Raw genomic sequence first — 72,089 nt, 5'->3', positions numbered from 1 at the left:
ACCACCTGACCGCTGTAGATTCATTTAGGCGTTGACAGTGCTGCCATGGAAATGCATAATTCCCAGTTCAAGGACCAAAAGGACGTGAACAGCTCCGAATATAACGTCACGTGTTGTCATTTCAAGATTCCGGTAAATACGAGGTGACGTGAACGCAGCTTTAATCACTGATTCCTCCCCCATCAGCCAATCACTGTGTGTTTAGGTGCGTTCACGCGGCCTTGTAATTCCTGTAGTTACGAGATTCTAGCTTGTAAAAAGCGTTCACGTCCTCGTAGAGCTCGTAATTACAGTTTGTAAGCTGGGAGTTTTCTGAAAGCTCCCACATGTACCACGTGGCCACTGTACCACCTGACCGCTGTAGATTCATTTAGCCGTTGATAGTGGTGCCATGGAAACGCATAATTACCAGTCCGAGGACGTGAACAGCTCCGAATATAACGTCACGTGTTGTCATTTCAAGAATCCGGTAAATGCGAGGTGACGTGAACGCATAGACAGTAAAAGAAATGGACACAGTGACCCCATTGGAACTCAATTGAGACAAGTGAAGCCCATTTTTAGCGATTTTTAGCACTTCCGTTTCTGACGCGCAGACTCACACTAAGCTTGATGACGTCAGCAACCTGTCTAACAGCTGTAAATCTTCTAGTAGCTGTGCATGCAAACTGCCATCGTTAATCTTGCAGAGACGGCGAGCTTTAGCGGGGAGTTCTTTGGCGTGAGTGAGCAGGAGTAAGTATTCTGATTAATTATTTTGTATAGTATTTTAAAATGTAACTCCAGTACGCCATATTAAGTTAATGCATACTATTGCCTGCGAGCTTCTCCTCCTGTCTGTACGGTAATTTCTCTACTGTGCGACAGAGAGTCGAGTGGTTATGACACAATCGTTAGCCTATTTTTACAAAAACTGTTTCTACGGGTCCATAATGTAACATAGAAGGTAATGGAGCCCTTTATACATTGTCGTGTATGTTTAGAAATAAATAATGGACAAATGGAGTCTTTAAACGCCTCAGATGTAAAGTTTTTCGTTGTCAAAGTGACGCCAAAATGAATGGGAGTCAATGGGATGCTAACGCAAGTGAAGTTCTGCTACAAGATGGCGGCACACGGCCGACTTCAACTTCCGGTCGACTTCCTTGGGCACTGCGTGAACGCAGCATATACTCCATAGCAACGAGGTCAACCCCGCCCTTACTCTTAGCTTAAGACTTCAGTCTATTCCTTAGTAAAAGTTTGTCTCAGCAGCTTTGTGAATAGGTTTTGAGAGAAAACTCTTAGCTAAGAACTTTTACTGCTATTTAGGAGAACTCTTAGTGCTAAGATAAAATGTTTTGTGAATACGGCCCCTGGTCTCTATACTGTTTAGCCGATAAGGATAAATTTCCAGAACTGTGGATCTTCACAAAAGTTTTAACAAAAAGTTCTGCTTTTTCTGCATTACTAATTGCATTTTTATTGTTACTACATAACACTGGTATTTCCACACTTCTTATTCCACTCATTTTCCTAATTGTTCTCCATATATCTATATATATAATTACACATTTTTTCAGTTCACTTCCTGCCTTTTTAAGAATTGTTTCTTCCGCTGCTTCTATAATAGCTGAAACTACACTTTCATTTCTTAATTTCTTCCACTTCTGTTATATTTTTATTTAATAAATCTGCACACTTAACCTCACTCAGCATTTGAAATGACTGCCAATCAGCTTTATCCAACTTCCATCTTGGTGTTCTCACTTCATTATCCTGATATACCTCTACTCCAACCCTGGTTATTATTAGATAATGACCACTACCTATTGTTTACTGCCATCACCTGCTTTCAAATGGAGTGGCATTTAATAGACAGAGCCGTAGATCACTGACAAGCCACGCAATATCGCGTTCATTATCGAAGGCGATTCATAATTTGACAACAGATATAAATGTAGTACTTTGTTGTTTTTAGAGAGAACTAGAGCGCAATGATGGTTCATCAAGAGGAATATTGCGCACAATGCGCAACATGGAGCAGCTCCAGTGGATCACAAGAAGCATGCGCAGATATTTTCCACACAAGCAGGGCAGGTATTTCATACACTATGTATTTGAGCTTAACGATCTTTATATTTTATCATGTTATCATTTATCATTTTATCATTATAATGTATCAAAATTATGATATTATATGTTGCCTTCATTCAGGGGAAAATCTTGATAACAGCTGCTCTGTGCTTAAATGTTCTCTTCTCTGAGCGTGTGCTGATGAAGGAGGGTCCATATGCATATATTATGAAATTATACGCGGATGAAAAAAGAACGAAAAAACGGAAATCACATATAGCCTAGGCCTATAGCCTATATGGACAAATCAAGTGGCGGATATACATTTATTTTCTAAAAATATAAAAGTTTGGAAATAAGTCAGATGTGACCTTGTGTCTGAATGCATCAAACATATGGCTGACATGGATGATGACTTAATCCCATGTGAGCCAACAGAGATGATGTTTGCATTTGAATGATTTTCAGCCTTAGTTATAACTACTGTTTGGTACATCAGAAATACATTTATTTTATAAACCTGTTTTATTACATCATATGGTTTTTTGGATTATATTACAGAGAGAGTTGTCCTAAGGGCTGTATTTCAATTAAAGTTTTGAGTCACCTTTTTGTGATGATGTCCCCCAAATAAAAAAACGTTATAGATGATGGGTAAAGAACAATACAAACAAACGGATACACATTTATTTTTATCTGAAAGGATATTTTTGATAAAGGTCAGACTGGCATAGGCACGATTGATTGATTGATTGATTGATTGATTGATTATTACAGTTTAATTTTTTTCCTAAGCAAAATGCCCTTTGTTTTTGTTTTGTTTTGTGTTGTGTAACATAACATTTCTTTCTTTCTTTCTTTCTTTCTTTCTTTCTTTCTTTCTTTCTTTCTTTCTTTTTTCTTTCTTTCTTTCTTTCTTTCTTTCTTTCTTTCTTTCTTTCTTTCTTTCTTTCTTTCTTTCTTTCTTTCTTTCAGAATCATGTGTCCATGTGTCTTTGCAATGGTTTCTGGCTGATGACGTGAGGTGAAGCGGACCAAGACTAAAGATCTGTCTTCTGTGATGTCACATGGGGTAAAGTTAATCTGTTTATGTAATGTTTATGTAGATTACTATTAAATGAAATGGGATATTTTAATACAAAAGGAAAATGAGGAGAACAATCTGAACAGAACGATTCAAAGAGAACTTTTGTTTCATAACCATTGTCGCCGGTACTAGATTAAATTAGTTTAGTTTATTCTAACATTATATTACCATTTACTGATTAGTTCTCAAGGTTCAGCTACCCCCTGCTGGTAGATGTTGTAACTACACCATTGTGTGGGAAAAATCTACTTTTTTTATTTTATTTTATTATTATTAAAAGTGTCTTCTAATTAAATATTTTTTTGTTTTCCCAAACAACATGTTATTTTTATTTTAGTATAGTAGATGTTTTACCTGAGCCCAAGTTTAGGAGGGTTTTTAAAAGACTGAAATAGAAAGCATGTCCTGTTTGCTGCATTTGATGCATAGATACTAATATGTTCAGTACATTTATATATTTACCATTTGAATGACATGCATTTAAAAATGCAAAATAACCAGAATAATTTACAATAACAATGTGCTGAGATAACTCCAAATTCAGAAATCAATGTTAAGTGGTCTCTTAATTTCAGTTCAGTTCAGGCGAGTTTGCTGGCCAATCAAGTACAGTAACACCATGGTCACTGAACCAGCTTTTGGTACCTTTGGCAGTGTGGGCAGGTGCCAAATCCTGCTGGAAAATGAAATCAGAAACTCCATAAAGCTTGTCAGTAGAAGGAAGCATGAAGTGCTCTAAAATGTCCTGGTAGATGGCTGCATTGACTGTGGACTTCAGCCCAAATCATCACTGTGAAACTTTACACTGGACTTCCAGTCTCTGGGACCCTGAATTCCAAATGAAATGCAAAATTTACTTTTATCTGAAAAGAGGACTTTGGACCGCTGAGCAACGGTCCAGTTCTTTTTCTCCTTAGCTCAGGTAAGATGCTTCTGATGTTGTCTTTGGTTCAGAAGTGGCTTGGTACGTTGAATGTGACAGTTGTAGCCCATTTCCTGAAGACGTCTGTGTGTGGTGGCTCTTGATGCACTGACTCCAGCTTCAGTCCACTCCTTTTGAAGCTCTCCTAAGTTCTTAAATTGGCTTCGCCTGACAATCTTCTCAAGCCTGTGGTCATTCCTTTCACTTGTACACCTTTTCCTAACACAATTTTTCTTACAGTCAACTTTCCATGAATATGCTTTGGCACTGCACTCTGTAAACAGCCAGCTCTTTCAACAATGGCATGATCTTCTGGACATCTGTCAATTCAGCAGACTTCCCCTTGACTGCTGTTGGGATTACTGACCTAAACCCTATTTATACCCCGAGAATGGTAATTTCATAGAACTTGAAATTAAATATTCTAATAATTTGAGAGAGTGATTTTTTTATTTTGATGAGCAGTTAGCTGTAATTCTCAAAATGAAAACAAAAAAGTCTGGAAATATTTTACTTTGTGTAATAAATCTAGAATATATTAGTTTTACTTTTTGAATTAAATTACAGAAAGAAAAAAAAAAAAACGTTTTCATGATATTCTAATTAGTAGCACCTGTAAATATACACAAAATATAATGAATTTAAACATCTCTGAGTCAAAACAACTTGGAATATTTCCTTATCTTTATTTAAAAAATGCAACAAAATTTTACAGTGTTACAAGTGCAACAGCATTTCAAACTGAATTACAAGAAAATGTATTTTAATAATGATTATGAAGGTAACATGTTCCAATCTTTGAGACATTCAAAAAGTACATGAAACACAGAATTTATATGGATCCCCGCTGCTGCGGACGAGATGCTGGCCACACACTCACAAGACTCCTCTTCAGCTTCTCTGTGTCGAAGATCTCATTGTCTGCCATTGTGTCTGGAGGAAGATTGTTTTAAGCTCTTATTTTATAGTTCACCTGAACAAGGAAACAGATCACAATCTCAGAGTTAAACATAAATTCTATTTAAAAATGCTTATTAAGAATGAATATTCTGGATTTAGTTCAAGTTAAGCTGAATCAGCATTTTTGGCATAATGTTGATAACTGCAAGAATAATTTTGCTCCTTATTCTTAAAAAAAAAAAAAAAAAAAAAAAAAATAGCCAAAGTGAGGGAATTTAAAGGGAGGTAAATTGTAATTTTGTTGAGGATTTAAAAGCAGAAATGTAACTTTTTTTTAAATTAATATATTTAATTATAACAATAAAAATAACAAAAATAACAATAAAAATTAACATTTTTTATGTTATTTTAAAAGCTTCTACATTCTGTTACAATGTGCATATTAATTGAGCTTTACATTTTTATAATAAAACAAGAGTAATTAATTTGTGACTTGTCAGATTATTTTATTAATGACTACACCTACCCCCAACCCCAACCCTAAACCTAACCTTACAATACTGCAAATACAGTTATTAAATTAAATGTCCAGTGACCGTAGCTGTATACCTTCTAATGTTATAATCGTTAACGAAAACGAACGAAAAAACGAAAACTAGGTGGGAAAAAACATTGTCGTTAACTGAAATAAAATAAAAACGAGGCATTACAAGAAAACGATAACTAACTAAAACTGTAATGTGTGTTTGCCAAAACCAACTAAAATAAAATAAAATTATAGATTAAATGTCCTTAGTTTTCGTCTTTATCAATGTCTTTCATAGAGCAAATAACATTCAGCTGCATTTCCTTTCCCTGCGTGTCCCACATACACGCGCGCGCGCGCACACACACACACACACACACACAGCCCCTCCGTGCACACCGCGTCTCCATGAGAACTTCTGAATATAACTTTGTCAGCGTGGTAATGTCGACCCGAGAAGCGATTGCTACTGTAGCAAGTTAACTAGTCGCAAGTTTGAGGTAAAATGCACTTGGGTTGTCAATGTCAAAACACCATAGGCTAAGCTGTGATTCAAATATTAAATAATGTTATGTCATTTGTTTACTCTTACACTAGGGTGACCAGACGTCCCGTTTTTCCCGGGACAGTCCCGTATTTCAGCTCTATTTTTAGTGTCCCGACTTATTAAGAAAAAAAATGTTTTGTCCCGTATTTCATCTTTCAACTGGGTGATGGAGTTCTGTCACACAAGAACAGCCTAATCAATTCGTCATAGCACAAAGTTACCATTCAATCACAATTCGTTATCGATTAGTGAAGGCGGGATAAGGCGGAATCACGCTGAATAACACAGACCAGAAGCCTCTCTCTCACGCACTCTCTCTCTCTTTCGCGCGATCAGTTCTCCTCGCGCCTGAATGGTCAAATGCACACATAGTTTTTCAAAATGTCCATCGTGTGGAGTATCTCACGTAAATACAGTCGGTTAAGTGGACGTAAACAGGTGGGTAAAAACAGGAAATGTGTCAGTAGCCTATATTACATCCATGGATTCGGTCTTAAAGGGACAGTAGCCTAATTAAATATTTGTCAGTATATTCAAATGTGAAAAAACAAGTTTAATCTCTGTCGTATTTGTTGTATTGTTTGTAACTTGTTTGTAAATTTCTTTTTATATAACAATATATAACAAATATTTATATCTACACTGCCCTCCAAAAGTTTGGAAACGCCCTAGAAAAGTGGGGTTTTGGACAATATTGGCATGAATCCTTTTTAATTTGTGATAATTTTGCACTGGTAAGGGACAATACAAATTATAAAAACACATTTTATTACATAAACAGTTTATACATAGAAAAAAACTTAAATTTTTGAGTCATCAAAATATCCAGCATTAGCAGCTATCTGACCTAAACTGGGTTCTAATTATTTAATTGTATTCTAAACTTAATTGGCAATCAATTGTTGAAGCTATTAAGGTGTGCTGACCCAAAAATCTTTTACAAACCTGGGCCAAGTTTAAACCAGTAAACAGGCATCACAGCTGGCAAAGGGGCATGTCTGACTTTGACATGTATATACTGCCATTATTATGTAATGAAATGAAATGAACACATGAAAATTATTATTGCTGGATAATGTCAAGTTACTGTAATGTATTTGCACCAAAAAATTATAAGGATTCATGCTGATATCGTCCAAAACCAGACTTTTCCAGGGGTGTTTTCAAACTCTTGGAGGGCAGTGTATATATATATATATATATATATATATATATATATATATATATATATATATATATATATATATATATATATATATAGTGAAATAAAATTTCTTATATCATGGTCATATTGCGCACTCGTCCTGTATTCCACCATGAAAAATCTGGTCACCCTATCTTACACTGAATGTTTGCTGCTTCAATCCAAATGTGTTTGCATAGTTCACCCAAAATGAAAATTACTGTGAGAAAAAAAATCAAGTTTACAGAGTTTTAGTGTCACTGAAGGTAAACCTGCGTTGCTCATGGTGGTTAACATTACCTCTCTTAACGTGCTCTTGCTGAATGGCAAGGATTGCACTATGGACTATTGTACCTTTTGTATGTTTTCATTTTTTTTAAAAAAAACTGTATTTTATTTTTTATAACGAACAAGCTGCGATGTCACATTTCCGCTGCTTTGTTGTGTGTGTGTGAGGCGCGGGTGAGATCAAACAGCTGTCTTTGCAGGGGACTTGTCTCATCGTCATGGCAACGGTTCGTAGTCAGGTCAGATTACGTCATAGTTGGTTGCAGTTTGTTGGATGCTCAGACTAACAGTGTAAAATTAGCCCAATTCCGTGGGAAAACCGCAGACTTGGCAACACTGACTGTGACCTCACCAGAAAAAAAACTCAACACCACCATCTAGTGGACTGAAAAAGAAATTGATTTTGCCGAAAAGTTCAATTCTCCTGTGCAATAATTTACATAATATAAGATTGATACTTGGCGTCCGTGTATTGATACAGTATCGCCGCGGAAAATTTCATGATACTATGCTGTATCTTTTTTTTTTCTTTTTTCCCCCTGCCTCTAACACACACACACACACATATATTTACAAACCTTATGTTAGATTTGATTAATTGCAATTAAACGATTTGACTGCACTAAACTACACAACATAGGATTAGAGGGTTTTTTTTGTGCATATTTTCAAGTCTTGTGGCTATACTTTTGCAACATTGAGTACATAAATGACTTATTTAAAATGTATTATTATTATTTTTTTTTTTTTTTACATTAGACTGACCAACCACAGCAATGTGCCTCTGAAACAGTCATAGTCCTGAGTGATCGCATCATGAATCGCATCATGACTGGCAGAAATCACATTTGGTCATATAACATGACAAATACAAAGACAAACTGCCATAATATGAGTGGAAAAATATATCCATTTATTGTGCAAAGAATCACACAACATAAGCAAAAAATTATATAATGACTCGTAATGTGTAACTCACATCAAAGATTCACATCATTGGAAATAGTTTTTTACATTATACTGTAAAAAACAATAACGACCAAAACATGCATAATATTCTTTAAAAATATTTTAGCTGTGATATACTGTATTAAAAGTGCTGCACTACTTTAGTAGAGAAGCAGAGAAAGAATGACCCATTTTATACCCCACAAGATTTATTGAAACTTTCTGATTCAAGATTGCTTATGACACAACTTTATTGGTTCAGAACTTTTTGCATCTCTGCTTGAATCTCATCAAACCTCTTGCCCCATTTATCTTTCAATTGATCTTCGTCATCTTCAGTGATAGCTTTGAAGGCAATCAGCGTCATAAGACCGGTGTAAAACAGGTGGGCCAAGTGAGAGCAGTGGGCCTCCATCACCTTTTTGTCCCCATTACTGTTCTCCAGGTACACTTGTAGGATGGGCCTCCCAAACAGAGAGGTGCCCATCACACCATCATAAAGCACATCTAAGCTCCTGTCGCTTCCTTCGCTCCTGTAGAGCTCCACAAACTTCTCCATGTGGTGTTTTGAGTTATTAGGGTCCTGCTTTACTTTTTCCACCATGGTGTTGAAGTTTTTGTACATATAGTTGATGGTCATCTCATATTTGCCATAATTCTCTTTGATCTCATTCATGCGGATCTGTTGGAGCACCTTCTTGTTCTTCTCTGAGATGGCTTCCAGCTTTTCGTGGATTTGCTTGAAGTCCTTGTGCATCTCATGGTCCTCCTCATCCTCAAGGCCTTTCCCGATGACCCCGACCACCGCAGTCACAATCCCAAAGAGAGGATTTATGGAAGAGGCGAAGGAGGAGACGTTCTCCACACAGAACAGTACTTTGACCACAGTCTCTTCGATCTGCTGTTTTCCTGCCATTGATGGGTCTGAATCTTGGACTTTGGCTCTCAGTCTTTCAATCTTGTCTGAATCTGAAATGAAAGGGAAACATGTTTTTAATAAAAACAGTACAGTATAAAAATGTCAATACTTCTGCAACATTGAAGTTTGAAACTGGCATGCTTCCTTTGGGTTTAATTGTAAATATAAATACTAAGGGCCAGATTTACAACACAAACCCTCTTGCTATAAAATACTGTCAGGATTACCAAAGACTTGGCATGAACAATTATTTTTGCAGCTGGCCTTATTGCATATAGCCTACACTTGTAAGAGTTTGCCTTTTTAGATGCAATATTTATGGTAGGAGAGTATTTAAATTAATAATGCAATGTTTACTAAGGGTTGAAGCGAGTCGATTTACTGGTTTTGCAGCATTATTTAACACTCAAAGCATGTCTTGAGCCATTTTGCGCCTTTGCTGTTACATCACACGTACCAAATTATCATCAGCTCTGCTTGTTTGTATTGAATTTGCTACGTGAATTTGCGCTGCTCTTGATAGCCAGCCATTGTTGGTGAATTATGTCACACAGGTGGTGGAGTAATAGCCTCTTTAGATGAATCCGTATTAATGCAAGATTTTTTTTCTTATAAATCGTGTTTTTAGTTATAATTTTCATTTTTCTCAGTTATTTAGCTTTATTTCCAGATTCACAGGCTCGTTTTTAAATACCAGAGCACACATGTGCACTCTTCAAAAATGGTGCTTAAAATCTCTGGACAAACTAAAATATATAAACTACATTTGTATTTATTCAAAATAAAAGATATACATTGTAGGCCTACTTAATGTTAGCTTGCTTATTTTGTTCAAGATAATGATTTATTAATGATTTATGTCATAAAAACAAGAAACTATGCACATTTCTCTATTTTGAACCTGAACTTGCAGTGTCAAAATAGAAAGATGCTTTGTGGAATTTTCTTCTCTGTTTGAGTAAATTTATACTGATAACAGCACACCTACATATCCATCTCTGTTAAAGAATGCCATTATTACGTGAAAGTTTCTCATTATTATGAGAAACTCATAATGTGTAAGGTCTAAAGTTAAACCCATTCAGTGTAAGGTCTTATGATGTTACAGTGTTCAAATAAAAGTGTACATTTACTGGAATAAACACCAGCTTGTGTGAAATGGTGCCCCCAAGTGGTGCGATATTTTGGTGTTGCGCTTCCAGACGCCTGTCCAGTGTTAATTGTACATACGGGAACTTAAAGTAATTGAGACAATGCAGTCCGCATTTGACAATTTGCCCTGTTTGGAAAAAATGGCGGCTCTTTTGGTGGAATCGTGCGATTGAAAGCAAAACACAAAGGTAAGATTTAGAATCGTCACTTTTAACATTTTGTTTTAATACAACTTCAACTACATATATTTAATTGATATGCAGAGTTCATTTTAATAAGTTCTGTTTCCGTGAAACGGAACGTAAACTAGCTTTAGTGAGTCACATTAATAGCCTGGCAGGCTGTATATTGTAACTATATTTTTAGTGAAATCTGAAATTTCAAAACATTAGAACTGCGTTATTTATTGTATACATATGGCTTTATTTTTTGATTGGTTTAATTACGTTTTATAGGAACTTTGGGCGCGAAGATCTACACTGGCTCGGTGCTTATTTTACATACGGGACATTTCAGTCGTCTGTTGGTCATTTGAAAGAAAGGAGAACCGTGCTTGATCAAGCAAAAATGCCAGTATGGGTCCACTGTGGGTAATTGTGGGTTTTCTGTGGGACAGTGGGGGCATGGGCGAACCCTTTGGGGCCCCATGTGGGTTTTCTATGGGCAAACCCACAGTGGGCTTGCCCACAGAAAACCTACACGGGCCCCCAGTGGGTTAGCCCCTTTGCAGTTTTGCCCATTTGGGCCCCCATGAGTGATATCATGGATCATGTCAGTTATTATTGCTCCATCTGCCATTTTTCACTGTTGTTCTTGCTTGCTTACCTTGTCTGTGCACAGATCCAGACGTTAATACTGCCTTTCCTTGTTTAATGCGTCGAATGGGCTGGCATTATGCAAATATTGGGGTCATACATATTAATGATCCCGACTGTTGCGTAACAGTCGGTGTTACGTTGAGATCCGAGTGTTTTCCGGAAGTCTTTTAAACAAATGAGATTTATATAAGAAGGAGGAAACAATGGAGTTTGAGACTCACTGTATGTCTTTTCCATGTACTGAACTCTTGTTATTCAACTATGCCGAGGTAAATTCAAATTCTGATTCTAGGGCACCTTTCTCTTGAATGTATAGGCTACATTTCATCAGCATGTTTATCCATACAGAGCAATATTTAACTGAAATATTAATTCTTGTTTCTTTTTGTCCTTTTCATTGTGTGTAATCAGATAATTGGTTCTGCTCTGTAAGTATTCGACTCACTGTCTGACACATTCTCAGTTTTTGTATTGTTGATTGCACCAAATAACTGTACTTTCATAAACATTTTGCTTGTTATCTGTTAATCTTTTGGGTATCACTGCATCTGACATTACAGTGGTGCCATGTGTCACATTCTCAGATGTCATTGTACATATTCATGAATAAAAGATTTAAACTGGCTTCATACCATTGAAATGTTGTTTGTCCTCTCTCTTTTCAGTATTCTTTGCCATCTAGTACTGATTTCTGACTACAGTTTTTCAGGATGACCAGGAACACCAGGACGGTTTGAGCTACACTCTGCCGGACGTTGGTCCTCCATGACCAGGACTGGAGACCACTGTCGTAAGTGATCGATCTAGCAGTCATTCTGGATCTCTGAATTGTCATGTTCAGAACATATCGCAGGGGATATCAGCTCTGGGTCTCGAGGACCACTGTCCTGCAGACTTTAGCACCAACCCTGGTCCAACACACCTGAACAAGCCAATCAAGCTCTTTTGGTTTACTGACTAGAAAGTCACATGAGCTGAGAACTCCTGACATGCTGATTAGTCAATAATCACTGATGAAAAATGAATACAGTACATTTTAATTTGTATAGATTTATTCAATATTTCTTTCTCTCTTTTTCTCCTTTGTGATTTTGTTAAACACAGCTAAATAAACCTAAGGAGAGCCGCTCAGACACAGGTCACTGCATCTTTTGCTGTGTAAGTACATTTTTGACTGTCAGACACATTCTCAGTATTTGCATTTATTTTAATAAAAATTACATATTCGTGCTGAAAGTTAAAGTCATCAAAGATTTCTTACATTAAAGGTATAGTTCTTCATGTTGTTCCAAACTTGTATTACTTACTTTTTTCTGTGGAATGCAAAAGAAGATATTTTGAAGAATGTTTCATCTGTTTTGTCCATACAATGTAAACTGCATTGGATCCCATTGACTTTTTATTGTATTGACAAAAACATGGTCAGTTTTCAAAATATCATCTTTCACAGAAGAAATCAAGCAGGTTTGGAATGACACAAGGTTGAGTAGCAAACAATTTTTTTCTTTACATTGTGTTGACAATTTTAGTAAATTGTTCTCATGCTCTCAGTTCATCATGCCCTCAGTTTGTTCACTCTCTGTATCTTTCTCTCTCAACAACAAATTATTCTTGGGTTTCTCCAGTCAAAGAGCATTTAGATGTTCTCAAAAGATTGTTCCCTGGGTTGGAAATGTCCTAACCCTTGGGAAAACACAAACGTAATGTATACAAAACTCATGTTTTGTTTTTTGTTTTTAAATTAATGTTTCAATTGTTGTGTTTTTCTCACTTTAGATAAAAAAGCGCACAAAAAGCGGCCCAGCCACAGCTTCCGAAGTGGAAACTCCTGTTAAATCATGGCTCCATAATGCAAGAGACCGGGATGGTGGAAGGAGTGGAAGGAGCTAGCAGAAGAACCAGAAAACTGGAGATCAGGCAAAGATCTACTGGTACCCGAGGGGATTGATCACTCATCTCCATCCACAAATGAATGATTTCTGAATGATCATGTGACACTGACAACTGGATGCAGGCTGCCGAATATTAAGATTTAATATCACAGGAAAGAATGATACTTTTAAACATGAAACTAAACTGCCAGTAGGTGACGGCAGGTAACTGTCTTAATGAGTAAGTTATTGAGTCATTAATTCAAACAATTAAATGAAATCAGTGTCACATTTTCAATTGTGATGGTATTCAGCACTCTTGGTCATGTTAGTTCACCCAAAAATGAAAATGTGTCATTACTTACTCTCCCTCATGTCGTTCCACACACGTAAGACCTTCGTTCATCTTCAGAACACAAATTAAGATATTTTTGATAAAATCCAATGACTCGTGAGGCCTGCATTGAGAGCAAGTTAATTTAGACCTTCAAATGCCCAGAAAGGTAGCTGTTACTAAAAATGTTTAAAACAGTTCATGTGATTACAATGGTTCAACCTTAATGTTATGAAGCGAAGAGAATACTTGTGCGCCAAAAAAACAATATAACGACTTTATACAACAATATCTAGCACTCGTCACTGAACTAAACACTGCTTCATGAAGCTTCAAAGCGTTATGAATCTTTTGTTTCGAATCAGTCGTTCAGACAGAGCGCATATCAAACTGCCAAAGTCACTTGTACCATTGAAATCTTGAAACATTTATGATGCAATGAAGCCTTGTTTACTGAAATCACATGACTACAGCAGTTTGAGATCATATGATACATGCTTGTTATTTAGTCTTTTTGGTGCACAAAACGTATTCTTGTCACTTCATAACATTAAGGCTGAACCATTGTAGTCACATGAACTGTTTTAAATATGTTTTTAGTAACAGTTACCTTTCTGGGCATTTGAAAGTCTAAGTTGCTCTTAGTGCAGGCCTCATGAACCATTGGATTTTATCAAAAATATCTTAACTTGTGTTCCGAAGATAAACAAAGGTCTTACGGGTGTGGGACGACATGAGGGTGATTAATTAATGATAGAATTTTAATTTTGGGGTGAACTAACCCTAAAACTGAGTTTCTTTGAGTGAGCTGGGCACATTTGTTGCGATTTTTCCTTGAGAGGCTGTGCGAGTCTCAACAGCGCAACCTTGTTACCGTCAGTACATTATATACAGCTATGGAAAAAATTAAGAGACCACTCCAAGTTCAGAAATCAATGTTAAGTGGTCTCTTAATTTTTTCCATAGCTGTATATTATTTTTCACTATCAGTCGCCATTTACACTAAATGAATCCAGAACAATTTGAATGAATCCAGAACAGAAGAACTTCTTTCAAAAGCATTTTAAAAATATTACTGAACTTTTGAATAATTATTTATTTATTTATTTTTTACATGAATGTGAATAAATGAAATGATTTGAAACATATGACTTCTAATTTATTCTTTCAACAAGTGAATTTGTTTTGTGTGTGTTGTGGCAAATGCAAAGTAGAACCAAACTAATCTTGTTGTTTGTTAAAGCCAAAGGTATGTTCTTACACATCTGTGCACAGTATGCCCACTCTTTTCCCAGTGTACCCACAGTATACCCACACTTTGCCCACAGTGCTTAGTATAGGCCAGCCCATAGTCAGCCCACACTTCGGGCTGTCCCACTGGGTCCCCACCTGGGTCCCATAATGCGGGACCCACACGTACCCCGCATTTCTCGCCGGTATCTGGGCCCACAGTGGGCTGCCCTCAATGGCCCCACTTCTGGCCCCAATAGGGGCCCACTCTGCATAGTGTGGGCCAGCCCACAGTCAGCCCACACTTTGGGCTGTCCCACTGGGGCCCCACACTGGCCCCATAGTGTGGGGCCCACATGTGCCCCGCATTTCACGCCGGTATCTGGGCCCACAGTGGGCTGCCCGCAATGGCCCTGCACGGGCCCCAAAGAAGCATGTTTGTTGGGGCGCAAGCACACAGTTCTGGTCTTTTCTCTATTCAGTACAAGATAAAACCACAGGTAAGACTTACAATTCTGATTATGTTTGTTTTAATCTATTAAATGATGGACAATCTATTTTAGAAAGGAGTTTCATCAATATTGTGTATTTTTGTCACCGCCATTTTAAAAACGTGAAATATTTCTAACGTTGCAAATTCTCCTCCCAAAAAATAATGTAGAACATTCGTTTATTTGAATATATGTGGTGGGTGTGTAAAAGTATACTTGTCAAAAGGTTATTATAGAGGACACCTCTGAAGCAGCCTATTTGAATGTTAAAGCTGTTTAAAACATTCTGCATTTTTGTATCTTATTTTGTACATTTTGTAATTGTTAGTGAAAACTGACGATTTCATATATGGCCGTAGGCTGTTTTTTATTCAAATAATTTCAGTTTGTGTAGAAACTTTGGCGTGAAGATCTATACCGATTCGGTGCTTATTTTACATACGGGACATCATGTTGTTGGCCATTTGAAACACCGCGCTTGAAACACAGTTATGGTATTTTCTCAAATCAGTTCTCAAGATGTTTTTGCTGACATAATTGAGCAAAAGCCTGACACTCTTTGGATGGTAATTATGTATATGTATATATGTATGTGTATGTATATATGCTTTTGTTCTAATTTTCTACTTGATTTTAAGACTCTCCTGCACACACAAGCTATCCATCTTCAAATGAGACCTATACACCGTCACTTCATTCAGTTGCATCATCATCAGACACACAGCCATCAGACAGCGATGGTCCGTTCTTCCCACCTAAAAGAGCTCGTTCTGATGACCATTTGCAAGAAGCTAAGGAGGTATGTGCTTTTGCTATATACGTGTCACTTGCCCATGAACTTGTGGGGTTGCAGGCTCGTCGCAATCCTACTAAAATGTCAATGTTGTTTTCTTAGATGATTTAACAATTTTTCTTTTTGTTTGTTTTTAAGCTTGTGAAGAATGTTTTAGAAAAAAAAGCCTGCTGGGGAGAAGATATGCCAGGAATATAAAACAACTGGGAAAATCACAGATTCCTCAAGACGGATTCTTGTGAACGCATTAGTTTGAGACATGATTGATAAATATGGGTAGGTAAAGTATGTTGTTCCCTTTCCTCTGTTTAAATATTTTGACAATACAGTGTGTGAATAACCATTCAAACTACTCAGTTAAGCACACTTAATTACCAAATGTAACAATGTAGCTTTATTTTTGTTTACTTAGGAGTATTCCACCTAAGGAGATCAGAGTTAAATATGCAGTTGGGATTGTGGCTCTGTTTCCCTCAAGGATCCTTATCCCAGAAAAGGCTATGTGAGTTCTCTATTTTACTGTTCATCTGTTCTTTCCTTATTTCCAAGGTTTCTTGGCACGAAAGGACTGTAAGTGATTCACACCAAATATGAACATATTGAATTACATTTTATATATATATATATTATATATATATCAGTATAGTCCAAAAGTTTGGAACCACTAAGATTTTTAATGTTTTTAAAAGAAGTTTCGTCTGCTCACCAAGGCTACATTTATTTAATTAAAAATACAGTAAAAACAGTAATATTGTGAAATATTATTACAATTTAAATGAACTGTTTTCTATTTGAATATATTTCACAAAGTAATTTATTCCTGTGATGGCAAAGCTTAATTTTCAGCATCATTACTCCAGTCTTCAGTGTCACATGATCCTTCAGAAATCATTCTAATATGCTGATCTGCTGCTCAAGAAACATTTAATGTGTACAATTGTACAAAATATTTGTGTACAATATTTTTTTCAGGATTATTTGTTGAATAGAAAGTTCAAAAGAACAGTGCTTCTAAATCTAATCTTTTGTAACATTATAAATGTCTTTACTGCCACTTTTGATTGATTTAATGCATCCTTGCTGAATAAAAGTATTAATTTCTTTAATTTCTTTTCAAAAAAATAAAAATAAAAATTCTTACTGACCTCAAACTTTTGAACGGTAGTGTATAATGCTACAGAAGCTTTGTATTTCAGAGAAATGCTGTTCTTTTGAACTTTCTATTCATCAAGGAACCCTGAGAAAAAAAAAAACTGTTTTCAACATTGAAAATAATAATAAATGGTTATTTAGCAGCAAATCATAATATTAGAATGATTTCTGAAGGACCATGTGACACTGAAGCCTGGAATAATGATGCTGAAAATTCAGCTTTGCATCACAGGAATAAATTACTTTGTCAAATATATTTAAATAGTACACAGTTTTTTTAAATTGTAATAATATTTCACAATATTACTGTTTTTTACTGTATTTTTAATTAAATAAATCTAGCCTTGGTGAGCAGATGAAGCTTCTTTTAAAAACATTAAAAATCTTAGTGGTTCCAAACTTTTGGACTGTACAGTATATAATTCAAAATGGTGAACAATGGTGAATTTTAGAAATGTTCTTACCCCGTCAGTGTAAAAAATAACCTTTTGAATTGGTGTATAATACACTCTTGCAGAGAGTAACACACAGTGTACACTCGAGTATATTGTACACTTTTGGTGTAAAAAAAAATGTACACTGTCGAGGGGTATATATTCAACACTTTTGAAAGTGTTACTTAAAAACCAGGCTGGTGGGACCTATATATACACCAGAGAAGTGTAAAATGTACACTTGTGGAGTTAAATGAACACTGGGCAATTTGCTGTGCATTACTCTGTTTGAAATCCATTGTTCACCACTTTGTGTTTCTGCTTCTTCATACACAAACATACAAATGAATGTTACAAATGAAGACTATCCCGTCTCATATACGCTACTGATAATTTATCAATAATGTTATTTATTTAGCCTAATATATATTACACCTTTGCAGAATGTGCCATGGTTGCGGAGTTATCGCATTTGACCAGCTGATGTCGCTAGCGTGCCACGCCCTTCTGCTCCGCTGCTTTGCGCATGCGTAGATGTTTCTCATTATTACGGTAAAGTTTCTTGTTATTATGAGATACTAAGTCATTATTATGAGAAACTAAGTCATTATTACGAAAAAAGGTTCTCATTATTCTGACATACTAAGTCATTATTATGAGAAACTTTCTCAATACAATGAAATGCTAAGTCATAATTTTTTTGCATATTAGATCTTTCAGTATTAAGCTGTTAGATTAGCAACATACATAACATATCTAGAGGGTCCCAAACTGATTGATTTGGAATAAAGCATTTCTGTGACTATAAAATGTTGCCGTCCAGTTCTGAATCTGCCATGTCCAGAGTGGTAATAATCAACTAGAACTTTTTCCCAAATAAGTATCAAATTAAACTTTCATGCCAGGAACTAAAATATTAAAGTTAAACTTAAAAAATGTATATATAACATTTTATTTACATGTATTAGTGCTATCAGAAAGGAAGCTCACGGGAAGTATTGACTCATGTTTATGTAAAATAAAGAAATTATTCAATAGTACGAATCAAAAATAAACGTTTATGCAGGAGAATGTTCTAAGCTACAAATCTTACCTTTAAATGCGTCTGCAGCTGTTCAGTTCCTGATGTTGCTGCTGCTTATGTACAAGCAGCCACCATTTCACTGTCCGGTCTGAGAAACAACCCCTCCCTCTTTGTCAAAAAAGGGCATGCAGGTGTGGGAGTGACTCATACCACAGCAATGCTGATTGGTCTTGAAGAGGAGGAGGGGGGGGGGGGGATTATGCAGCTTTTCCACAATTCCCTTTTTGAAGAACATAGACTGCTTGGAATATGCATGCAATGCTTTCTACCTGTAAAGAATCTTATCATGTATAGACAAGAATGAATAACTAGTGGGAGCAGATGAGTAAATTAGAGAACATTTAGTTTGCCTGCATAGAAAAGAAAAAAAAAAGATTTTATTTTTCCTTCCAAGTACCTGCGGCAGAACAGAGAGGGAAAAAACAGAACTTTTAGCAAATTCAGAGAGTTTCAGGTAGTTATTTGTTGAAATGTGATAATCTTGATAGTATCGGTTAGAATATTATCAGATGTTTCACACAGTATGTTGTCGTTTTCCAGCAAAGGTGTGTAGAAATTTACAGCTATTGTTGCAAACTAAAAGCCTGGTAATGGTTTTTGTAAATATATATTCCATTTCACACCTTCCCAGCTAACGGGGAACACTCTCAGAACTTTAGCTCATGTTCTGGCAAGGTTCTCTCAATGTTATGAACAAACATTCTTCCAGTAACATTAATAGAACATTTGTTCAAGGTTATCTGGTCTTTAATAATGTTCCCAAAACACAAAAACATTATTTATGCATTGTTCATGGAACTCTTTTCCTGAAACATTTTAGCTGGATGCTCATCATTTTTTTTTTTAATTTAACTACTTTAGAGAACATTCAAAAGTCAAGTCACCTTTATTTATATAGCACTTTTTACAATACAAATTGTGTCAAAGCAGCTTTACAGCGATAACTGGTGAATAATTCAATATTGATTAATTCGGTTATAAATAATCAATAATTAGTTCATTTATCTATATATCAGCACTGGAGAAAACAGTGATGTCATCATCCAGCTCAGTTCTGTTTGCATAAAATGGTGTCAATGCAGGCAGATCAAAAACATTGTTGAATATCAAGTGTCCCCAACTAAGCAAGCCAGAGACGACAGTAGCAAGGAACCCAAACTCCATCAGGTGATATCAGATGACAAAACAGTGATAAGAATAGAGTAAAAAAAAAACCTTGGGAGAAACCAGGCTCAGTCAGGGGGCCAGTTCTCCTCTGGCGAACAGCAAACAGTGCATGATTATGATAAACCTCGGGATAAAATGAAAGACTAATATTAGCATAGATGGCATTCTTCTGATGTAACAAGTGTTAAAGGAAGTATTCCCGGTTCCGGCTGACCTAATTTATGCAGCCTATCAATCCTTTAACAGATTTAAAAATCTAAATTGATGATGTGTTATGTGTATGCCAGAGTAAAGAGATGCGTTTTTAGTCTAGATTTAAACAGACAGTGTGTCTCCTTCCTGAAAAATGCTAGGAAGATTGTTCCAAATAGTTCAGGTGCCAAATAGGAGAAGGATCTACTGCCTGCGGTATTAATTGGCCTGAATTCTGATATCGCAATTGACGTGAAGGACTATAATGTGTTAAGAGCTCACTCAGATACTAGGGAGCTAAACCATTTAGTGCTTTGTAAGGGATCAGCAAGATTTTAAAATTTATACGATGTTTAATAGGGAGAATGCAGTGTTAACAGAACTGGGCTAATATGGTCATACTTCCTGGTTCTAGTAAGAACTCTAGCTGCCGCATTTTGGACCAGCTGTAGTTTATTTATCAAGCGAGCGGAACAAATATGGAATTACGTTTGTTCCAAAAATAATGAACGTAACTTTTCAAAAAAACTAATAAAAATATAAATTGAAACTGAATAAAATGTCTTTGAAACTTAAAAAATAAATCGCAGGCAAAATGTTTGACTTTGTTTTTAATACACTGCCTGTTTTGCTAACAGTTTCTTTTATTTCTTTCACTGATCTTTACTTACAAAAGCATTTCCAGAGTTTTCATTTATGCTTCTGAAGTTTTCGTTTAAGATCCCAGAGTTTTCGTTCGTCTTTCTGACACAAATCTCTCGTGGGGGCGGGGCCTGCAGTGGTGTGTTCTCATTGGCTTACTGAGTTTTTGATTGACAGCTTCTTCTTGACCTGGAAGTGAAGATGTCAGCGTTGTTTACAATTACATGTGTGGAGGTGAGCGTCTGTAAGCGGCTTCTTATTTCATTTAAAGATAGGAGTTTTGTTTTTGAATTTTATCTGTATTTATCTGCGGCTTCTACTTTGTCACAAACTTTTAGGAGCGTGAGAGATCAAACGCGAGAGAAAATGAATGTCTTGAGGTTTAATTGTACATTAAAGGTTATAATACTGAAAATATTGCATAATGTCCAATGTTTTCAGAGAATATTTGATTATTTCTGATGATTCTTCTCTATTGTTGGGTCTGATTAGGTTGTGCTGTTACAGTTTAAAGAGAATACTAGTATCATATACATGTAGGCTATATATTCAGCCGTCAAGAAAGTCTCACTCCAACCAGGTAATCAAGGTTGGCAACCATGGCCATCACTCTACCCATTGTTAGCATATGCACATACACCATCACAATTAATGATCACTGAATTCTGAAGGATTCAAACAATATGAAAATAACATATAATCGTGGCTTGCTGTAAGACGGTAAAGACCTCAAAGGGCATTTCAGTACTCCACACAAAAAATGATCTTGTTGCCATTTATCATTCTAATAATTTTTAGTTAACATTATCATCTAACATATAAAAGTAGATTTTTTTTTAACAATCAACAGTTTCAATTGTGACATGAAATGAAAATATGAATCAATTCAAATAAATTTAAATTCTTTATTGTCACTACAGCATACACACAAGTATAAAAGTGAAAGTGTTGGATGCAATTATGTTGTGAAAGGAACGACCAGAATCCACAAAATACTAACTGCATATTCATGTAATGCAGTATTCTCATGATATACAGTACTTTACTATGAAAATGCACAAGCACCTATTATAGAATACATGTGTAAAATTCATAAAATTCATTTTATTACCATTTTTTTAAACTGTAGTGAATACACTTAATGAATGGAATGAAATGTTCATGTTGTCTGAATACATTTTTGGTTTGACTGTATGACTTTCTCCACATAAGCACAAATATCTTTAAGAAAATAGTCCATCTCTGTGTCCATCTCATAAGTGGACTGTAACCCATACACGTATGATGATTGGTGGGAAACGATTGTGAATAATTAAAACAGTTTAAATTATTAGTATTTTTCTCATCTATTGTTTCACTTCAGAAGACATTGATTCATCCACTGGGGTCGCATGGATTACTGTGTCTTTAGGACTCGAAGACGTATTATTTTCCTAAAAATCCTAATTCATGTTTATCTGTAGAAAGAAAGTAATACGCATCTTGGACGGCATGAGGGTGAGTAAAATATATGAGAATTTTTTTGGGGGTGAACTATCACTTTAACATTCATGTGTTGTTGGTATGCTAATCCAAGATCAGTATGGACTAATAAGAATAAAGTACAACCTCTTGTGTGTTTGTGAACTGTCTTGTTTTAATCTAGAGCTCCAAAAAAAAATTTAAAATATTTGCATAATATCAGGTGTCTGAAGATCAAGATCCCAGTCAGTCAAAGGTGATGTGTCTGAACAAAATAATTTTCTTGTCTGTTGAGATTTCCCTGGTGTACATATGTGCATTTTAAGACGTTTTAAGGCCAACAAATTGGATAACAATAGCTTTAAAACCATGTCCACATATGCATGCACAATTTTGAGGCAGCTTTAATCGCATGTTTGGTAATTTCATGACTTAACTTACAACAGAACAACGACGGTCATTGCTCGTAGTTTCTTTTGCTCTTTTTTTAAGCTATAATAAAGTAATTATGCAGCGCGCGCCGGCGCATTTGCGCATGCAATTCTTTAGTGCGCGCCACGAGCACAGTATAACGGCTGATGGGACAGTCGTGTTCATTCTTCTGAGTTTTAGCCTGACAACATCTCATCTGACCCCAGTTCACTGTTGTTCAACTGAAGCTCCCTCGAATGACTTGCGCCTGGCGCACCATTTGCTAAGGGGGGTGTTTTCATTTTCATCCTTAACACATACATTTTAAACCACAAACTACGGAGTATGTTTTGGACATTATTTAACCTTGTAAAAGACGAACAAAAATTTTAAATTAACATTTCTTACTCCAAGTTTTAGGGGTGCTGCCTCGCCCATGGTTAAAAGCTTCGAGTAATGAACCCTTTTCCGGCACAATTTGATGAAAGCCTCAAACGCTTCAGAAAGCCTCGGTTTCCCATCACTAAAAACTCCTATCTTTACATCACTAAAATGAAATAAGAAGCCGCTTACAGACGCTCACCTCCACACATGTAATTGTAAACACAACGCTGACGTCTTCACTTCCAGGTCAAGAAGAAGCTGTCAATCAAAAACTCAGTAGCCAATGAGAACACACCACTGCTGGCCCCGCCCCCGCGAGAGATTTGTGTCAGAAAGACGAACTAAAACTCTGGGATCGTAAACGAAAACTTAAGAAGCATAAATGAAAACTCTGGAAATGCCTTTGTAAGTAAAGATCAGTGAAAGAAATAAAAGAAACTTAGCAAAACAGGCAGTGTATTAAAAACAAAGTCAAACATTTTGCCTGCGATTTATTTTTTTAAGTTTCAAAGACATTTTTTTCAGTTTCAATTTATATTTTTATTAGTTTTTTTGAAAAGTTACGTTCATTATTTTTGGAACAAACGTAATTCCATACCAGCAGAGTATTACAGTAATCTAGCCTTGAGGTCATGAACACACAAAATAACCGTTCTGCATGTTTCATTGAGAGCATTCTTTAAGCCTTGGCTAAATGTAGTACACACAAGACTAGATGATGATCTGAGATGTCATCGCTCTGCTGCAGAATTTCAAAGGCATCAATATTGATTCCATATGACAATATTAGATCTAAAGTATGATTGATGCAATGAGTGGGTCCTGACACGTGTTGTCTAACATTAATAGAGTTTAGAATGTCTGTAAATGTCAATCCCTATGTGTCTTTTTCATTATCTACATGGATATTAAAATCACCTACGATTAGGACTTTATCTGCAGCCAGTACTAACTCTGATAGAAAATCAGCTATTTCTTTGATAAAGTCAGTATGGTGCCCTGGTGACTTGTATACAGTAGCCAGCACAAATGTCAGATGACATTGTCACTTACATTACATAATGTTACATAAAGCACCATCTCTTCGAAGGAAATTATATTTGAAAGACTTGAGTAATACTGAAGATATTACTATAAATTACAGCAACACCTCCCCCTTTGCCTCTCCGACGCAGTTCATGCCGATAATAATAATCTTGAGGGCTAGACTCATTTAAAGTAATGCAATCGTCTGGTTTTAGCGTTGACACAGCAAATCAAGATTATTGTCTGTGATAATATAATTTACAATAAGTACTTTTGAAGAAAGGGATCTAATATTCAGCAACCCAAGCTTTATCATTTGTTCATCAGTATTATCTCTGTTGAACATCAATTAAATTTTTACCCTTAAATGGGTTTGGAAGTTTTTTGTATTTTATAATTCGGGGTACAGACACAGTCTCTTTGTGATAATGGGTGAAAGAGTTTCTATGTGATGGGATTTATCTGACTTCTGACTTTTACAACTTTTACTCTCTACTTGACTACATTTTTGAGCAAGTAAATGTACTTTTTACTCCAGTATGTTTGTGATGAGTAATGCAGTTATTACATTTTGTATGGCACCTAACTTTTTCTGCAGAAGTTTGTTTCTGATATAAAGAAGCGTATCGCCATCTAAGGGCAGTGAAGGTACTATATCTTGTGTGTTTTTGTTGTCAGCAAGTCTACTTTATGTAAATGCAAGGTAGTTTCTGGATCGCAGGTGTTTGGTTTAGGATATGAGGTCATGACTGCAGCTGGTAATGTCTACTTGCACTAGATGTGCTGATTTCGGCCTCATTGACTATTTGATTTTACTTCACATTATTCTATTTATCTGGTATATTGACAAGACTTATGTGATGTATATTGGTTTACTTATGGCCTTTTTGTGAACTTGACTTGAGACCTGAGGGTTTGTAAACGTTTAAAAGGTTGTTGCGTCAACCTTGATTTATTGCAGTATTAAGGTGTTCAAAATAAACTATTTCTCATTTTACAAATCATTTGCTTCTTATTTTCACCGTTATGTCTCTCAGGTGTTGAGGACTAGTGCATCTTTGAGCCTACATTCAGTATGAGTAAAATACTTAAGTACTGTTAAAATCAGTTACTTTAAGGTTTTTACTCAAGTCATATTGGAATATTGAAATGTGATAATCTTGATAGTACTAGTTAGAATATTATCAGATGTTTCACACAGTATGCTGTCGTTTTCCAGCAAAGGTGTGTAGAAGTTTACAGCTATTGTTGCAAAATAAAAGCTTGGTAATTTTTTTTGTAAATATATATTTTTTGTAAACATTTTAGATGCATGTTCATCATTTTTTAAATGTTACTAGAGAACATTCAAAAGGAACATTCCAATAACATTTGCAAAATGTTAATATGGAATGTTTCCTTAACATGCGCATATTTTATTTATTTTTTTTAAATGTCAAAAACTGGATTCAGAAATAACGTTTTCATAACTTAATAAGAACATTAGCAAACGTTCTTAGAATACATTTTTGTGAGGTGGGTTACTGCTGAGACTTGTTATTAAAGAGATGCTTCAACAAGTTATGAGATGTCAGAGCACAATATGGCTCATTAAGTAATATGACTAATATTCACAGGAATATTATGCCATAATTTTACAGAAGCTAAGCCCTACGGCTTTTAAGACCCAAAAAGCACTTTCAGAGAAGCAACAGGCTAACACAGTCATATGCAAGCCCCATTTCTTTCTCTGAGCAAATGCAACTTCATATCTCACAATATTTGGGAAGAAAATATGGGATAGAAAATGTTGGTATGGCAAGAAAAATAAATCTGAGCTCTATGAAAGCAAGACAGTATCAATTCTAAAGGTTCCATCAGTGTTTTGTCACTTTATGGCTCATTAAAGAATATGTCTTTTCAAAAGAATATCATGGCATACCGGTAACTCATTTTTGAGATGACAATGTTGGCATTGTGAGTAAATGTCTAACCTACTACTACTTAAAGCAATTAAACAGTGACATATCCACAAGTTCTCAATGTTTTTTTTTTTTTTTTTTTTTAAAGTCATAGTACATTATGGCTCATTAAAAAAAATGACTTTTCAAAAGAATACTATGACATACTGTACAGAAGTATGGCTGTGGTACAAAGAACTATAAAAATATAAAAGTTAATCTTTTAGAAGGGCAACCGGCCATCACAATAAGGACACTGCATAATGCAGTATGAAGCTTTGTCAAATTCATCTACTCAGTTGAAAAACTATTCTTAAACAGAAAACTAACATTTACACTTACTGGAATTGTATGGGACAAAATTTTGTGATAGTTCAGTTGTTTATAGCTTATAAAACTTCACAGCAGAATGATGTGCCTTTAGGGGTTACATTTTTCCATTTGAGAAACACACCCTTGGCCTTGTTCCTGATCTACAGAGCCCCTAAAGGGACGTGCTGGTGGAAAAAAATTGGTGTGAGGAATTTTTTATTTTTTCAAAAAATCTTTTGCGTTCCCCCGAGAAACTTTGCGTTTCCTCGCAAAAACTTCACAACAACCCAGTTTTCCTCATGTGCTTTTCAATAAATTGGTCTCTATGAGCAGGCGGCGGAGATACACGTCTGAAGGGACCGTCTGAAGTGCAAAACCCAAAACCCTTTTGCTCATTTTATATTATGAAAAATACTCAATAACTTCACTGTAACAAACTGTACTATCACCAAATTCAGTTCATTCATCACTGCTCTCCTGCTGGTTAGGTACTACAACACATAGTTTGGCAAGTAGCACATTAACTTTAATTTCTTTACACAAATGATGTTGGTACACAGCTTACATACATACAAAAGCTTTTGCATGATTTTGCACTTTTCAGACGGTCCCTTCAGGCGTGTATCTCTGCCGCCTGCTCATAGAGACCAATTTATTATAAAGCATATTTGAGGAAAATTGGGTTGTTGTAGCTTGTTGTCTGGGTTACTCTGATTGGAAGTAGCTGTATTTGTGTTTTTACAACGTTTAGCTCACAAGTTATTAATCAGGGAAGCTTGAATCTGTGAATATATTGCCAACTTTACTGAACTACTTGACATAAGGACTGACTGCATTTCTTTATATTTGAGTCCAACAAGTTTAAACTCTAAGAGCTGTGCATTATTTGTGTGCATTATTAATGTATGTTCATGTCAGTGTTTACACTCCACAATCACTTAGTTAAAACTGGAAAATTATCTCCTTAAGTTTTCTCCAAGTTCACAATACTAACCATAACTCTTATTATTAGTTACTTAATTGTTAAAGATGATTATTTTGCATGCAGTTTTATTTGAAAACAGTTTTATATGCTTGAGCACAGTGATAAACGACGCAGAGTGTCGAGTGAGTCAGGAAGTAAGCCGTCCCAGCAGCACTCACCACTCCAAGGAGTGGCCATCTTTAAAGCTCTCGTATTAGCTTCTCTGAGTGAACTGATAGTCAAAATGATCTTGTAAAATCTCATAAAATCTCAATATATAAGATTTACAAGCTTATAGTACATTTAATTGTGTTTTATTCTTCAGGGACCACCATTAACATGTTTCCTCTTTCTTTGGTACAGCATTGTCTGTCTGCCAAGCACTTCTCGACCCCCATTGACTACCATAGTAGGAAAAATAAATACTATTGTAGTCAATAACGGGCGATTACAAACATTCTTCCAAATATCTTCCTTTTTGTACAGCAGAACAAAATAAATGTATACAGGTTTGGAACTACTTGAGAGAGAGTTAAATGATGACAGAATTTTCATTTCTGGGTGAACTATCCCTTTAACTGCACAACGCTATGTGTTTTCATCACTAGCAGGTGTACGCGGCCTGAATGTGAAACGTGGCAGCGGATTACTATTCTGAGTCACATTATATTATTATAGCCTATAATGAACTTGGTGTATTTGTATACAGTATGTATAATAATTTCAGACATTAATAATAAATTTTTGCCTACACGTTAATTTTAAAATATCCGATCCTAAGTCCTGTTGATTTAAAAGTCTTGAATAAAATATTATTTTACTATTTTATTATAGGACTACTTTCAAATTGGGGATTAAATTTTGTTTGAGTTGTTCTTTTCTTTTGTTTGTTTTGTGTTTTCATTGAATGGAACTCATGAAGGTTTCTTCAAGGTATGTTTTTTTTCTGTTTGTTTGTAACACGGCTTCCTTTATTACAAAATGAACAATAATTTACACATAGACAAACATGCCGCCTTTGACCTGTTCTTAAAAAATGCAGATTACCACATAAACAAAATCTGTATATTAAGAGTCCCAGTGGCTGAAATGTAAGTATCTTTTCTGTTAAGTTCCAATCCAACAATTTTATTAAGGCAATAGGTGTGTTCGACATCGCTGAGGCTGGATGTGATCGGCGAGATTAGCCGCGTGCAGGCGGGGAGGAGCTGAAAACGGAGACGTGAAGTCGGACACATTCTGCGTTTGCATACTTTATCACAGCTTAAGTGAAAAAATTCAATATTTGACTAATACACTGATGTTTCAGAGACCTTTTCATTCAAAACTTGATGTACTGCTTACAGCATCTGTTTTTACAAGAATAAAGTTCAACATAAGCATGCTATTTAACTAACAATGTAGTGGGGTCTTTGTTTTTTATCCGTTTTATTGTGATAAACATGACACAATACAACATCGCGACTACATGAAAAGAGCTTTAATTGTTATAAAAACAGATTTTTGAGCATTAGTGGAGCTGAAGGCGTGACAATAAACACGAAACACACGTGATTGTTGTCATGCGGTGAATCTGGCCAATCATGAAACAGCTGTGTCGTCATCAGCGCTCGTGCAGCTCCTCTTGTGAAACTGCGCTGGCTAACTCAGGCGGCTGATCTCGAATAGCTCTCGCGGTACTTTAAAGCCATACGTCACAGTCAAATGACTTCAGCGCTGTCTCAAGTTGGACAACATTTCTTACCGGCACTGTTTCAAGTCAGCCGCCGATCGGTCTTTGCGGCGCTGCATCAAGTCGAACAAGCCTTTTTTCTTGGTTTTGAAATCATTCTGAATTCCAGCTCCCGACCCGCCATGGAGACCTCCGTACCTGCCTGCACCTCCCTCATCCACGTGTAGGTCTCCAGGGCGCCCCCCTCCCTCCAGGTTGTTCCATATCAACGGCGCGAGGTCGCGCCTACCGGGAGGGGGAGGTAATGTCACAGTTCCCTTCTGTCCTGGACTCCATATCCCATGATCCTCCTTGTTTCACACCTGCACTCACTTCCTCGTCATCTCCCCATCATCACGAATTACCTGCTGCTGATCATCTGTATCTACCTTTATAATGAAATAGAGATCTCGAGATGAATCCAATCTGTGGCACTTGGGTAAAATATGAGTGTCCATTGCAAAACAAAAATACATGTCACATTTCTTAATGATCTGCTCTCTGTCATCGTTCTTCAAGAAAGGATGCAATCTGAGCAGCCTTTATGTTGTAAAACTGTATACGATCGTATCTAACAAACAAATCAGCCTGTGTCAAAAGTATATTTTTTTCAAAATAGTGCAGCAGTTTTAGTTATAATATCCAAGCAGTGCTGTCGGATTTTGATATCCTCCCGCCATTGTCATTGTAGTAAATCTCACAACCAAAACTTTCAGCCAATGCCACGGTCCAACAACGTTTGTTCTGTTTCTTCCGCATACATGCACATCTACACAGACACATATCAGTCTCGAATATTATGCAGCAAGCCCTATTTTATAATTGTATAAAATAATCGAGAAAAAAACGGCTGAGATGCCAAATTCAGCGGCAGCTGAGGTAAAGTGTCGGCTCACAGACAGCAGCGCAATCTACCTGTCACTCAAGTGACCACGCCCTTAATTATGCAGAACTTTAAAGTGCATATTGCAGGTTTAACATTTTTTTCGAGATGAATATATAACCTTGTACAAAAATACCATATAAAAAGGTACTGCAGGGTTTAAAAATGGTTTGCGAGACATAAGGGCATTCATTTAGTAGATAAAGTGACGGTCTCTGTAAAAACCCCTTTTTTTCAGCGTCGCGTCATTTTACGTCACTACAGGGAGATGTTCGCACTTCGCAGAGCTCTGTGTTGATTCAGTGCAGAATATATTGGCATTAGCAACAGCGGCCGTGAATCAATGTGTTTTCGGTAGTTTTTGTATTATCATCGTAATGGTAAATTATTGTGTATGTGGAGGTTGCACAATGTTCAGCCTCTCAGGACATCGAGTACAGAGGTTTACTAACAAGAAGAACTACGCTGATATCTTCTGTGTCGGGGTTTGTTTTGTGCAGGTGAAGAGACGGGACTTTTGCATCTGCGTCGAAAAACGCGTTCATTTTAGACTAGAGGAATATCATCCTAGCGATATGATGGGAGTTCAACATTGTAATACTTCTGTAAATGATTATAATGAATAAACTTACACACGCGATGCTTCTTCACCGTTTTTACTTGAATCAGTTTGAACACTGATGAATACAAATTATGTACATGCATACAGTCTCACACTTACACAAAACAGTTTTGAATGATGTGATGGTAATGTAAATACTCCAATTTCATGCATGCCATGTATGTAAACTTATATATACATAAGTTCACACAACTACATAATCACGGCGTCATATAGCCTACATCCTCACTATCAGTGAATGGGCACGGAATAAATAACACAGAATTAATGAATAAACGATAACATGAAATACAGTAAGTTAACACTACTTGGCCGCCGGCGGGAGACATGATCACGGATCCGTCAGAGATGCAGCTCGATGAAGACTTACGGTGCACATTTTAAGTTTTGTGTTTGATTATTACATTTGCTAACTACCAAATCAGTCGTGATGAGAAACGGCTATATCACGTAACGTAAGTGTGGACGGATATTAACGTGTGTGACATACGCTTGATCAAAGTTTATTCGTTTGTTATTAGTAATCAGTTAGGCCTACTCTTAGATGACCAATAGCTTTGCTGTTGCCTGATTAATGATAATAATCTGTACAATATTGTGATCTGAGCACATGTCGTTAACGTTATATCTATAAGCTAACACCGGTCTCTGTCCTTTTCTCCACTGCTTATCCTCACACAACAGCTCAATTTGTCTCTTTTGACCGTTATTCTGTCTAATTCTGGCCTGTCCATAGCAGGCTAATTGTATGGCTGTGATTAGTTATACGAGTATAAATAAGCATTTACAATTTCCTCAGCATCCGAACTGTCATTGCGATCCATTGTTTTCCTATAGTTTATATTGATCGCGTTCCCTTCAGTGACGTCACGTCCGATTTGGCATTTTTCAGATGCGGAAGTAAAATTCTCTCACAAAAAAAACGACTCCAGCTGAAGCCTATGTAGCCGTGTTTTTTCAAGAAAATCTATTTCATACATTATTTTTCTACACATTGAATCACTAAAGCTCTAACATGCAATATGCCCTTTAAGGCTTAATATAATTTAAACGGATAAGTTATAAAAAAATTCACCCCCCTCAGAGTTGTCATGAAGGGCAAAAATATAAAATATAAAAGTATAGACCAAAACCACAATTTGAACCAGCTTGTAAACACAGGGCTCTCAAGTTTTGGAGACAGGCAAAAGTGACATCAGGGTGAATGAGATTATGCTTATTAGTTGCCTTTTACTTGACATCTTTGAAAGACAGATGCAATGATTAATGCATCCACAGTGTTTCCCACAGGATTTTGTGAGACTGTACTAGATCAATAAAGAAATTTGTTCTCTTGTAAACAATTTTGTGCTCTAAAAGTAATTTATTTATTGCTGATGGTTGGGCACATTAGTCATGTACACATCATATAGTAGGCTAAATGAGAGTTCGTAAGTGGTCAAACATGTAGAGTACACATTTAAACTATTAAAAATATGTAGCAAAAGAGGTTACCTTTGTTGAATTAATTTATTTGTGGGAGCCTGTGTCTGTATTTGTGTAACTAATAATGGTCACGCTTTGATTATGCTTTTTTTTCATTGGTTGTTGCGTTAAATCTTACCCAGATACAACAGTGCTATTTTCTGATTGGCTATTGTGTAGCCTCTTTCTTTTTTCTTTTTTTTTTTTTTGATTGGCTGATAAGTGGCAGGTTCGAGACGCGCTTGATTCCTTCCGATTCCTTCCCGGTTCCAGAGAGAGCGGCGCGGCCAGATACATTTTGGGCGCTGCGGCATATTAAATATATGATAAATAGTTTTTCTGCGTGAGAAATACAATGTGTGGTGGGAGTGCGTGACAAAAGACCGAAATGAATGACTGTCACGCTCAATGCATGACACTTGAGAGCCCTGTAAACATGTTTTTTTTCTGCTATAAACTTGGCCAATTTAACATGGGACTCTACATCTATAGATATAACATACAAATTTGTAATCCCACATATGTAACATGATTATTATCAAACATATGTTGTTTATTGCTGCATATTGCTGATACCTGTTCATCAAAACCTTTGGTATCTGTCAAACACTCCCCAACATTAACAAGTGCAGAGCTCATGTATATACAGTTTTTACTTTATATTCTAACGTTAAATTCAATTCAAATGTTTGAGTTTGTGTTCTTTTTTTTCCTTTGTTGTACTTGGTAGGTGTAATATTTATCCTTTTAATATAACACGAATAATAAACTGAGACGATTGCCGTGTTAACAATTTGTTTACTGGGAACTCAGTCTTTAGGGGCCCGTTTCAGAAAGGAGGTTCAACCAACTCTGAGTTAAATCTTGAACTCTGAGTTGACTTACTCTAAGATGGGATTTTCTGAGTTTTGTTTCAGAACAGTTAAATTGAGTTAGTTCAGTTGACTCTAAGTAGGTTGACTCGGAGTTAAGCGCGTGCACCACAACTATGAAAAGCCATCATCAATGCAGCTCCGATATTACGATTCACCACGGCAACAACACGTGACAAAACTGGCAGAACGGCAAGTTACTGAACTAATATTCATCTTCATGGTATCCCACATGCAAAAAAAGAAGGAGAAAATAATAATTAACAGGATGCAATAATAAGAGTGTAAATTATTGTATTATTGTTAAACACTCGTTAGGCAATTTACTTCCACTTTTAGAACATTTTCTTCATTTTCATTGAAATTAAATGCCTTTCTGATGTGATATGTGATGGGAAAAAGGAGAATAGCAAGCTTTGCAGAAGGCGGATTCGAACCCAGTCAATTGCATCACAGGTTAATTCTCTGCACCCAACACACTACTGCAGCCACAGGAAATTTGTACTAATAGAGAAACTAGTAATAGACACTCCGAATAATCTTGTTTTCCGTTTATTTTTCTTACCAAACTGGTAGATATTGATAATTTTATTTAAGTAAAATGCACTTAATTTAGATCCCCTAAGAAACAAGACTAAATATGTTATATCATTTTCTTATATGCAAATCCATCTTGATTTAAGAATTTTTAGATATTTGTACTTGAAATAGGACAAAAATATAGGACAAAAATATACTCAGTAAGAAAAGCATTTTTGCAGTGTGAATGAATAAATGAATGAACTATTTAAACATCACTTGCACTTTAAAAAGGGGGAGGAGACCGAAGGAAACTCTGGGTTTACCGAAGAAAACCTGCTCCTGACCAGGTTAGGTTCACAGAGTAAGTTACCATGGTAACTGACTGTGAGTATAAGTTACCTCTCTTGAAACAGGCTTCACTTAACCTGCTTTCTCGGGTTTGACATACCTCCCATTCTGAAACGGAAAACCCAGATTTCCCCCCATTTCAGGGTTAACATACTCAGAGTTTTCCCTTAACCTCCTTTCTGAAACGGGCCCCTGTTGTTACTCCAGCACAACATACGAGCGAGTGAACTAGCGCGCCCTCTAGTGCATAGAAACATTAAGTGCATCACATAGGCTATTCCTCATCACATAATGTTTATAGTGTCTGCCGAAATTAAAAATCAATAAATACCTAAATAAATAAATATACAAAGGAATATAAAAAGCAAAAATAAATAAATAAATAAACTTGTATATATATATATATATATATATATATATATATATATATATATATATATATATATATATATATATATATATATATATATATATATATATATTATACAGTTGATTAATTTCATGTATACAGTTGATTAATTTCAATTAATTTTTATTTATTTCCACATTTATTCATTTCTTTATTTTTACATTAATGTATTTTTACATTAGTACTTTGTCCCTATAGGGTAATGAGGAGGGCGTGGTTTACCTCAGACAACGCATATTTCAAAGATCTAAAATAGAAAGAGGCGTCGTCGGTTACAGTTGAACATTTTGTCGTGACGCGTAACTTCCAGGTCACTTCCCGTGTGGACAGTCACAGCATCACTGAGTACAATGGGTTTTTCTTGGTGTGGTCTTATTATTAATCACACGTCTTCGGTCAAGTTATCAACTGGAAATATCCAGAATTAGATCAATCAAAATATGCAAATGGGAACGGAGCTATGAGACCCACGCCATGCATTGAACACTGATGCATCATGCTCTTTCAAACAGCACCTGTCGTGTGCCCTCATATTTTTGAGCTAACTGCATTTTACTGCAAGGTGCAACGTGTAAAATATTCTCTCCACTAGAGGTCACTAGAGGGCTATTCAAAACAAAGGCGTAGCTTGATGATGCCAAGTTTGAGTGCAGAATATTGGGACATTTGGTCTTCACCTCACAGCCGGTGGAAAATAATTGGAATAGGATTCGGGCAGAAATCATGTTCATGGATGCGATTATTAACGTTACTTTAGTGTAAAGTAGAGCAGGACCGAGTGTTGTGGGAGCTGAATGAGGCCGCTGGAGCGATTGTGCAACACACGCCTCACGAGCAGCGGAACTTTTATTACTTTTCGTGTCATAAATATGAGGTAACTGTTTATCATATTAGATACATTTGAGTGTGTTGAAAATTATGTTATAACATTATGACGGCTGCTGTGAGACACTGTCAGGGGCGGATCTAGAAAATTATTTATAGGGTTGCAAAGGGGTGGCATGAGGTCTATAAGGGGTGGCATCACCAAAGCAAGCACCCAGGGCCGGGTCTAGACATTTGGAGGCCCTAGGCATAATTTATGTTGGAGGCCCCTGACTCTTCTCCCCTCTTTAATATTGTAATATTTTTACCGTTACTCTCCAAATTAATGTAGAAACAACTTAAAGCAACAGCTTAAAAAAAATGTATCTGTGGCCTGGCCCAAATAAATGTATCCATATATTTCCTACCTTTTAGACAGTTAGGAAATATATAGTAATTGAATAAATTTATCAAACACTTTATGCAGTTTTCACTGCATAAATTATAAATTAAACATAAGCCTTATTAAAGCAATTGTCTCTGTTGGCTTTGTTCTTTGATGAACATTAATGACAGACATCACAGTAACTGGTTTATTACGCTGCTGTCACTTTAAGAGCTCCCGCTGATGTGACGCGCATCTCATTTTCTCACAACTCTTTAAGTTCATTTAAGACATTATTTAACTCTTTTAAGACTACTCTAATCAGGATACTTGACAAAACAGGCATAATTCTGTGTTATTGTTTGTTCAAGAGTGAAAGGGAACTTGATATTGCTGCGCATTTCTGTCTTTTCTTTTCTGTGAGTCTTGTGTGTCAAATGCAGTGCACGTTATTAAAAAAGTAATTAGTCGGAAGCTGAACGAAGTTGGACGTAGTGGTGTATTAGAGGTAAAAAATTATATAAATACTGTTCGGTTTCTCGCACAAACCGATCGTTTCGTGTCTTAGGACATCAATGTGCCGTCACGAGCCGCAGGGTTTAATTTGGATTTGTCTATGGAAGTTTTTTCGACTCTTATTGTTCAAGTTCCCAATCACTGCTATTATTTGACTGACAGACGGCAGCGGTTGCAGTTAAAAATCATAATTTGCGTTTGACTGAAGAAAAAAAGTCCTCTACATCTTGGATGCCCTGGGGGTAAGCCGATAAACATCAAATTTTCATTTTTGGGTGAACTATCCCTTTAAGCTTATCACAATGTTAGTTGTTGTTGGTGTGGGTGACTTAATGTTAGTAGCTATCCAACAAGCTATCGTAAACAAGCTAACAAACAATCTAGGTAACATTATAATCGCATAGCGGAATCACGGAAAAAATCTGTTATTTTGTATGACTAGTTACTCAGTATCGTCAGTATTAAAGAGAAAATAATCACTTCATTCGAAGTTTTTTTTTTTAAAAATAGCCTTGACAGCCTACTTACTGGATCTCCTCTTAAAGGATTAGTTCACTTTTAAATAAAATTTTCCTGATAATTTACTCACCCCCATGTCATCCAAGATGTCCATGTCTTTCTTTCTTCAGTCGAAAAGAAATTAAAGTTTTTGATGAAAACATTTCAGGATTTTTTTCCATATAGTGAACTTCAAGTTGTTAAGTTTTAACCAGAAATGCTCATCTTGAACTAGCTCTATTCTTCTCCTCTATTAGAATTCCAGCAGTGTAGACACTGCTAAGTGTATTACTGCCCTCCACAGGCCAATGTTTTGAACTAATTTTTATATGCAATATGCTAGTTCAATAATATATAACAATTAGTTCAAACTTTGACCTGTGGAGGGCAGTATTACGCTTTGCAGTGTCTACACTGCTGGAATACTAATAAAGAAGAAGAGAGCTAGTTCAAGATGAGCATTTCTGGTTAAAACTTATATCATTTTCAATTTTTTTCAGAAAATGAGAGATGGTTTCACTAGATAAGAACCTTATTTCTCATCTGGGATCGTGTAGAACAATTTGAAGCTGCAGTGAAACTAATTTTGACCTTCAACTGTTTGGTGCCCATTGAAGTCCACTATAAGGAGAAAAATCCTGGAATGTTTTCATCAAAAACTTTAATTTCTTTTCGACTGAAGAAAGAAAGACATGAACATCTTGGATGACATGGGGGTGAGTAAATTATCAGGAAAAGTTTATTTAAAAGTGAACTAATCTTTTAACTACTGTCTGTAGAACTGTGCTCTCCCGCCGGCGCCGCCGGTGCTACAATATATTCGGTTCCTGAAATATTCAGTTCCACTGGGTGGCGCTTACGCGAATATTCATGATATCCTCCTATTGTGGGCGTGTCCTTGAGAGAAGCAAATGGAACTGAATATTAGTACACGCTCCTCAAATTGCATCTGTTTAATAGATCAGTTTGAAAAGGTAATAAAATATTCCTTTGAATATACCTTTGGAACTTTGTTTTGATGACAGTCTTCTTGAACATTCCAGCAGCTACTTAAAGAATGTTATTTTTGTTCAAAATAATTATGCTAGGAAATTATAATTTAGTTTCATTATATTTAAAGTTTGACAAGGCAGGATATTGCAGCACAAAACCCTGAAATGTGTCAAACACAACACATACTCAGACAACCTTATGTAGGTCTACCTGATTTAAAACAATTTAAAAAGCATTCACAAAAAATAATTCTGATAATAATAATAATATTTATTTCTGTGAGGTAATACAACACAAATGCACAGAAAAAAAATAAGCAGCTACTTTACAAGATGACGTTATACTTGTTATTATCACCATTGTCATAATATGGTTTTGTTTTGCTTTTGTGATGTTTCCACATTATACTCATCATTTTGTAAAGTCACTGTCTGTTTCAGATTGGATGTGAGAGCTGAAGTCTCAGATAGCTCTGGCAGTGTGTGATCTGGACATACATGAAGGCTGTTCCCAAAAGTCAAGGCCCTGTTTTAATATTTACCTCACAACCTCACATTTAGCATTGCTTCTTTTCACACATTGTTTTGAATGTCTTTTCAATGTTAGTTACATTCATAGAGCAATTACTTCTGTACTTTTTATAACATTTATTGTAATTAGTATTTATATTATTTGTTGTTTAAAAAAAACACCAAAAAAAGGAGTCAATTTTCAGGACAATATTTTAAAGATAAAATTTGTACAATCCAAATAAGCTTTACAGATCTCTAGAAAGGGTTTTAAAAATGTTTGTCATTGTCAATTATTGCACATGCACCATAGGTCAATCAAGGTCAGTTACAATAAACTGAGGACACTAAAGAGACATTTCTACTGACTCTGAAAAACACCAGAATAAAGATGCCCAGGGTCTCGGATCACCTGTGTGGACGTGCCTTAGTCCTGCTGCAGGAGACAAGAGGACTGCAGATGAGAACAGAGCAATAAACTGCAATATCTGTAATGTAAGATGTCTGAGACAGTGCTACAGGGAGACAGAAGGACATGCAGCTGATTGTCCTTCCAGTGCCAAACCACATGTAACCATAAGTCCCACCAGACATGTTTGAGAATGTGAATTGCCTTGATGGAAGATAGGAGTAACATCTCACAGCAAGAGCTGGAAATCTGGTGCTGTCCTTGAGGATGAGATGCTCTGTATAGCAGCTGGTGCCACATCAGACTTTCAGATACTCTGTTCATCAAATGTCTGTGAAATTTGTTCAGTTTATGTCTCAGTTGTTGAATCATTTTGTTTGTACAAATATTTTTTAAGAAATTTGCTGGGGAAAAAAAGAGAAATTTGCTGAAAGTGAAAAACTCAAAATTTTTGAAAAATGTTGCTTTGCGACAAAAATACCTGACAAATAACATCAAGTGTGCATTTACTTGTTTGAATTTAATGAAAATTTGTCATGATATCCAGTAAAATATGAGAAAACAGGAAATATTTGTAGTTTAGTGTTGATAAAGGGTAGCCTACTCGAAATAATCCATTAAACCAATGAGATTTGAGAAGCGTGTACTAATATTTTCAGTTCCATTCGCTTGCACGTTCTCTCAAGGAGACGCCCACAAAATGAGGATATCATGAATATTCACGTAAGCACCACCCAGTAGAACAGAATATTTCAGGAACTGAATATATTGTAACACCGGTCTGTTTATTTGGCTGCTTCTTTATACAGTGGACTACCAGTAAAATTTGGAACCAAAAATTATTCAGACCTGACCATTTTTTGCTAAAGTGTTATTTGAGATTTTGTCATATTTTATTACCATTAAAAAAAAAAAAAAAAACTATAGTGAATAATCTGGAATAATGAATGAAATGTTCAAGGTGTCTGAATAAATTGTGGTTTGACTGTGTGTGTGTGTGTGTATATATATATATATATATATATATATATATATATATATATATATATATATAGTACAGTCCAAAAGTTTGGAACCACTAAGATTTTTAATGTTTTTAAAAGAATTTTCGTCTGCTCACCAAGGCTACATTTATTTAATTAAAAATACAGTAAAAAACAGTAATATTGTGAAATATTATTACAATTTAAAATAACTGTGTACTATTTAAATATATTTGACAAAGTAATTTATTCCTGTGATGCAAAGCTGAATTTTCAGCAACGTTACTCCAGTCTTCAGTGTCACATGATCCTTCAGAAATCATTCTAATATGCTGATTTGCTGCTCAATAAACATTTATGATTATTTTCAATGTTGAAAACAGTTGTGTTTTTTTTTTTTTCAGGATTCCTTGATGAATAGAAAGTTCAAAAGAGCAGCATTTATCTGAAATGCAAAGCTTCTGTAGCATTATACACTACCTTTCAAAAGTTTGGGGTCAGTAAGAATTTTGATTTTGATTTTTTTTAAAAGAAATTAAAGAAATTAATACTTTTATTCAGCAAGGATGCATTAAATCAATCAAAAGTGGCAGTAAAGACATTTATAATGTTACAAAAGATTAGATTTCAGATAAACACTGTTCTTTTAAACTTTCTATTCATCAGATAATCCTGAAAAAAAATATTGTACACAAATATTTTGTACAATTGTACACATTAAATGTTTCTTGAGCAGCAGATCAGCATATTAGAATGATTTCTGAAGGATCATGTGACACTGAAGACTGGAGAAATGATGCTGAAAATTCAGCTATGCCATCACAGGAATAAATTACTTTGTGAAATATATTCAAATAGAAAACAGTTATTTTAAATTGTAATAATATTTCACAATATTACTGTTTTTACTGTATTTTTAATTAAATAAATATAGCCTTGGTGAGCAGACGAAACTTCTTTTAAAAACATTAAAAATCTTAGTGGTTCCAAACTTTTGGACTGTACTGTATATAGTGAGAAAGAAATCGTGTTTAGCTCTACCTCCTCCAGTTAGAACATTAATTTAATCTTTATTTATTTATTTATTTATTTATTCTAATCCACATCAGGTGATGATTAGTAGGTTAAACGTTAAATTATACGATTCTATAAGGTAATATTCAGCACTTGAGAAGCGGACAGCGACTCTTAAGTAGCACGTAGAGCGCGTTCCCATTCAGTCAGTCACGTTCAACGTACGTTGGACAGACCGACGAATAGGAATCTCGCTAGAGAGGCCAATCTACTTCGAGTGTAACTAAATGAGCCAATGCACATTGGCATGCAATCATATGCATCAGCTGCTTGCCTCACAGTGCGGGTATATAATGAGCAGCAGGTGCGTTGCTTCTTCAGCTTTTCGCTTCGGAGCCAAACTTCTGCAACACTGAAGAAAGCTACTGAAAGTGTGAGTGTGAACGAGTCAGCTCTTCGAGACATCTCTTGGTTGCGGTGCAGGCAGACAGCACAGCAGCGGGGCCGATTTCTCCTTTGTTTTTTTTCTTTTGCTTTTTTATTTGAGCAGAAAGCTGTATTCAGCGTGAAGGCCGTTCTCACAGCTGGTGAAACGGTGCGCCTAGAGCTGTTATTACAGCTGGTAAGAGAGCGCCTTCAAGCAGAGTGCACACGACAGGCTGCACATTTCCCTGTCTGTGCTGCAGCGGCTTTTCCCCTGCGTGCTTCAGCACCTAAAAGAGTCAGTCCTTGAAAGAGCTTACACGAGTAGTTTGCGTCTTTTTAAAGATGTCGTTCTACTTGTGTGTTTCTGGATGCGGTCGTTACCTGGCGCCTCGGGATGGTCACCAATGCTGTATTGCTTGCTTGGGCTTAAGGCACGCTGAGGCGGCGTTTGTGGACGAGTCATGTACCCATTGTGGGAAGATGACCGTCGCAGAGTTGCGGTCGAGACTCCACTTCCTGCAAAGGGGTGGAGTCCCGGTCCCGATGCCTCGTTCCAATCCTCCTCAGAGGGTTGCTTCGGGCGGCGGGGCCGGTGACTTCAGGATCACGGTGAGCGCGTTTCCTTCGGGAAACCAACCCCCTAGGAACCCTCACCCCTCTGGCACTCCGCAGCCAGTAGAGCTGCCGGGGGAATGCGGTGGACCACCCCAGAGGTGTGTACCATCCGTATCCTTCGGAGCTCCCCAAGACGACCGGATGTCGATCGCTGCATCGGAGGGTGAGCCTGACGCTTCTGGGGATGAGGATTCGGTGCAGTTGCTTCCTTCGGGAGTGACTACTGTGCCCGATTCGGACCCGGAAATGATGGCTATGCTTTCCCGGGCCGCCAACAGGGTCGGGCTCGTGTGAATCCTCCACCGTGTCCCGAGCCCTCGAGGTTGGATGATTGGTATCTCGGGGTGGCAAGGGCTGGTTCTCAGCCCCCCACCCCAGTGCCTTTCTTCCCGGAGGTGCATGAAGAGCTCACTGGCACGTGGACGGCACCTTTTACTGCCCGAGGCCGTGTCGGTGGGTCCTCCTCCCTCACCACCCTTGATGGTGGAGCGGCTAAGGGTTATACGCATATACCCCCTGTGGAACGGGCCGTTGCTAAGCGACTGTGCCCTAACTCCACCTGGCGGGGGGAGCCGTCTCTCCCTTCCCGGGCCTGTAAGTACTCGTCAGATCTTACCGGCAAGTCTTATCAGGCCTGTGGGGAAGCCGCTTCCGTCTTACACGCTATGGCGTTGTTGCAGGTCCATCAGGCCAAGGCACTGAAGGACCTGAACGAGGGTGGTCATGATCCGCAAGTTCTGCAAGAACTTCGTGCCGCGACGGACCTCGCGCTTCGTGCGACGAAGGTTACGGCGCGGTCAGTGGGTCGTGCAATGTCCACCATGGTGGTCCAGGAACGCCATCTCTGGCTGTGTCTCGCGGATATGAGGGATACCGACAAGGTCAGGTTTCTTAATTACCCCGTGTCCCAGACTGGCCTTTTCGGCGACGCGGTCGAGAACTTTGCCCAACAGTTCTCGGCTGTACAAAAGCAGTCTGAGGCCATCAGTCACATCCTGCCGAGGCGGTCAGCTGCTGCACCTCCACCGCCGGCGGCACCTCAGACTGCCCATCGCCGAGGGCGCCACCCTGCAGCCACCCCCGCTCCCACGCCCCAGCAGCAGCAGCCTCCATCCAAGCGGCGTCGTGGAGCCGGTCCCGGGCGGGGTGCCCAGCCCGTCCAACCACCCCCTAAGAAGAAGGGTGGCAAGGCCAAGTCCAAGCGGCCCTAGGACGGGCGACCCGAAGATGGATGGGACTGCTCTTCAGGAGGTGGTGACCACACCGATCCTTCCCCCGGAGGAGGGCCGGGTGGAGAATCCTTTGTTCCCCTTTTTTGTTGCAGTTTCCTCTATCTCCAGGTCCGAAGAGGGCTCGGAGAGCAGTGGAAGGGCTAGAACCTCACCACTCTCATCCACCTCTTCTGTCGCCAGCGGACAGCAGCGAGCAGCAGGTAGGCAAAACCTCGACTGCTCCCTCTGTCCACCCGTGGAAGCAGGTAAGTGTTGCACAGCACACTGTGACCCCGCTCAGAGAGCCTCCCGGGCCACGTCCCTGCGTTCCACCTCGCTGCCCCGCGGCGGGTACGCCGGTGGTCCCCTTGGTGCCACTTGCGCGGTCTCTGGGAGCCTGGCTAGCGCTCCCCAGTCCGTCTCGCTGGCTCCTTCGGACCATCAGGCTCGGCTATGCCCCTTTCCTGCGTGCAGAGATCACAGTCCTACTGGCGAAGGACGCGATAGAGCGGGTCCCTCCAGCCGATTTGAGGTCGGGGTTCTACAGCCCCTACTTCATTGTACCCAAGAAAAGCGGCGGGTTACGACCGATCTTGGACCTGGGAGTTTTGAATCGGAGCCTCCACAAGCTACCATTCAAAATGCTCACGCAGAAACGCATTTTCGAGTGCATCCGTCCCCGAGATTGGTTTGCAGCGATCGACCTGAAGGACGCGTACTTCCATGTTTCGATTCTTCCGTGACACAGGCCATTTCTGAGATTCGCGTTCGAAGGTCGAGCATATCAGTACAGAGTCCTACCCTTCGGGCTGGCCCTGTCTCCCCGCGTCTTCACGAAAGTCGTGGAGGGAGCCCTTGTTCCCATGAGAGAACAGGGTGTTCACATTCTCAACTATCTAGACGACTGGCTCATTCTAACACAGTCTCGGGATCAGTTGTGCGAAAACAGGGACTTGGTGTTTAGTCACCTCAGCCAGTTGGGGCTTCGGGTCAACTGGGAAAAGAGCAAACTCGCCCCAGTGCAGAGGATCTCTTTTCTCGGTATGGAGTTGGATTCGGTCGAACAGATAGCACGCCTCACAGAGGCCTGTGCTCGGTCGGTGTTGAACTGCCTGAATACGTTCAACGGCAGGACAGCGGTCCCACTGAAGTTCTTTCAGAGGCTCCTGGGGCATATGGCGGCTGCAGCGGCTGTAACACCACCCGGTCTGCTTCATATGAGACCGCTTCAGCACTGGCTTCACGGCCGAGTCCCGAGATGGGCGTGGCAACGCGACACATTCCGGGTGCCAATCACTCAGGAGTGCCACCGAACCTTCAGTCCGTGGTCGGACCCTTTGTTTCTCCGGGCAGGAGCGCCCCTAGAACAAGTGTCCCGGCATGCTGTGGTTTTCACAGATGCTTCTGCCACCGGCTGGGGTGCCACGTACAACGGGCATGCAGTCTCAGGGGTTTGGACGGGACCCCATCTGCATTGGCACATCAATTGCCTCGAGTTGCTGGCAGTACGCCTTGCTCTGAGCCGCCTCAAAGGCCTGCTTCGGGGCAAGCATGTACTGGTCCGTACGGACAACACTGCGACCGTTGCATGCATCAACCGTCAAGGTGGTCTACACTCCCTTCGCATGTCGCAACTCGCCCGCCATCTCCTCCTGTGGAGTCGGAAGCATCTGAGGTCGCTTCGCGCCATTCATGTTCCCGGTGTGCTCAACCGTGTGGCCGACGAACTATCACGAGCTGCGCTGCCAGGAGAGTGGCGGCTCCACCCCCAGGTGGTTCAGCTGATCTGGAGAGAATTCGGAGAGGCTCAGGTAGACCTGTTTGCCTCACCAGAAACCTCCCACTGCCAGTTGTTTTACTCTCTGACCGAGGGGACACTCGGGACAAATGCACTGGCTCACAGCTGGCCCCGGGGCCTGCGCAAATATGCGTTTCCCCCAGTGAGCCTACTTGCACGGAGCCTGTGCAAAGTCAGGGAGGACGAGGAGCAGGTCTTGTTAGTTGCGCCTTACTGGCCCAACCGGACCGGGTTCCCAGAACTTTCACTCCTCGCAACAGCCCCTCCCTGGCCCATCCCTCTGAGGAAAGACCTCCTTTCTCAGAGACGGGGCACTCTTTGGCACCCGCGTCCAGACCTCTGGAAACTCCATGTCTGGTCCCTGGACGGGACGTGGAGGTTCTAGGTGACTTACCCCCTGAGGTACTTAACACCATCACTTCGGCACGTGCACTGTCTACGAGACGTGCTTACGCCTCGAAGTGGAACCTGTTCGTCGAGTGGTGCTCTTCTCGCCGAGAAGACCCCCGAAGATGCTAGATCGGAGTCGTGCTTTCCTTCTTGCAGCAAGGGTTGGAGCGTAGGCTGTCCCCCTCCACCCTCAAAGTCCATACTGCTGCTATCTCCGCTTACCACGACCACATAGATGGCAAATCTGTTGGTCAGCACGACCTGGTCATCAGGTTCCTTAGGGGGGCGAGACGGTTAAATCCTCCTCGTCCCCCCTCCATACCCTCTTGGGACCTCACTCTGGTGCTGAGAGCACTCCAGATTGCTCCCTTTGAGCCTTTGCTGTCAGCAGACTTAAAGATTCTGTCTATGAAGACTTTGCTGCTGGTGGCATTGGCCTCCATCAAGAGGGAAGGGGACCTGCAGTCATTTTCGGTCGACGAATCGTGCCTAGAGTTCGGGCCGGGTGACAGCCACGTGGTACTGAGACCCCGGCCTGGCTATGTGCCCAAGGTTCCTACCACTCCCTTCAGGGATCAGGTGGTGAGCCTGCAAGCGCTGCCCTCGGAGGAGGCAGACCCAGCCCTGGCTTTGCTCTGTCCAGTTCGCGCCTTGCGACTGTACATAGACAGAACTCGAAGCTTCAGGACCTCAGACCAGCTCTTTGTCTGTTACGGAGGCCAGCAGAAGGGAAAGGCTGTCTCCAAGCAGAGGATGGCCCACTGGATAGTGGATGCCATCGCCCTGGCTTATCAAGCTCAGGGCGTGCCCTGCCCACTCAGGTTGCAAGCTCACTCCACGAGAGGTGTAGCATCCTCCTGGGTGCTGGCTCGTGGCGCCTCGCTAACAGACATTTGTAGAGCTGCGGGGTGGGCGACACCTAACACGTTCGCTAGATACTATAGCCTTCGTGTCGAGCCGGTCTCCTCCCGTGTTCTCGCCTAAGTGCAGAGGCACGGAGAGGCCCCGGCTTAGTGTCGGCTTGCTGCGCTACATGCGCATTCTATTCTCCAGAGAGTCCCTACGGGCAGAACCTGTTGAGTCCTCCGGTTACCCCTCGGCAGCCGACGTGGCGGAGCGTCTGGCGCCAGGCCTATACTCCGTTGTATCCTTGAGGACCGGATTTAGGCTGGGTTCCATATGTGTGACCCTACGGGGATCCCATATTGGTTTTTCCATGTCTGCTCCTAAACGAAGCCTGTGTCTTTCCCTCTGGGAGAACCCATCTCTCACCGAGTGGAGTCACCCCAGTTCTTCCATATGTTGTACAACCTACAAGGTTAGTGTTAAATATTTTCTTATTTCTTGGGCTTCACTTTCTGACTTTCTCTGTGTGTTGGGATTTTTCCATTGTGCAGCTCATGTGCCTACCTAGACAAAACAACAAGTAGTGGTCCTTGGACACACTGACACTCTCACACGTAACCAGAAGTTGAAGACACACACACATTTACGCACATACATTTCTTATTTGTTATTATATTTTGTGAAATGCCATACATGGTAAGGTTTACATGGTAAGTCGTATGATTGGATGCTCAAGCCATCCTGGAGATTGTTGTTTAACCTATGTCTATAAATATGACCCTTCTTCCTGAATAAATCTGAGAATGCTTTGTACCACACTTGATCTGTGTCTGCTTGGTCATTCTCCCGAGATCTCGCGCTGCTGCTGCCACACATCACAGGGGTTGAGGCGCCTGTTTCTTAACTGATGACTGGAATTACAAATATTCTACCTATTACTGAGATTTTGATCTAACCGTTAGTCCATATGTACTTATCCATATAACTCCTTCGGGGAAGGATATGGCTTCCGCAGCGTTCCTTATCTGATGTAAGGCTACGCTTTCCCAGTGTTATCCAATTGTCTCACTGAGTGGGTTTTGGGAACAACAGTGATCGACCCTCTCTGTGTGAGCTCGGTCCCACCGTCCTTAGGCAAGGGGGTTCAGGTGGCTCACAACAGAGCGCTGGAAGAGGGCAGCTCCTGTGGCGCTTTGGTAGGGATTCCTATTCGACGGTCTGTCCGACGTACGTCGAACGTGACCGACTGAATGGGAACGTCTCGGTTACAAAGGTAACCCTCGTTCCCTGAAGGAGGGAATGGAGACGTACGTCCCGTCGCCACAGGCGTTGTCCTGCTGATGCTGCCGCCTGCTGGGTTCGGCTCCTCAGCGAAAACCTGAAGATGCAACGCACCTGCTGCTCATTATATACCCGCGCTGCGAGGCAAGCAGCTGATGCAAATGATTGCATGCCAATGTGCATTGGCTCATTTAGTTACACTCGAAGTAGATTGGCCTCTCTAGCGAGATTCCTATTCGTCGGTCTGTCCGACGTACGTCTCCGTTCCCTCGTTTCATTGCTGTCACTAAGCTATCACTAGCAAGCTAGTTACTTTGCTGGTTTGCTACGTATTACTAGCAAACGTACTTTCACTGATAACCTACATGGTTGTAAATGTAAAAAGACCAGTATTTCTTCGGATAAAGTATGCATGCTAGTTATGAAAAGTACAGTTGCTCTCTCTACTCTACATTCATTATAACTAGCAGGCAGGCTCATACACACACAGTAACCATTATTCTGATAGTGGTGTTGACGTGGTGTTCACCCTTCTGTACAGTTCCCCTCTAGGAATATACTAAAATATGTTTTTTTTTTTAAATTGGCCATGGCCAGATGCACTCAGGCAATATTTGCTGAGGCCGGCACCTGCTGGAGAAAGGACACCTGATCCTTCATGTTCTCCTCTCTCTGAAATTTGTAAGTTCAACTAGTACTATTGTTGCTGTTTTTGTTATTGTTATTATTATTAGCAATTATTACTTTTATAATCACATCACATTAATACTACTAATTGTAATCAGTAGTATTATTTAGCCTTGTAGCAGCCTAATAGATTAGTAATAATAGCAGTAGTGGTAGTAATTGTAATTTATCTACTACAAGTTACATGGTCAGAGATAAAATGCATTTGTACAATGCAACTATGTGGTAGGATGATAGAAATGTCCAAATGCAATTGTGTAACGAACAGCTTGGATGAACTCTGTGTTTAAATACATACAGCTGCAGGAGTAGGGACATCCAGTAGTGGTAGAAGATAATGAAAACACATGGAAATCACAATAACATCCCATCCCTATGAATCTAATTTCAACATGCTCTGCTACTGCACTGCCGCCTGCAGACACCTCACCCTCTGCAATTCCTGATATCCAGGGAGCACCTATAGATCCTGCTTACTGGTCAGCCCTCTGTGATGCGGTAAGGACAGAGTTAGTTAGCAGAGGACCGTACCAGACCAGTCCAGACTTTACATTTCCAAAAAGAGATGATGGGAGAAGCTGCCACTACAACCACTTCTATAGGAAATTAGTAAATGGGGAGAAAATCAAGAGAAGCTGGCTTGTATAATCAAGGGGGAAAAATACTCTGAATTGCTTTTGCTGCAAGCTCTTTTCACAGAAAAATTATAACCTCATTAGTAGTGGTCTAAATGACTGGAAGAATTGTATTGAGATCCTGAAAAGCCACGAGCACAGTCCAGAGCATTCGGGGCACATGGCCAGATGGAAGGAATTGGAGACTCTACTTGAAAAGGGCCAGACAATTGATCAAATGTAAATGGCACTCCTTCAAGCTGAAAGGAGGAGGTGGCGTGAAGTCCTGACCCAGGTTAGTGGCCATAATACAGTCTTTGGTCGAGCGAAATATTCCTCTGCGGGGGAAATCAGACAGGCTATACGAGCCAAACAATGGAAACTTCCTTAAAGGAACACTCCACTTTTTTTGAAAATAGGCTCATTTTCCAACTCCCCTAGAGTTAAACAGTTGAGTTTTACCGTTTTCGAATCCATTCAGCCGATCTCCGGTTCTGGCGGTACCACTTTTAGCATAGCTTAGCATAGTTCATTGAATCTGATTAGACCGTTAGCATCGCGCTTAAAAATGACCAAAGAGTTTAGATATTTTTCCTATTTAAAACTTGACTCTTCTGTAGTTAAATTGTGTACTAAGACCGACAGAAAATAAAAAGTTGCGATTTTCTAGGCTGATATGGCTAGGAACTATACTCTCATTCAGGCGTAATAATCAAGGAACTTTGCTGCCGTTCCATGGCTGCAGCAGTGCAATGATATTACGCAGCGCCCGTGAGCCCCTGCTTGCACAGCGAACGTGCCTTGCAACCATGGAGACGTATGTGAGAGACGCTGCGTAATATCATTGCACTGCTGCAGCCATGATACGGCAGCAAAGTTCCTTGATTATTACGCCAGAATGAGAGTATAGTTCCTTGCCATATCAGCCTAGAAAATCGCAACTTTTCATTTTCTGTCGGTCTTAGTACACGATTTAACTACAGAAAAATATCAAAACTCTTTGGTCATTTTTAAGCGCGATGCTAACGGTCTAATCAGATTCAATGAACTATGCTAAGCTATGCTAAAAGTGGTACCGCCAGAACCGGAGATCGGCTGAATGGTTTTCAAAAATGGTAAAACTCAACTGTTTAACTCCTAGGGGAGTTGGAAAATGAGCCTATTTTCAAAAAAAGTGGAGTGTTCCTTTAAGGAAGTTGAGCTCATGGCCAAGTTTGACCCTGTCCTCAAACAGCATGTTGCTGATGTGGAGAGAGGAGCCAGCCATACAACATACTTAGCAAAGGATACTCAAAATGAACTAATTGATTGCATTGGTGAAAAAATTGTACACTATATGTTAAAGGAGATAAAGCAAGCCAAATACTATTCAATTATTTTGGATTGCACCCCAGACCTCAGCCACAAAGAACAGTTATCTGTTATAGTTAGAATGGTTGCAGTAGATGACACAGACACACCTACAGTACAGTACCTACAGAAAGAACATTTCATGGGGTTCCTCGAGGTGGAATCATCCACGGGAGAAAGCCTCTCCAACCTTATTCTGAAGAGACTAGAAGAGTTTAAACTTCCCTTTGAAGACTGCCGGGGACAGTCTTACGACAACGGCGCCAACATGAAGGGAAAGTCAAAAGGCGTCCAAGCCAGACTTTTGAAACAAAATCCCTGGGCTTTATTTGTCCCATGCAGAGCACATACATTAAATCTTCTTGTTGCTGATGCAGCAAAATATAGTAATAGTTAAAAATTAACTTTTTTGGCTACCTACAGAGAATTTTTACACTATTCTCTGCCTCCACACAAAGGTGGACCATCCTAAAGCACCACATCAAAACAACTGTGAAATCCTGGTCGGATACAAGATGGGTAAGTCACATTAACAGTGTACAGGCTGTGAGATTCCAGACCACAGGGATGCCCTTCTTGAGGTCAGGGAGAAAGCCACTGATTCTATGATTAAAACTGAGGCACAGTCTTTGGCTGAAGAGGTTGGGTCATACCGCTTTCCATTTGTCCATTTGTAGCGTTGTGTAGTATGACATGCTGGCCAAAATTCATCATGTCAGCAAAGCATTACAGTCCATGTCTATGCAACTGGATGTGGCTCTGAATCTCCTGAGGACAACTGAAGCCTCTGTGGTCAGCTACAGAAGCACTGGGTTCGCTTCTGCTCAGGTATCTGCAAGAGATCTCTGTGAGGAGATGAATGTGGACACTGTCCTAAAGCAGAAGAGGCTGAGAAAAAAAAGACAGTTCTCTTATGAATCCCCTGATGAGCCAGAGGGCAATGCGCTAAAGATTTTGGAAATTTACTTTTTCAATGTCATTGTTGATGCGTCAGTTACATCACTGCAAGAATGTTTCAAGCTCTTGGGTGATGTTGAGGACAAGTTTGGAGTGTTGTGATAATGCAAACACATGGAAATCACAATAACATCCCATCCCTATGAATCTAATTTAAACCACAGTTTTAGTAATTTTCACTAATTTAATTTAACACCACTGATCTGGCTGTTGCAGGTGAAGAGGCCACACCTAGCATTCCAGGCCCCAGTGAAACACAGACCACTGAGACCAGGGATACTCAGCCTGAAGCAAGTAAGACCCTTGAATACCTTTTATTCAACCACAATTTAAAACTTCAGTGACTTGTTTCCAAGTAAACTCAAGGGGACTCAAAACTCAATTTCGCCTAGGGCAACCAAAGGGCTAGAACCGGCCCGGCCTACAAGTGCATAAAAAAGTTATGAGATAAATGTTTTACATTTTCAAGACAGGAATATGAAATGATGGAATCAATAAAATGATACGTTTAATATGAAACTAAAACAGACAGCAGGTGGCGGCATGTCACTGTCTTTATGAGTGAGTTTGATTCCTTCAAATACGCTGATTCGAAAACAACACCAACGTGTTGCAGCAGTTCAGCTGTAGATTTGTTTCGTCATAATTCTTGTGTAGGCTTAATGCGTTATTATTATTATTTTTTTATATATATATATATATATTTTTTAAAAATACATGACCAAATGTTCAAAAAGGTGGAAGAGAGGGGACATGTTCGGGGGGAACACACTATAGCTCAGAAATGGAAATTACGAATGCATTAATATTTTGTTTTGAATTTCAGAAAATGTAGAATAGAATAATTATTATATTAACTTTTACACAGGGTGCGATTTGTAGGGGGGGATTCCCCCTTCTGGTCTATCCCAGCAGGCACAGAACGTCATAAGACGTTAGTATTTGGTTAAATTTAGGTCGCGACGTCTGGTAACCAAAATTCAATGTCAATCCAACGTCTAATAACAACATTAATTTGACGTTGAATACCGACGTCATTTGACATAGATATTTTGTTGGTTTTAGGTTATGGTTTTAACTAACCAAAATCCAATATCGGATCAACGTCTTAAGCCAACGTCAAAATGACGTCAAATACTGACATCTAGTCATCAGGTATGGCAACCAAAACCCAACGTCTTCTCTACGTCAAAGTGGTAACGTCTATTCAACGTCAAACTCTAACATCATTAGACGTTGATCATTTGTTATTTTAGGTTGTGGTATTAACTAACTAAAATCCAACATCGAATCAACGTCTTAAGCCGACATTAAATATTGACATTTAGTCGTCAGGTATGGCAACCAAAACCCAACGTCTTCTATACGTCAAAGTGGTAACGCCTACTCAACATCAAACTCTAACATCATTAGACGTTGATCTTTTGTTATTTTAGGTTGTGGTATTAACTAACCAAAATCCAATATCGGATCAACGTCTTAAGCCAACGTCAATTTGACGTCAAAAATTGACATTTAGTCGTCAGGTATGGCAACCAAAACCCAACGTCTTCCCTACGTCAAAGTGGTAACGTCTATTCAACGTCAAACTCTAACATCATTAGACATTGATCTTTTGTTATTTTAGGTTGTGGTATTAACTAACTAAAATTCAACATCGAATCAACGTCTTAAGCCAACGTCAAAGTGACATCAAATACTGAAATTTAGTCGTCAGGTATTGCATCCAAAACCCAACGTTTTCTATACGTCAAAGTGGTAACGTCTATTCAACGTCAAACTCTAACATCATTAGACGTTGATCTTTTGTTATTTTAGGTTGTGGTTTTAACTAACCAAAATCCAATATCGGATCAACGTCTTAAGCCAACGTCAATTTGACGTCAAAAATTGACATTTAGTCGTCAGGTATGGCAACCAAAACCCAACGTCTTCTATACGTCAAAGTGGTAACGTCTATTCAACGTCAAACTCTAACGTCATTAGACGTTGATCATTTGTTATTTTAGGTTGTGGTATTAACTAACTAAAATACAACATCGGATCAACGTCTTAAGCCAACGTCAAAGTGACGTCAAATACTGACATTTAGTCGTCAGGTATGGCAACCAAAACCCAACGTCTTCTATACGTCAAAGTGGTAACGTCTATTCAACGTCAAACTCTAACATCATTAGACGTTGATCTTTTGTTATTTTAGGTTGTGGTTTTAACTAACCAAAATCCAATATCGGATCAACGTCTTAAGCCAACGTCAATTTGACGTCAAAAATTAACATTTAGTCGTCAGGTATGGCAACCAAAACCCAACGTCTTCTATACGTCAAAGTGGTAACGTCTATTCAACGTCAAACTCTAACATCATTAGACGTTGATCTTTTGTTATTTTAGGTTGTGGTTTTAACTAACCAAAATCCAATATCGGATCAACGTCTTAAGCCAACGTCAATTTGACGTCAAAAATTGACATTTAGTCGTCAGGTATGGCAACCAAAACCCAACGTCTTCTATACGTCAAAGTGGTAACGTCTACTCAACATCAAACTCTAACATCATTAGACATTGATCTTTTGTTATTTTAGGTTGTGGTTTTAACTAACCAAAATCCAATATCGGATCAACGTCTTAAGCCAACATCAAAATGACGTCAAATACTGACATTTAGTCATCAGGTATGGCAACCAAAACCCAACGTCTTCTATACGTCAAAGTGGTAACGTCTATTCAACGTCAAACTCTAACATCATTAGACGTTGATCATTTGTTATTTTAGGTTGTGGTATTAACTAACTAAAATCCAATATCGGATCAACGTCTTAAGCCAACGTCAATTTGACGTCAAAAATTGACATTTAGTCGTCAGGTATGGCAACCAAAACCCAACGTCTTCTATACGTCAAAGTGGTAACGTCTACTCAACATCAAACTCTAACATCATTAGACGTTGATCTTTTGTTATTTTAGGTTGTGGTTTTAACTAACTAAAATCCAATATCGGATCAACGTCTTAAGCCAACATCAAAATGATGTCAAATACTGACATTTAGTCGTCAGGTATGGCAACCAAAACCCAACGTCTTCCCTACGTCAAAGTGGTAACGTCTATTCAACGTCAAATTCTAACATCATTAGACGTTGATCATTTGTTATTTTAGGTTGTGGTATTAACTAACTAAAATCCAACATCGAATCAACGTCTTAAGCCAACGTCAATGTGACGTCAAATACTGACATTTAGTCGTCAGGTATGGCAACCAAAACCCAACATCTTCTATACGTCAAAGTGGTAACATCTATTCAACGTCAAACTCTAACATCAATAGACGTTGATCTTTTGTTATTTTAGGTTGTGCTATTAACTAACTAAAATCCAACATCGAATCAACGTCTTAAGCCAACGTCAAAATGACGTCAAATATTCACATTTAGTCGTCAGGTATGGAAACCAAAACCCAATGTCTTCTATACGTCAAAGTGGTAACGTCTATTCAACGTCAAACTCTAACATCATTAGACGTTGATCTTTTGTATCCCTGCGTCTGCTGAATTATTGTCATGGTTAATCCATGCAGGGGTTTTTCGGAAAGTCAGCGCACGCAAATTATTGTGCTCTACATGCTGTGGTATTATAATGTCAAGTGAACTCTTTATGTTTGAACATACCCAAATTATGAGGTTTAGTGTGTTTTATAGGGTGTGCTTTGTATCTTAAAAAATATTCAATAATCATTACAGAACTTCGCACACTCCAAGATTAAATCTGTGCGTAAATACTAGGGGAGCGCGGGGCACAAACTAACGCGGGGCTGGTTGTAACACACATGGTTTATATACTTCCAAACACGCCAGCATGAAGAAACTTAGTGTATTTACTAGTTGCCATATCGACAATATATAGAGAAAAAAAAAATGCGCGAAAATTTAGAAATCTTTGGGAGATATCACTGAACATTTATTTAACAACCGCAAAAGTAAATATAGCCTAATTTTTCATCTATTTTTTTGTGTTTATTTAAAATGAGACAAATCTGATATTATTTTAATCTCCAATCTGTTGTTTAGCAGTTTAGATAGTTCTTTAATGCTTCACTAAATGATGAGACTAGACTATCAGAAGACACTAAGGTTTAAATTCATGTTGCGCAGATAGGGTTCGTTGTTACTGTATTAGAACTATACAGTTACGATACAACTGGCATGATCAACTTTAATGAATTTCTGTTGAGAAACCATGGGTAAAAAAAAAAAATGTGAATAAAGACTGACAATAAGAATCTGAACATCCAGAAAATATTATTCCAAGAAATGTTCAGCATTTGTATACAAAAATACAGAATACAGACGTGAATACTAAAATACTATAAATACTAAATACAGACGTGTATAATAAAAGAACATTAATTATATATATTAGACGTTAATTTAAAATATCTGACCCCAAGTCCTGTTGATTTAAGTCATACATGAAAGATTATTATTATAGGCCTAGATTTGAAATGGGTATTCAATTTGTTTGAATTGATCTTTTGTTTCTTTTGTTTTGTGTTTTCATTTAATGGAACTCATAAAGGGTTCTTTTTTTCCTTTTTTCTTTCTTGTAACACAGCTTCCTTTATTACAAAACAAACAATAATTTGAGCAACTTCAATAGGCACATATAGACAAACATGCCTTCTTTGACCTGTTCTGGAATGCAGATTACCAAAAGATCTGTATATTAAGAGTGCTAGAGTCCCAGTTCAAGACCAACAATTTTATTAAGGCTTTATCTTGGTTTTGAAATCATTCTGAATTCCTGAAAAGCTTGTGACTGAATTGTCTTTATTGACAAGATGATGTGGGGGAAAATGTGTCAAACAATGGATACACTTATAGTATATTCAACAACAGATTACTGTAATAATCTAGGAGGTGAGTAAAATGTATGTGTTACACTTTACAATAAGGTTCATTAGTTAACGTGAACTAATAATGAACTGCACTTATACAGCATTTATTAATATTTGTTAATGTTAATTTTAACATTTACTAATATATTATTAAAATCTTGTTAACACTATTAATGCACTGTGAACTAACATGAACAAACATTAAACAACTGTAATTTTATTAACTAAGGTTAACAAAGATTATTAAATACAGTAACAAATGTATTGTACATGGTTAGTTCATATTAGTTAACACATTAATGCTTAACTAATGAACCTTACTGTAAAATGTTACCAATATATATGTAATACTGTCAACATAATGTGGAGTTAAAATGTAGTTTTTATAATAAAAATTATAAATTAACATAATGTGTGAAATGCCAAATAAAGCCTTGTGTATGGTTATTGTCTCCATTGCATGTGTCCAAGTTACTGTAGGTTGTGATTACAAAATATATGTTGATATAAATTAAATAAAAATTGCCATATGGTTGGTTATGTATGATTATTACCAAACATATTGTGTAGATTGCTGATACCTGTTCATCAAAACCTTTGGTGTACTTTACCCTTATTTTATCAATATTACATAGAAACTGGAATAGTTTTTCTGGTGTCTAAAAATAAAAGCATATATCTTTCTTCCTCATTACTGCCCAACATCCTTAATGGAAAAGGTCAAGGAACATCGGATTTTTCATGATTTCACCCATTCAATGTTTTGAGGCTGCATGTAATAACATTATTCAGAGTAGGAGCCATTCTTCAGCATTCACTCATACAGTATAAAACATTTAAGGCATGTGACAAAAAGGGAAAACGCCTGAAGGATCATGAAGTGCTGCCTGTAGGTACTGTCCATGGTGCTGTAGGATTTCTGTGACTGCCATCTTTTTCTCTTGGATTTGGATAGGTAGGGAGGTGGTGAAGATAATGCATGCTATTTTGTTTTCCTTTTTTGTAAGATTACTTAAAGATTATGTTGCTGCTTTATTATATTTGTCCTCACATGCTTCCACAGTCACTGAAAAATAAAATCAACCAAATTGCAGAAGAAATCCATCTGTCAAACACTCCCCAACATTCACAAGTGCAGAGCTCATGTATATATAGTTTTTACTTTATTCTCTAACGTAAATGTTAGCATAGCACAATCACAGGAGTGGACAGATATTCCCATGCTGCTGAGTAACAAAGGTAAAGTGAAGAACAAAACTTTAACGAACCCTACAGTAATGGTTTGAATGAAACAGTCCACTAACTCTGAACTCTTAAGGTGATGATACACGGGGCAACTTTTTGAGCAATGTTGCTGGTCTGTTGCCGTCAACTGGCAACCTGATGAGACACAGGGCAACTAATTAGGGCAACAGACAGGAAAAGGGAGAAGAATGAGTTCAGCAAAAGGCGGATTCAAACTTGCTTTTCTCCCTTTTCCTGTCACAAATCAGATCGGAAAGGCATTTATTTTTTAATAAAAATTAAGAAAATATTTGAAAAGTTGAAATAAAGTGCCTAACAAGTTTTTATAATAAAGTATTTATTGGGTTGGCAATAGATTTGCTCCTCTCTGATTAGTTGCTGCCAACTGTCTGTTGCCCTAATTAGTAGCCCTGTGTCTCATCAGGTTGCCCGTTGACGGCAACATTGCTCAAAAAGTTGCCCCGTGTATCATCACCTTTAGTTTATTTTGTTTTTCCAGGCCTGAATAAATAATACATCAATATTTATAATAAATAAATACATCAACAACACATGAAACAAAGCTTTATTCAAACTTATTGCTCTAACAATCATGTATTTACAGGTGGAGAACCTCAGGTCCTACTGCCATCTCAACACAGCTGTGCCAATTCTGCGGCTTTATTTTGTTGAAGCAACCGACCACCAAGAACATATTCGCTTGTCTTTGCCTTCCATCATGTCCCTCATTGCTGCTCTTCTCAGTGGGGACATTGTTGATCCAGAGGATGAGGAAAACTGACCCCCACAACTCTGAAGCAAGAATGGGAGAAGATGTGCGGGACAATCTGGCTGCCACCGTGTCTGCTCCAAACATTTGTGTGCCTGCTCTCCATGAGGATGACTACCTGTAAAACCTTTAAACAAATTAAAACGTTTTACACTTCATGTCAGCATTCTGTTTCTTGCCATATTTAATTTCACATTTTCACATTTACATGCTAATTTTTAAAACTGAACTGGTAAGCAGAAGGTTGCTGGTTCGATCTCCGCAGCCGTCACCACCAGTGTGTCCTTGAAAGGCACTTTACTCCAAGTTGCTCCAAAGGGGTCATCCCTGTAATAGCACTGTAAGTCGCTTTGGATAACAGCATGTCAAATGCATAAATGTAAATGTGATCTTTGTACATCCTTTTTTGTTAGTGTCTCGGGCACAAATGCTTAATAAAGCAGCTTATTTCTTTTTCAAGGTACTGCTATAATATAAATGCATACATACATTTCAAACTATTTCTATTTGGGGGCATAATTCACCCAAACAAATAAATTCAGACATTATTTAGTCACCTTCACGCTGTTCAATCCCTGTGTATTTTTTTCTTCACTTTTGAACACAAAAGGTGATTTTAGTCAAGTTTGTCCTGCTGGTTTCTGTTCATACAATATCAGTCAATGGAGCCTGATTTTGTAGAAGCTTCATGACATTATTTGATGATGCTTTTGAAGCTTATGAAATTTGGGCTCCAATGTATGAACAGAAACCAGCAGAACAAACTTGACCAAAATCACATCCTCAATGTCCTTTGGTCTTTTTCTCGATGCTCTCGCTGGCTCTGGACTCACTGAGGATGAAGAAATCACAGCAACATCGGGGCCAGATGTTGCAATAAGGGCAGGTGGAGTGATGGAGGGTCTCATCCACGGCCCTACACCATTTCCAGGATCTGCTGTGACTCTCCATCTTCAGTGTTCACACCAGTCTGAAGACATTTCACATCCTTATACAAACATAATACAAATGCAGTCATTTTAACAGCAGAATGTCTTTTGATTTCTGTATTAGAAGTAACAAAATGATCTTACTTTATGTTTCAAGTTCTCCCTGACTTTGTACACAAATGCTGCCGTCACCTTGCCCTGCAGGTCCTGCTCCACCACAACAGCTCAGCAGCATATGCACACAAATCAAGAATCAGAAAAGTGATGTAATACTCTGTTTGAAATTACACTCTAAAAAATGCTGGGTTCAAAACAACCCAAGTTGGGTTGAAAATGGACAAACCCAGCGATTGGGTTGTTTTAACCCAGCGGTTGGGTTAAATGTTTGCCCAACCTGCTGGGTAGTTTTATTTAAACCAACTATTGTTTAAAAATTGCTATATGGCTAGCTTAAAATGAACCCAAAATAGTTGGGAAATTAAAAACCAGATGCAATTAGAGACAACAATAATAGACAAAAGGTGAATGTTTATTAATAAGCTTTAATATTTTATTAATATAAATTTAATAGTTTAATAGTTTATTAATATAAATTTATTAATAAGCAATTTAATAAATGTTTATTGTTTAATAATTATTAATTGAACATTAATAAATGTTCATTTCCAACATACTTTGGGTTGATTTTAATCAAGCAATACAGTCATTTTTAAACAATAGTTGAGTTAAATAAAACTACCCAGCAGGTTGGGCAAACATTTAACCCTACCGCTGGGTTAAAACAACCCAATTGCTGGGTTTGTCCATTTTCAACCCAACTTGGGTTGTTTTTAACCCAGCATTTTTTAGAGTGTACAATAATTCATATAAACTACAGCTTAACATTTAAATAAATGTTGTATTCATTTCTGTATTATACTCACTCAAAGCCTTTGATGGCAGCATTCCTTCATCAGCCTCTCTCCACCAGATAAACACATGTGATCATCTGTCAAGATTCAGGTTTCCTCTGAGATTTATGTGCTCAATGCTACATTTAAATGTTGAGGTAGCTGCTGATGTGTTAACTCACTTTTTATCCAACACAAATGTTCCTTAATTTATCAACAGTACTAATGGACAAATATAATAGATAACTTATGTTTAGTTACTGTAGACATTTTGACTCATAGATTTATTTATTTACATTACTTACATCCATGTAAACAGTGTTGATTCGTCACTACAGAGAACACGTCCAAATACATTTGGCAATATAGTGTATCATGCGATCTTTACTTTAGTGTGACGTTGGTCCACCAAGGCTGTGTGTGTGTTGCTTACCCAGGTATGTTTTAATGTGGTGCATTTGTGGTGTTGTGGGAAGTTTGGTTTGAGTTAACTACAGTTATGCATTTTATTGTGGTGTGTCTTCAGGGCTCCCACCTGTGTGTCATGGCAGCACAATAGCCAGGTTGGAGCAGTAGCTGTTAAATACCAACTAAAGGAGCTACCATATGACTTTGGTGTGTGCAGTTTTGAGTGTCACATCATGTAATTATAAGGTGAGTGAATTGTTTATTTTCTTTTGTAAGTCATTGTATGTCTTTTTTAAATTGAGATTTGTAACAGAGGGTTGTGTTTAGTGTCCTCATTGCATGCATTGCAGTTCTCTCACTCTGGCTCTGAGCTGCGCCGCTGCTTTGGGTCGTCACATTTCTTGTCCAATGGCTAAGTGGGCCTGATGTTTTGTTTTGCGGTTGTTGTATAATTTTTTTTTTTTTTTTTTTTTTTTTTTTTGGGTTTATTTGCTTTTGCATTGATTTATTTTGGCATTACTGTCGCCAACCCTCAGTTTTGTGATTTTTGACTGTTTGATAACAGTCACTATTAATTGGAGTGATTACCGCTATGTGGTATTCGCGGTCTCTGTCATTTTGAAACCTTGATCAGTTCTGAGTTTGTGTGATCTTTGTGTTGTTATGACAGACATAAATTTTTGTCTTTAATGTGTATTGTCTTTGTAAAATCGATTATTTTGTTCATTTCATTATTTTGAGCTGTTTAAATATCTATATTCAGTCTTTTGTAAAAGGCTAGACATATTTTATTTTTGCAAATTAAAACACGAGTATGACTTTGACATAAAGTAAATTTAATGAAATAAAGTAGGCCTATAATGTCTATCTAGAATAAGGTCCATAATTTGAACACATCTGGATGTCTGTTGATACTTTGAAACAAATTTCTAGTTTGATCATAATCATAGTTGTTTTATTTGTGATTACATACCATCATACCATCACCACATACATACCATCACCAACATGAAATGGACATGATTCCTGGATTACAGAGAATATATAGATTACTTGAATGTTCATTATTTTATTTGAACATACCATTTTTTCCAGTAGAAGCCTTTACTAAAACCTTAAGTATCTGTTTCTAAGCATTGTCGAATCTTTTCTGTTGATCACTGAAGTTTTCACCACTCAACTGGTCTCTCAAAAGTATTCATAACTACAAAACAATACAATTTCTATTCAAAATGTAAGCATTTATGTTTGGTCAAAGACAAACATTTATCTTTATATATTTCTTTTATGCCTTGACATGCAAAAATAAAGTGAAGAAACAGCAATAATATACTTTGTCATTGTTGGTGCACAATAACAATCCAGTCATCCAGTTGCTTTATCTAATGCTGGACTGCAGTCATGCAATCATTCACATGCATTCACTGCTGCTTGCATGCGGTTCTCTACTTCTTCCATTTGATTCTGCCATGTCTTCAACATGCCCTCGTCATATTCTCCCTCTAAGGCGGAGTAAGCCACGACTGCTACAATTCCCATGAAAAATTTCATCTTTAGCCTGGCACAGAACTGCTCCACTTTCTTTCTATCCTTTTTCACTAATTTTACTACTGTGTCCAATATGGCTGATTTCATTACAGCTTCGTACAAGGCATCGATGTTCTTATCGCGACCAGTGATCTCATACTGCTTTTTAAAGTTATCCTGCCTTGTTTCCAAATTGGTCTTATTAGCACTTACAAATTCTTTAAACTTCTCATACTGAGTGTTTATATTCACCTCATAATCAAAGTTCTGCTTGTTCATGGTTGACAGCTCCAACTCCAAAGTGATTTCGTTCATTTCATCTTGAATACTGTCGAGTTTCTGGTTGATCTTTTCAAACTGCTCAGTGAAGAACTTGGCTTCTTTTCCGTCTGGGTTGCTGAGGATCTTGGCTGAGGCCAAAAACACGGCCTTCAGGATGGGGTGGAACTGTCCCACAGTGGCCGCTAAAACCTTGCAACCTTGCCCGATCATTTCCAATAACTTCTCTATATTTTCCTTCTCCAAATACCATTCCCCATGACTCATTTTGGTTCAAAGCAGAGAGGCCGTTTATCCTTCTTTGTCTGTAACAGATCAAGGCATATATATCATAAAGTGGAAGCAACAACATAACAATCTATACTGAAATCAATGGCTCTTGTGCAATGATGTCTCACATAATAATTTATTAATAATAATTATTATTAATAATAATAATAATAATAATAATTTGCTCAACCTGTCTTTCCTTTTTCCCCCTTATCATTTATTCATTTATTTATCTTTTTTCCCCCTTATTTTTATTTGATTCATTTTCTGTTTTTGTTATTATTGAATTAGTTAAAGGTTTAAAGGTTGTTCACCTTAATATTAGAAGTATTGTTTCAAAAATCAATTACTTAAGAGCTTGGTTTTTTTTGTATAAACCCAATATTATTTCTATTTCAGAAACATGGCTACATAGTAAAATCTCTGATGATGAAATTAAAATTGATGATTTTGTTTTGTATAGATCTGATGAGGTGGTGGGGTGGCCACGTACGTTTCTGTAAACCTTGTTTCTGAATGTGTTATCCCTAATATTGAGCCTGTTCATTTTCAGTGCCTTTTTATTAAGGTTACTCTTCATATTAACAAAAAATTAATTATTGGTAATATTTATAGGCCACCCTCTGCTCCTTCTGACTCCACAATGTGCATCTTGTCAACTATTAATTCTATTGAGAAACATTTTGAATTAATTATTTTGGGTGATTTTTATAGCAATTGGCTAGATCGTTCTTCTGTTAATGATAGAAATTTATTTGGTAGTGTAAATCTTACTCAATTTCCCTTCTTTTTTGTTCCCAGAATTTTTAGTAAAACCGGACGAAGGTCTTTTCAGTACAAAGCCCCTTCTGATTGGAACAATCTCCCTCAGTCTTTGAGATCTGTTACTTCATTGTATTGCTTTAGGTCATTTCCATTTTCCCATCTTAAAATTGCTTGTGTATGTTTTTAAGTTTTCTTATGTTGATTAGATGATTGTGTATGTATATCTACATGCTTATATATGATCTGATTGCTGTAATTTTGTTGTTGGTGTGAGGGTCTGGTTGAGCATGTTTGTTTGTTTGTTTTTTGAATCTGTATGGTTGTTTTTGTTTTTTGTTTTTTTGTTTTTTGCTTAGGACCCCCTCGAAAATGAGATGTCACATCTCAAGTGGCTATCCTTCTAATGAATACTACTACTATTCTGATCTCAATGGAATTAAGAGCAAAACAATACTATCATGATCATTACTGGGAGTGCCCTTGTCTGCCACTAGAGGGCACTCCTACCTAGACTTTTGTTTTTTATCACTTGGACTACATTTCCCAGAACTCACTTGCCGGGCTCATTATCCCCGTTTCATTGCACCCAGCTGTTTTGTGTTTGCTCATTAGTGTCTGACTATTTATACTGAGTTTGTTTCTGTTTTTGTTATCATGGTTTCACTTTATGTCACCGGCTTCTGTTTGTTTCTTTGTTTTCTGTTTGGACTGCTCTGTGGAGTTTGACCCTTGCCTGTTGTGGATTACGTTTTGTATTACCCCATTAAAGCTGCAATTGGATTTATATCTGCAAGTTTCAGTGCTTTCCGTGACACATACTTACTGAACAATACAATGATCCTGATTGTTCCAAGTCCTCCTTTGTTAGAATAATTAAGATGGCTTTGAAATTAAAACTCCAATATGCATGTTAGGATTAGCCATACAAATGCCAGAGGGGCCAGACCATCGTTTTTAATGTGGACCAGTCAGTTTTCTTTTTAATACATAAAAAATAAACTGTTTATACAGGCCGACATCACAAAGGATGGGTTTTTATTGCTTGCATGATTTCACTATGGTTATATTAATAAATATTAAGCATTTGGCCCAGTCGGCAATGGCTAGCCTGTCCCCGAGATGGGCCGACCGACCCACTCCCTTTAGTTACTGTTGCTATGTAGTGTTGCTAGTGTGTCCGACAAGCCATGCCGCTCTCATGCCACACATATGGAAGTAAATTAATGCCAAATGTTTTTGAAATAAAAAGCTTGTTGAATTGCTCTAACTGAAAAAAAAATATGCATTACATTAGCTGTACTTGCATTTAGATGCACTGTATTTTTAAGGCTTGCATTTTTATGGGATGAAATTCAACACAGTCGTATATTTAAGCTGTGAATATTTCAATTAAAAATATTTCACACACATTTTCATTATTAAAAATTAAATAATTCATATTCACATTTCAAATTTCACTTCCAAGATATTTATTCTGTTTAAAAATACAACCTATAAAATTCGACTAGCAATTTTCAGTCCATTTTATTTCACTTTACAAATTCGCTTCCACAAATTCAGTGGCTCAAATTCGGCAGAAAATTCAACATTTCACATCCGGGAACTGCAGGAAGAGCAGTAGAGTGCCGATGCATCATCTCTATCTGCTGTTGGTCTTCTTCACCAGCAGGTGCCGCTAGCGGCTGTTTAGGAGGACCAAAGCAACGCTAGTAAGTCATTCATTCATAAAAACGGATTTACAGAATTAGAGCAAGCGGTAAGTGAATGTGTGATGATTATCAGGGCCAGTATAAATGCAGAAAAGCTGATAAAGACACAAAAGCTGCATTTATGTTTAATTCAGTGTATTTACGCTTACTTTCCTCAGTGTAGCTACAGCTTTCTCTACAGTGAACAAGATAACGTTATTGCCCGATGCTGGTGTATAGATCAAACGTTAAATCTGAGATAGACATATATTTCTCTCTGTTGTTTAGTTTCCTTAACTTTGTATCGCAGCGCTGTGTTGTAATACTAGGGCTTCCCTCATCCGTCATAGCTGCCATCAGGACATATAAACTCTTAACACAGCTTAATGGACTCGTACAGTGATATAAAAGACCAAACTCGCACCTCATTTGTGATGTAGGTTAGACTATATAGGCTCCAAGAAAGCAGATACTGGCATAAAGTTGATTTGACGCTGAACGTTTGATTATGATATTCGCAAATTTAGGGACTGTCTCTAAAGTTACGACATTCTGTATTCACGTTTCTACCTTCTACCAAACTCTTGTAGACACACATGCACATATACATATTCAAACACACCCCACTCAAAGTACATGCATATATACTATTTCTTTTTTTTTTTTTTTTTTACACGTTCATCACACAATTTTTTTTTTACTTTGTTCATTTTTTATTTTACCTGATCATAGATTATCCTGCTTATACAAATTTTAAATTAAATTTAGAAATAAAATTAACTAAGTAGAACTAATTGTGTGATGAATGTGTAAAAAAAAGAAAAAGTATATGTGCATGTACTTTGAGTTGAGTGTGTTTGAATATGTGTGTGTGTGTGTGTGTGTGTGTGTGTGTGTGAGAGAGAGAGAGAGAGAGAGAGAGAGAGAGAGAGAAGGGTGCATCACTCTTCGACCTGGCACCTATAGATGAACACTTCACAGGTAGTTTTGGTGATTGTAAATCATTCTCATCAAATGCTATTGAGCTTTAAATTATGGCATTTTTTTGTATGATCCAATACAGTAGTGAAATACATAGCAATCTTTACATATTACTTGACAGATTATTTGGAAACACTTTACAGTAAGGTTCATAATGTATTAACTAATGTGAACTATCCATGAGCAACACATTTGTTGTTGTATTTGTTAATCTTTGTTAACGTTAATAAAAATACAGCAGTTCATTGTTCATGTTACTTCACTGTGCATTAACTAAAGTTGACAAATACAACTCTTGATTTTAATAATGTATTAGTAAATGCTGGAATTAACATTAACAAAGATTAGTAAGTGCTGTAGAAGTGCAGTTCATTGTTCGTTCATATCAACTATTTAATATAAAGTGTTACCTTTTATTTTAATAAACATCAAAAATCTAAAAGGTTTGCATTATACCTGACACCTAGATGAACAATTTACAGTTGGTTTTGTGACTAAGTCATTCTCTTTAAATGCTATTGAAGGTAGAAACGTGAATATATAATGTTGTAACTTTAGAGACAGTCCCTAAATTTGCGAATATCATAATCAAACGTTCAGCGTCAAATCAACTTAATGCCAGTATCTGCTTTCTTGGAGCCTATATAGTCTAACCTACATCACAAATGAGGTGCGAGTTTGGTCTTTTATATCACTGTACGAGTCCATTAAGCTGTGTTAAGAGTTTATATGTCCTGATGGCAGCTATGACGGATGAGGGAAGCCCTAGTATTACAACACAGCGCTGCGATATAAAGTTAAGGAAACTAAACAACAGAGAAAAATATATGTCTATCTCAGATTTAACGTTTGATCTATACACCAGCATCGGGCAATAACGTTATCTTGTTCACTGGAGAGAAAGCTGTAGCTACACAGGGAAAGTAAGCGTAAATACACTGAATTAAACATAAATGCAGCTTTTGTGTCTTTATCAGCTTTTCTGCATTTATACTGGCCCTGATAATCATCACACATTCACTTACCGCTTGCTCCATTTCTGTAAATCTGTTTTTATGAATGAATGATGACTTACTAGCCGTGATCTCGTCTTAAACAGCCGCTAGCGGCACCTGCTGGTGAAGAAGACCAACAGCAGATAGAGATGATGCATCGGCACTCTACTGCTCTTCCTGCAGTTCCCGGATGTGAAATGTTGAATTTTCTGCCGAATTTGAGCCACTGAATTTGTGGAAGCGAATTTGTAAAGCGAAATAAAATGGACTGAAAATTGCTAGTTGAATTTTATAGGTTGTATTTTTAAACAGAATGAATATTTTGGAAGTGAAATCTAAAAGGTGAATATAAATTATTGAATTTTTAATAATGAAAATGTGTGTGAAATATTTTTAATTGAAATATTCACAGCCTAAATATACGACCATGTTGAATTTCAGCCCATAAAAATGCAAGCCTTAAAAATACAGTGCATCTAAATGCAAGTACAGCTAATGTAATGCATATTTTTTTTCAAATAGTGCAATTCAACAAGCTTTTTATTTCAAAAACATTTGGCATTATTTTACTTCCATACCACACATCATGTTTTCTCAGAGTGAAAATACATTGGAGCAAAGAAGGCACTGACAATGTGTCGACAGACAAGATTGCAGATTTTTGTCATTTTTAAAGAAATTGAAACTAATATCGTTTTGTGGCTTGACAGATTGCTGTAGTGCTTCAGTTCAAGCAGCCCATGACACTAAACACCATTTTTCAAGTTCAAGTCCACCGACGTTAATCTACTAACTGCTTTCTCAGACATAAATGTGGATACGGCGTTATGATTGGTTAGACCGCCTGTGAGTCAAACTCTTTGCGAAGGGTCAAATGGATGTTCAGTCAAAATCAAGCACGTCATCAGAGAGAGTGCAACACAAGCTAATTTTCAGTAAAAGTTAGATAATGGACCGTAAACAAAGGAAACACTGTGCAGAAAAGGTTCGAGAGAGCAAAAAAAGTCTGATGCTGCCAAATACGTAAAATTAACCAAAATCTTTTTAAATTCGGAAAATAGGGTTTAAATTCGGCTGCTGCAGCGGAGGACAGTAGTGATGTAGAGGTAAGAAAAGAACTGAAAATACAGCTAGCTCCAGTCATTTTCACGCTACTTCTGCCAGTTATCTCCGTTGATTACATTTTTTTTTATTATTATTATTTTTAATTTAAAATAGATAAATAAATAAATAAACAGTTGTAAGCTTAGCGTACAACACCCGTATATATTTAAAAATATCATTGGTTCATGATAATTGGATACAAGTGTTAGCTAGCCTGTTGCTGACTTACATGACTGAAATATCAGCAGATAACATGGGATTTCAGGTAAAAAGACTGCTGTTTACTTGCAGTCTATCATGTCAAAAACAACCCAGGTAGAAAAAAAAGTACACTTCCATAATGAACTTAAAGTACTCTATTTTCACATATTAATTCTGTACTTAGTTCAAAGCCACATCCCTTATTTCTATCCAATTGCTGCTTAGAGCTTTGTGGCAATAAGTATATTAAGCACAACATCCAGTGTTATATGGCCATAATATGGCAGGATCATATGACTGGCATCCACATCACAATGAATCCCATAAAGTGTCGTCTTTAACTGTTCATAAAATATTTTTATAAAAAAGCATAGATCACTGGAAAGCTATTTTTATTTTTGTATATATCATTTTAAAATATACTTGTGCCCTTTTATCTTTGGCCCTATGAATTTTTCGAAGTTGTGCAAATAAAATAATAAAAGATGAAAAACAGAAAGGGAAGGATAATAAATTGAAACTCACCTGGTGAAATGTACAGAGATGTTCTCTAGCGTTCCGACAGTGAACAACTGTGCCTAAATCTGTAGCCTCCCAGGGTCCACTTGTGTATATATATATACATATAGACTCTCCCCTGCGGCACTTTCCCATCAGATTAACTCAATCCCCTGAAGGCATTCCTCTGAACCAACTGGGATGATAGACAGGCACAGACAGATCTCTCTCTCTCTCTCACACACACACACACACACACACACACACACACACACACACACACACACACACACACACACACACGTGTATACAAACCTGATTCCAAAAAAGTTGGGACACTGTACAAATTGTGAATAAAAACAGAATGCAATGATGTGGAAGTTTCAAATTTCAATATTTTATTCAGAATACAACATAGATGACATATCAAATGTTTAAACTGAGAAAATGTATCATTTTGTATCATTCTAAATTGATTTTAAATTTCATGTCATCAACACATCTCAAAAAAGTTGGGACAAGACCATATTTACCACTGTGTGGCATCCCCTCTTCTTTTTATAACAGTCTGCAAACATCTGGGGACTGAGGAGACAAGTTGCTCAAGTTTAGGAATAGGAATGTTGTTCCATTCTTGTCTAATACAGGCTTCTAGTTGTTTAACTGTCTTAGATCTTCTTTGTCGCATCTTCCTCTTTATGATGCACCAAATGTTTTCTATGGGTGAAAGATCTGGACTGCAGGCTGGCCATTTCAGTACCTGGATCCTTCTTCTACACAGCCATTATGTTTTAATTGATGCAGTATGTGGTCTGGCATTGTCATGTTGGAAAATGCAAGGTCTTCCCTGAAAGAGACGATGTCTGGATGGGAGAATATTTTGTTCTAGAACTTGGATATACCTTTCAGCATTGATGGTGCCTTTCCAGATGTGTAAGCTGCACATGCCACATGCACTCATGCAACTCCATTCCATCAGAGATGCAGGCTTCTGAACAGAGCGCTGATAACAACTTGGGTTGTCCTTGTCCTCTTCAGTCCACATGACATGGTGTCCCAGTTTTCCAAAAAGAACTTCAAATTTTGATTCGTCTGACCACAGAACAGTTTTCCACTTTGCCACAGTCCATTTTAAATGAGCCTTGGCCCAGAGAAAATGCCTGCGCTTCTAGATCATGTTTAGATATGGCTTCTTTTTTGACCTATAGAGTTTTTTTCTTCATTTGAACCCATAGTGTACTATAAGTAGTATCTAAATTAGTGGTGGGCATAGATTATTTTTTTTTTAAAGATTAATCTCACTGTAATCTTGGAATTAATCTAGATTAATCTAGATTAAAATGGCTCATTTGAATTCTGCCGAAGAGATTCAGAATATATGTGCAACCCAAATAATGACTAAAAGTAAACCACCATTTTGTCCGACAAAGCAGTCAGGAGTTAAAAGATTAACATCAGTGGAGTTAAACTTGAAAAATTGTGTATATTGACATCTTTCCGCGTGTGAAACAACATTGATTCTCATGTTCATTGATGTTCATTTGATGCTATAAATGGACTCGTTTTAAGAGATGATTGGTTTACGAGCCTCTTGAGCTGAGGCGCTACAGCAATCTGTCAAGACCATGGTCACGACATATTAAAGAGCCACAAAACAGTTTTTATTGATTGAATTTCTTAAAAAATTACACAGTTTTAAAGCTGGGACTTTGTTTAATATCATAAGTAACCTGCTCTGTCTTGTCTGTCGACGTGTTGTCAGTGTCCTCTTTGCTCCACGATGCATTTATCACTGTGTGTGGCGTGACAGCGCCACGGCTTGTCGGACAAAGCAACAGTAACTTAAGGGGGATGGGTCTTTGTGAAGGGTCAATTCGGCTAGGTATACATCCGCGCTAAAATATCAAGGTGAAAGTCATCATAACTTGCATAGTATAGACCCAGCTCCTAACCCAACTTTGAGAATAGATTAACGGTGATATTTTTTTTATCGCCCAATAAGAGTCTTACGTTAACGCTGATAACGGCCCACCACTAATCTAAATACATTTTTTAAATACAGAGATAGTATTTTAAAAGAACATATTTCATGGTGTCTCAAAATAGCACAGTTAAGTAAACTTAGATGTTCTTAAGATGATCTTAAGAAGTACTAAAGAAGACTTTTTAGTATATTAAGTATGTAATTAGGGCACGAAAATAGAGCACTTTACGTATAGAAATGTACTTTTTTTTTCCACCTGGGATCATTTATTAAACCGTGGAAAAACTGATAAATTATGTCAGATTACATAGAAAACGACTAACTTTCAGGTTAAACTGCAAATTTAAGGTTTTTATGAGATATTTTATTAAAGCTGCTCTGTCCAACTACAGTTATTTACTTTTAAAATATAGATTTTCCACGTGTAAAAATTTAGTTTTCTTTTTTAATTGGCCTCTCTGTCTAAAGTGCATAAATCATCCACAGACTATTAGGCAAAGATAATCTGAAATAAAGACTTCCATGTTTCATAGTTTGCTAAGGTGTGACTTCCAAGTAGGCATTTGCTGTATTTGAAATCCCTGCCCATTTTTTGTTCACATTTAGCATGAGTGATTATTTAAAATGTATAAGTTGATTTAGCTTTTAATTTCATCTGAACAACAACAGCAAATCTGTCATCATAATGATTGACAGTTATGCAAGAAATGGCAGTATAATTAACTGCAATGTCGTCATGTTGAAATTATCATCTATAATATTTGAAAGCTGAATTAAATGCAAAATTTGAGGTGTGATTTATGCCCAACACATGATTATTGCTTACGGTTATGGGTTTCCAAAAACAGATGCAAGCTGCTTGCAAAAGCCACTAAACAGCACAACTGTCACGATCACCATCTGTTCCTGTCATGTTCCTGTCACATCCCGGACTACATTTCCCATGATCCTCCATTGCTCATCACCTGCACTCACTTCACAATCATTCCACACTAATCACCACACCCAGCTGCAGCTCATTATCAGGACTATTAAGGACTTTCACTCACACCACCTCACCGCGAAGTCTTGATTTCCCAGTGTGTCATTTCTGAGCGTTTCTGTGTTTCCTGTCTGCCCGTGTTTGAGCTTGCCTGTTCCTGTTTATTGACCCGTTGCTGCCTGTCCTGACTCTTGCCTTGTATACCGACCTGTGAATGATATCCGCCTGCCTCGATCTACTGCCTGTACTCTGACTACGACTCTGCCTGTTCCTTGCTGTTCCTGTTTGCCCCTGATCGACTCAGCCTGTACGACTATGCTCACTTTGAATAAAAGCTTGCAAATGGATCTCTGCCTCAGTCCCACTTCATTACAGAAGACTTCGCCGCCACCACGATCCAGCAGCTTTCCCGGAGAGCATATAAACGGTATGGACATTGCTCAATTATTGTTGTGGAGTACACAGGGTACACGATCGCTAGAGGAATATGTGCAGGAATATTTGAACATTGCTTACCTCTCTGATCTACCGGACTGTGCTCTGATTGACTTCTTTTGTGATGGCGTCAACCAACCTCTCCAGAGTAGATTAAGACGAGAGGGACCGCGTTCATCACTCTGCGGTTTTATGGACTATGCTCTGTTGTTAGTTGGTTCTCCATTTACTGTGGGTGTCGCGGAGGAATGCGATTCCTCGGCTGGCTGTGTAATGGCCGCCGCACCTAAGGACACTCACAAGATGGCGGCTTCCATAACAGCAACACCAGTCCACGTCTCCGCTGATCGCCCAGAGCCACGTCATGTCTCCGCTGATCGCCCAGAGCCACGTCACGTCTCCGCTGATCGCCCAGAGCAACGTCACGTCTCCGCTGATCGCCCAGAGCAACGTCACGTCTCCGCTGATCGCCCAGAGCCACGTCACGTCTCCGCTGATCGCCCAGAGCCACGTCACGTCTCCGCTGATCGCCCAGAGCCACGTCACGTCTCCGCTGATCGCCCAGAGCAACGTCACGTCTCCGCTGATCGCCCAGAGCCACGTCACGTCTCCGCTGATCGCCCAGAGCCACGTCACGTCTCCGCTGATCGCCCAGAGCCACGTCACGTCTCCGCTGATCGCCCAGAGCAACGTCACGTCTCCGCTGATCGCCCAGAGCAACGTCACGTCTCCGCTGATCGCCCAGAGCAACGTCACGTCTCCGCTGATCGCCCAGAGCAACGTCACGTCTCCGCTGATCGCCCAGAGCAACGTCACGTCTCCGCTGATCGCCCAGAGCCACGTCACGTCTCCGCTGATCGCCCAGAGCCACGTCACGTCTCCGCTGATCGCCCAGAGCAA

The 72,089-nt window shown here is 38.1% G+C and overlaps 2 protein-coding genes across 2 annotated transcripts; both read right to left on the bottom strand.

Annotated features, from left to right (window-relative positions):
• Positions 1-8,706: 8,706 nt before the first annotated feature.
• Positions 8,707-17,288, bottom strand: LOC137036999 (protein rapunzel-like). Its single transcript, XM_067410792.1, has 2 exons — positions 17,210-17,288; positions 8,707-9,425 (listed from the first exon to the last, which is right to left on the bottom strand). The coding sequence occupies exon 2, from the start codon at positions 9,370-9,372 to the stop codon at positions 8,707-8,709; it is 666 nt and encodes a 221-aa protein (XP_067266893.1). The 5' UTR covers positions 9,373-9,425; positions 17,210-17,288.
• A 43,221-nt stretch (positions 17,289-60,509) lies between these two features.
• Positions 60,510-61,553, bottom strand: LOC137029566 (protein rapunzel-like). The gene has a single exon (XM_067399180.1). The coding sequence runs from the start codon at positions 61,551-61,553 to the stop codon at positions 60,888-60,890; it is 666 nt and encodes a 221-aa protein (XP_067255281.1). The 3' UTR covers positions 60,510-60,887.
• Positions 61,554-72,089: the final 10,536 nt, after the last annotated feature.

This window comes from Chanodichthys erythropterus, chromosome 2 (genome assembly GCF_024489055.1).
Source record: "Chanodichthys erythropterus isolate Z2021 chromosome 2, ASM2448905v1, whole genome shotgun sequence".
NCBI lineage: Eukaryota > Metazoa > Chordata > Actinopteri > Cypriniformes > Xenocyprididae > Chanodichthys > Chanodichthys erythropterus.
The sequence above is the reverse complement of the archived record's forward strand: the minus strand, read 5'-3'. Positions and strand labels throughout refer to the sequence as shown.

Bases quoted from the DNA above. Each gene is read 5' to 3' on its own strand.
- LOC137036999 (XM_067410792.1), bottom strand. From the start codon at position 9,372: ATGGCAGGAAAACAGCAGATCGAAGAGACTGTGGTCAAAGTACTGTTC.
- LOC137029566 (XM_067399180.1), bottom strand. From the start codon at position 61,553: ATGAGTCATGGGGAATGGTATTTGGAGAAGGAAAATATAGAGAAGTTA.